The following is a 71,201-nucleotide window of genomic DNA, read 5'->3' as shown; positions in this document are numbered from 1 at the left end:
GCCCGTTTGGCACCAGCTCCTCCCGGGCGGCCAGGCGGCTGAGCAAAGGCCGGCCTGACACTCACCCGGCCTTTTGTGGGAAGGAAACACAAAGGAGAGGGAAAAACACGTCTTCCGTTTTGACGGAGGAGGCCGACAGCTCCAGGACGCCTGGGCCAGCCAGGAACTCCCGGAGCCGGGCCCATTAGCCTCGGCAAGTGAGCACTCAGTTTCGCGGGAAGGGGCTGAGGCCCAGCTGCGCGCGCGGGTGGGAACCGCGGTGCCCGGGACACTCCCAGGACGCGCACACCAGGCGCAGGGCGCAAGACCTGGACAAGTGCCGGGCCGCCTCGAGGACCCACAAGACAGCAAGCGCCACTGGCCGAGCTCTAGTTTCTGATTATTCCTGGAGGGGGCAGGAGGACTCTCGGGGACAGAGCGAGAAGTGTTCAGCAAACGACTTGCCCAAGGGCTGAAGAAGCCCAGGGGACATAGACCGCCCCCACCTCCCGAGCAACTTCTGGAGACTGGAGGATGTTGGGGAAAGGATGCCCGGAGAAGGGGCCCGCAGCCTCGAGCTGCCAGCCCGAGCTCCGGAAGTGGGGAGTGAGGATCGCGAGGGGCCGCTGCACCGCCTCCGAATAGCCACCACTGCCTCGGCTCGGTGGCGCGGCGCTGGGGCCCGGAGCGTCCTTACGCGCGTCCACGCGGGAACCTGGCCAGTAAGCCAGCTCTCCTGCCTCCGTACTGTGCCTTCCCAGGCTCGGAACCCGCGCCGTGCCAGGAGGGCCCCCCCACCCATCTTCGCCCCTGCTTCCGACTCCAGGCTTTGGAGCCAGCGCGTAAAGAACCGCGCACTCTCGCGGACCGCGCAGGACGGTCGCCGGTGGCAAAAGCAACAAAAGGAACGGGGGCTCCAGGACACGTGCCGCCGGCTGGACTAACCTAAGCGGCTGCAACCCAGGCGCGCACTCGTTGCGCCCGCTGGTGTTTATTAGATACACTGGCGTGCTCACAAGTCCACGCCCCGGCTGGTGGCCCAGAGCTCACAGCCCCACGAATGTCCTCACCGTCGGTGGCCGGGGAAGCCCAAGGAATGACCCGCAAATACCCGGGCTCTGCCAGCTCCCCACCCCCTCTCCCTGCGTTCTTCCAAGCGCCAGACTCGCCTAACTGAACGGTGCTGGGTCATCCTCCGTGACCGGTGGACGACACATCTCCACGCTTCAGTTCTTCATGTTTTAAATACATATTTAACGGATGGCTGCAGAGCCAGCTGGGAAACGCGCGGGTTGAAAAATAATTCCCCAGAAGGCACGAACTGGGGCATGGGGGAGAGCCCCCTTGGCTTTCTAGTGGAGACAGGGCTGGAAGACTTATCCAGAAACTGGGAGCAATAATATGGGTTTCTTTTTGTATTTGTTTATTTTGTAACTTTCCTACTTGAAGGCGAATTATTCGCTAAGTTTATTTGTTTGCCTTTTTTTTTTTTAAAGCCGTACATGCAAGTTAAAAGTTCCCAAATAACGGAGGTAACCAGAGGCCGGTCACATTCCCTGGGAGAGAGGGCTGAGGTGCGTTTGTGTGTCTGCAGTATAAAGGGCTAGGGTCCTGGATCTGAAGAAACAAACCTCTGTACTTGAAATGTACAGGTGTGAGAAATTCAACTAGCGAAAATGTGTGAGGTTAGGGAGACGGCGGCCGCCTCTACTATAAAGGAACCACCAGTGCTCGCATCTGCAGTACTGGCAGGGCTGCGCTGTAAAGGGTTGGCTTTTTTTTTTTTTTTTCCCCTGTAGGCCTGCTACAGACAACAGTCTCTTGATTTTTCCCATCTGTAAAATGGGTGGAGGCGCCAGTACCACATGGAACTACCTCAATTAGGCGCTTCTCCAGATCGGGTTGAATTCCTCACGGTCAAGGATTTCCGGGTTTGGGAGCTAGGCTGCGATGGGTAAAACGTGATCCACCGCGGCCGCAAGCGGTTGGATCTTTCTGTCTGGCCCACGGTGTGGAGAGATCTTCGCCCAGGCTTGAGGTTTCTTTTTACAGACAAAACAGCTTTGTCCCCTACCCCATGGCGTGGTGACCACCACAAAGATGGTGCAGAAAATACCGTCACCTGGTTCCCGTGCTGTGAGGGGATGCTTAGCTCTGAGCTCGACTCTCCCCTCGTGTTAGCGTGGTTACTATGCGGAAATACCTCGTCCCTGTGTCTACACCACCGTCAACTTTATGAAGAGTGTGATTTTTTTCAAAACACCGTTCTGGAGTCGGTCCCCTCTTTTCTTCCCCGCCTTCTTCCTCGCAAGGCCCTGCACCCAGCTGGGGGCGCTACTGGCCGCCGGCCGAGCTGCGGCAGCCGCCACCTCTTAGAGGCGCGCTTAGAGTGCGAGAAAAGTAGGAGGTTTGTGCCTGGTTATCTTGTACGTTTGCGGCTCAAAATGCCCACGTGTTGATGAAACCCATGAGGTGGGAACAGGTGGCGAGAACACACACACACACACACACACACATACAGAGAGAGAGAGAGAGAGAGAGAGAGAGAGAGAGAGAAAGGGCGGAGACTCCAGCCCCAGCTCCTGGGTCGCCAGGGTTATCCGCGCGCATCCCCAAAATCCGAGCGCCTTGTGTATCAGGTTAGTTTGTGTGCAGAGCCCCCATCCCGTCCCATCCCATCTCCCAGCCTGACTTTGTGTTCCCGTATTCTAATAGAAATTTGACCATGTTCCCTCCTCTCTCACTCGGTCCCAACCGCTGCCCTCTGCACTTCCCCCGCGAGCCCGCCCTCCGCCTCCCCTTAGCCTCTCACACGCCCCCTCGGGGTCCTTGCTCCAGTCCCTCCCCAAGAATCTCCCGGCCGCGGGCGCTCATTGGCTGTGAGCGGGGAGGAGGCGTGTGCCCGGCCCGGCGAGTTTCATTGAGCGGAATTAGCCCCGATGACATCAGCTTCCCAGCCCCCCGGGCCGGCCCAGCTCATTGGCGCGGTGGCCCCTCCAGGACCTGCACTTTGTTCCCCGCCCCCGCCGCGGCCACCGCCGCCGTCGCCGCTGCCACCGGGCTATAAAAACCCTCCGAGCCGGCAAAGGTGCGGATGCTTATTATAGACCGACGCGACATCAGCGCCTTGGCCCGGTTCTCTGCTGCAGCTTTTGGGAACGAGCTCCTCTAATTGCATCCACAGTAAGTGTCCCCGCCCCCCAGCAACTCCAGCCTACATCCCAGGGACAGACGCCCCTCACTTCGGCTGCGACCCGGGAAGCTCCGTTAAAGGGGACGCAGATCCCTCCCCTGCCCGCCTGTTCTCCCGAGCGGCTTCGCTGCTCTGACCCTTCCCACAGTGACCGCAGCACACCTTTCGCCCAAAAGCGAGAAGTCGGGGCAACAATAGCTTCTTCTGCCCAAGTCCCGGTCAGCTGGCGAGTCCCCGGCTGGCCCCGGAGGCAGCGCGTGAAATCTGGGCCCGGCGCGGGCGCTGGGTGCCGGCCTATGAGCGTGTGTGTGCTGCGCGCTGTCGATGGAGATAAGGTGGATGCTTTTGAGGAACCAAATAAATAGTTCTCCATTTAGAGCTCCACCGTCCGAAAGAAAAGCCCTCACTTGACACTCTTTCATTCCAGCCCTGGAGATCCTGCTTCCCCATTCCTAATAAAAGGCATAAAAACCCTGGAATGCCACCCTCACTGAGGGGCACCCCATCCTCCCTGGATTAAACCACCTGTGGATGAGAGCGGGGGGAGGTAGCAGGGAGGGAAAGAGAGATGACTTTAGCGCACCTGCACGCCGCAGGAAGGAAGGCCGGAGACAGCGAGGTGCACCAGAAGCGACCGGCTCCACGCGCCTGCACCCCGCGCTGCGGTACAGGCGGGAACAGCTTTTCTGTCTCACTGACCGAGTGCCTCTCGATCTCAGTCTCGATTCTGATCTCTCTCTCGTGTTTCTTCTCCTCTCCGCAGTAGGCGTCCGTGGAAGCTCTGAGGACCGAGGGAGGGAGGACCCTGCGAAAGCTGCGACTATCCCTCGGGGCCATGGACTCGGACGCCAGCCTGGTGTCTAGCCGCCCGTCGTCGCCAGAGCCCGATGACCTTTTCCTGCCGGCCCGGAGCAAGAGCAGTGGGGGCAGCGGCTTCACGGGGGGCACCGTGTCCTCGTCCACGCCTAGCGACTGCCCGCCGGAGCGGAGCGCAGAGCTGCGCGGCGCCATGGGCGCGGCGGGCGCGCACCCGGGGGACAAGCTGGGCGGCGGTGGCTTCAAGTCCTCCTCGTCCAGCACCTCTTCGTCCACGTCGTCAGCGGCCGCGTCGTCCACTAAGAAGGACAAGAAGCAGATGACTGAGCCCGAGCTGCAGCAGCTACGCCTCAAGATCAACAGCCGCGAGCGCAAGCGGATGCACGACCTCAACATCGCCATGGACGGGCTGCGCGAGGTCATGCCGTACGCGCACGGCCCGTCGGTGCGCAAGCTCTCCAAAATCGCCACGCTGCTGCTGGCGCGCAACTACATCCTCATGCTCACCAATTCGCTGGAGGAGATGAAGCGACTGGTGAGCGAGATCTACGGCGGCCACCACGCCGGCTTCCACCCATCGGCCTGCGGCGGCCTGGCGCACTCGGCGCCCCTGCCCGCCGCCACCGCGCACCCCGCGGCCGCCGCCCACGCGGCGCACCACCCGGCGGTGCACCACCCCATCTTGCCTCCGGCCGCTGCGGCCGCCGCCGCTGCTGCGGCCGCCGCCGCGGTGTCCAGCGCCTCCCTGCCCGGCTCCGGGCTGTCGTCGGTCGGCTCCATTCGGCCCCCTCACGGCCTGCTCAAGTCTCCGTCGGCGGCGGCGGCAGCCCCGCTGGGGGGCGCGGGCGGCAGCGGCGGGGGCGGCGGCGGCTTCCAGCACTGGGGCGGCATGCCTTGCCCCTGCAGCATGTGCCAGGTGCCGCCCCCGCACCACCACGTGTCGGCCATGGGCGCCGGCAGTCTGCCGCGCCTCACCTCCGACGCCAAGTGAGCTTGGCCGGTGCAGGCGCGCTCTGGCGAGCGGGGCGGGAGGGGGCGGGGGGGGCGGAGGCTGCGGGGAAGCAAGGACTGGCCGGCGCTGGGCCCTGGGAGCTCAGTTCCAAGGAGGAGCGCGGCGCCGTGGGCTGGGGGTGGGGGCAATGGTGAGGACGCAGCACCCAGGAACGGAAGCAGTGGGGGCGCGCACTGCACAGTGGGGAGTGACAGGGGCATTTGCTCCGGGACCTGGTTCAACCCCCTCTGGCTTTAAACAGCGCTGCTCGGGTAGACACCGTTTTATATGAAGGCACAGCTACGTGCATCCCTTCCTCCAAACCCCCCTTCCCCCGAAAAAGAGGTGATTCTAAAAACTGTAGTTTCCCTGCGAACTTGGCCTCACACGGCCGGGGCAGCCCTTGGTTATACCGGGGAGGAGAGGAGGGAGGGGAGCGTTGGAGACTTCCTTTGCTGCCTCCTCTCTGGGCGGGAAGGAGACTCTCAGCCACACTCCAGAAGCGGCTGTCCGGGCCTTGCCCTCACGGGTCGTCCCTGGCCCAGGGCCAGGGGTACCAGTTGGTCAGAAGCTGGTATTTTGTACCAGAAGCACTCACGGTCGTGTCCAATCTCCATATGTGGATAAACCCACAGCTGTCTCAGAACTGTTACCGTTCCTCCCTGTCGCTCCTATTGGTTTGGGGGCTTGTGGCTTTCTAATAAAATCTGTCGATGTTCCTTTTTCAACAGTATGAGCAAGCTTTATAGACGATCAGAATAGAACCACTTGTGGATTGGAATAACCTAAAACTGTCGACTTTAGGTGCGGGTGTCTTTTTAGTTACTTTAAAGTAGAATCTCCCTCCCTTTCCATCTCTGAGCACAAAGTGATTTGATTTCTTACCTGATTGGGAGCCGTCATTTCGGTACCCGAGGGTTTGACAGAACTCAGAGGAGGTTGCTGTGAATATAGTTTTGGTTATTCGGGGAGTTCTGTTGGCTTTTTAGTTTTTTCTTTCTTGGATGTGTAAATATCAATAATGAGGTAAGTGCGCGCTGCGGAGCTGTTTGCTCACGTGACTGCCAGTCCTACCCCCTCACCCCCCAGTCTAAGCCGGGTTTCTTCTATATTGGTTTCTTTTTGCCAGTTTAACACAAATGACAAACTCCTCCGTGCTTCCTGTCTCCCGCAAACCGCCTGGGCGCTACCGGAGTTGCAATATGGGCTTCACGGCGTCAGCACGTAACATCCCGCCTCTGATCGCTGCCCCTTGCAGAGAGTGTATCATCTGTTTTATTTTTGTAAAAAGAAAAAAGTGCTAAATAATATTTATTACTTGTTTGGTTGCAAAAAAATGAAATAAATGATCGAGTGTTGAGATTTTAAATAAAATTTAAAGTAAGTCCGGTGTTTTCCAGCCTTGTGGGTGGGAGGAGGTGCGGGGAGCCGCCTGGGGAAGGGGGTGCAGGATTCCATCCCTTTGGGCCGGATTTGGGGACCGTTCTGCTGGTTTTGCCCTGGAGAAAGATAAAAGGGTTGTTTGCCTGTTTTCCTCCCCCATAACAAACATACTCACATTCACTTTAAAACACGTTCTGAGCACATCGTCCGGGTGCTTCTCACAACTCACTTGTTTTTATTTTTATTTTCTAACGCCTAATCCGGAACTCCTTTTCCCTTTGGTTGAGGATTATGTTAATTGAAAGTGAAAATTTCCCTCCATGCTGGCGGAACTTTGGGCCTCCGGAGTGAGGCCCGTGCCTTTGACTGGGGGTCCGGGCGCTCAGGTCTCCTGCCCTGCCGCGATTCCATTTGCTCTCTGCTGAGAGCTGGTCGCCCACCCGCATCCAGCTCGGGGCTTCAGCTGAGGACCAGCCACGTGAGGCCACCCCCGCGACCGGCATCGCCACGGTGTTCCCGGCAGAGCGCTGCGGGAGCGTTTGGCGCGGAATCCGCTAACGCTTCACTCCCTTCCCTGCGCTGGGCACGACCCTGCCCCGGCGCCCGCCCCGGCCTTGAACTGCAATATGTCAGGGGCTGGGAACTGCCCGCGGGGAGCGAGACTGTTGCGAGAGGCGCTTTGGCCTCGTGCTCTTCCCCCAGGGCCACCTCTGTTTTGTCGCCACTACTGGGTTCCTCACAATCCAAAACTGCAATACAAATTTAGGACGTGGCTCTTAAGAGAGATTCTGGGTAAAAGTTAAAAAGCTTCGGCCTTTCCCGGTCAAGGAAGAGGACAGGCCATTTTGCAGTCTTTCAGCCCGCGGGCTTACGGAAGAACGCGCACCCTTGAACGCAGCGGAGCGCGGACGCAGTGGACTGGTCCCGCGGTCCTGGGCCCTCTCGCCGCCGACGTCTTTGGTGGCCACCGGTGGAAGGTCCCTGCGCCTAGGGACCCCGGGGCGGAGAAGGTTTCCCCGGTTGGAACCCCGTTTCTTGAGGTCGCCCCTGAGCCTCAGGAGGACTCCCCTTGCCCGGGAATGAGGGTGGCTCCATCCCCTCGCTCGGGGGCAGGTGCTTCCAGGTCCTCCAGAAGGTACTATCGGGCTGCTGACCTAAACAGCAAGCGGGCGCCCAGGGATGGCTGCTGTAGGCCTCGTACCCGGCTTCGCTTTTGACGGAAGGCTGGGAAGAGGCCGAGGGGCTGCGGAGGGGGGAATAAAGGGGGTGGGGCCCAAACCGCACCACGCGAATCCAAGAAGAGAGTAGGGCAGGATCTAGTAGCTTTTATTTCGAAATCCCATTTGAAACGAAATTTGTTACGAATTCAAAGCTGGGTCCTGCTCCAGCCGAAGACACAAAGAGAGGGCACCCCGCGGGATGCGGGTAGGGGGTGGGGCTCCGTCGCAGCCTCAGCTTCCTTCACCCACCTCAAGCCTTGGCGTGTGCAGGCGTGGGCTCCCGGCGTGCGCGGTGTATGCACAGAGGGGCAGTTGCTGAAAGAAAATAAATCAAGTCTTTCCCCACAATCCCCATACCCAAGCTCTCGGCCCGCGTCCAGCCGCCAGTCTCGCTAGACCTGGGCCTCCAAGGAAGGAGGGCCTGGATCCAGCCAGGCTCCGGGCCCTCGGAGCCACCCACCTAAACCTTGCGCCCAGCCAGGGATCTGGGCCACCACTTGGGAGAGCGCAGCGTCCTCGGACTCCGCGAGTCGGCGCGCACAGGCGCACACGAGCGCGTACTTCCGCCAGGGGCAGGTGGCTCCTCGCAGAGTGGCCTTAGACTGGGGGCAGCCTGGGTGGGTGACTCAGGCCAGCGGTTGGGCTTCGCAGTAGAGCGAGAAAGAATGTTAGGCTACCACGCGGACTTCCAAGGCGCACCCACAACCCCCAGTGAAAGCAAGGGGAGGGGAGAAGGCGGTGGCTAAACGGTCCCGGGAGAGGCGCGGTCCGCAGGGCACTGGGACGAAGGGCCCTCCTCCCGGCAGCATTAGCTTCTCTCGTGCGCTGGTCTACAGCTCAGCTTCCCCACGCCCCACGTGGCCCTCGCAGTTCCTCAGCTCTCAGCCTCGGGGCCCAGAGACTTCTGTCACCAGCCCCCAAGGTCTTCGAGAGTCTCTCCAACCCCACCCCCACCATAAAAAGTCGCTGACTTGAGGCGGAGGGGCACTGCCTCCTCCATGGCCTCTGTCCCCCAGAGCACTGTCCTACCTCGTCACTCCCTTACTGGGCAGCAGACACAGAGAAATGACTATTCCCTGGATTCTGTGTTGGAGAGCACGCCGGAACCCCTGGGAGTTGTCCTGCACCTCTAGCGCCCATAGAGCAGAAACTCTGAATCCCAGGACCAGGCAGTAAGCCAAGGGGCAAAGCAAAGCCTCACACCTAAAGCACATCTCAGTTGGGAACGTTGCTGAGACCCAAGGTGTCGCACTCCGAGAGGATGGCTGTAGGAAGGACTGTACCAGGGACACTCATGCGATCTGGGGTTGGACAGCCCAGCAAGTAAGACCCGCCCTTCTCATTCCCAGACTGAAACCAGGGAAAAGCCCTGAGGCCAGGGCATTGGGTTTTAAAGCCCCCAAGACACTCTCAGTTCTGGAGAGCTGTCTGTCTGCCTCGCTTTAGGGCAGAACCCACGTAGCAATCTGTCTGAACTCCCTCTACTAAGTAAACACCTTGATGCCCCCTAGAAGTTCACCCAAAGCAAAAGATTCCCCCTATACAAGCCCACCTCTCATTTTAGATCCTTCTTTTAGTATGGACTTTGGGCCAAGTCTGGGTCTCCACACATGTGCTTCACGGTACCAGTAAGGATTATGGGGGTCTTTGACAGGGGCCCTACACCAAAGGTCTCAAGACCTTGTTGGTGACAGGCTCTTCAGTCATTGATTGTCTCTGCAAACCTGTAAGAGAGGCCAGAATCAGGCCTGGCGGTTCTCAGGGTAAGTTGTTGCTGCACTGAGTCCCACCCTGGCTGGGGAGGGGTGCCTGTGGAACAGCAGAGGTCAGCATGCCACTCCTTGGTTTGGAGGCTGCAGACAGTCCATAGGCTAGAGCCCTGGGGCTAAGCCCTCCACCCCCTGTCAGAGTAACGGGCCAGCCTAGGCAGGGCAGAGACCAGAGACGGGCATCACCCCTCACGCCCATCGCTACTTCCCATATCTCTCTTGTGACTGCGTTGTTGCTATAGGGCCGCATCCATTTGTGGCTGGGGTTAATGGGGGGAGGGGACGCTGCAGAGAGGAACAGATGTGGCGGATCGGGGAGCAAGGCGGCAGCGCGAGGAGTCGGGGAGTTCAGGATACTAATAATAGGCGGAGGAGGCTGGAAAAGGAGGCACCAACATTTACTGAAGGCTAGTTGGTATAGAGCATCGCGCTGAGAGCTTTGCGTGTGTTATTAATTCATTCAATTCTCCCGGTAACCCTTTGAGGATGATGCTACTATTATTCCATTTTACAGGTGAGGAAACGGAGGCACAGAGAGGGTAAGTGGCTCGCCGAGGGGAGGAGACAGTAAACGGAGGCGGCAGGGCTGTAATCTGGGAGTCTGGCTCCAGAGCCCACCTCGGGGAGGTCGCCCCATCCGCACCAAGGCCCCCCTCGCCGCCTCCCTCTCCACGGCTGTCCCCAGATTCTGGATGAGCCGCCAGCCTCGGGGATCGTCGGAGCTCCCGCGCTGCAGCCCGCCCGCAATACGCCCAGCCCCCTTAGGTGACGCTCTCAATGCTCCCCCTGTGCGCCTGGACCCCATCTGGCCCCGACGCCCCCATCTGGGCGGCGGGCGGTGCCGAAAGGCCTTAGCAATTAGCGGGCTCGGGTGGGCGCGCGGCGCGGGCGGAGAAGGGCCGCAGCGGGGGAGCTGAAGCGGCCCCTAATTAGGCGGCCGGCAGCGCCGAGAGGGACTGTCGTTCGTGGCGGGACAGCTGCCACCTCCGCTGGCCCGCGGGCTGCATCCCCTGCCCGGTTGCGCCGTCCACACCGCGTGCTGCAACTCGCAGAGGAGTCCTGCACGGGTCGGGCTGTGGGACATCCGAGGAAGCGGTGGGGTGGCGAGCAGGGAGGGCGCGCTGTCCTCTCCGGGGGCCTCGGGCCTCACTTTACAGCACGTCGAGGGCCGCACAGACACGGGAGGGGGCCGACTGCCCCGCGGGCTTCCAGTTTGCAACCACGGAAAGTGGTGCGGCTGACCAGGACCGCCCAGCTGGGCGCCGGCGTTGGGGTCCTCCAGCCTCCCGGACGACTTGCTCCGTGATCTCGTGCCGAGCTGTGAGCCGGCATCCCCTCCACCCCTTGCTTCCTGGATCCCGAGCAGGCAGAACGGGCCCGAAGGGTATGCGCACCCCCCCCCGCCCCCCGTCCTCACCCGCCGGGGCCCCAGCGTGACCCGCTCGGGCTAGGATTGAAGCAGCTGCCTTGGACCGAGCGCGGCTTTTCTTTGGGGAGCTTTGAGTCTGCGGCGGCCACAAGGCCTCTGAGTCCACTAGCTGTGGGCGGGGCTGGGAGTCCCCCCGAGAGGGAGACACGCAGAACCCACCAGAAGCGCCTAAGTTCACGTGGAGGCCAAATAGCATCCCGGACACCGGCCGGGCACTGCCACCCGGGTCCACGCTCCCTAGTCCACACCCGAGCTTGGGCTCACGGGTATAGGCACACCGGTGAGGCTGGAACCTCGAAGCCTTGGCCTTGGTCTGGAAGCCATTGGGGCCTGCTGAGCCCTGGAGGCCCGGTGAGCCAGTGATCGCTGGCCAAGGACAGCTCCATTTACCTTCCCCTTCCTTGGCTTCCCGGAAAGCTGGGCATCTGTCCCCTTCCGCTCCTTCTAGCCCTTGTAGGCCCGGCCCACCGCCCTTCCCTCTGCCGGACTCCCAGCCCAAACCTGCTTTCTGAGGCCTCGGTTTCCCCGGGGAAGAGCCAGTGGGAACCACGACCATGAGCAACTCACTCCCTCTTCATCCTCACATCTTCTTGGCAGTAGAAGCTTGCCTTGCAGAGCAGGGCTGGAGTGGCCTCCCAGAAGCCTTGCGGGCTCTCTCTGACCTCAGTTTCCTCACCTGTAGAATGGAGCCAGGTTGGGTGATCACCAGAGCTCCGTGGGAAGATCAGGCTAGGCCCTGGGTACCTGAGCCCTCGGGATCCCCTGGTCCACCTCTGGGGAGAGGTTCTGGGAGCCCCTGTCTGGCAGAGAGGGTAGGATGGGTGAAAACAACTCCCCTCAGTGTCCTGTGTGTGCACCAAGGGAATTCACAACCGCCACAGTTCTAGAAATGACTACCATTGGTCCTTGGCTTTTCAGCTCCCCCAGGGTACAAACTGGCTTGGATGCCTTTGTATCTAGACATTCCTGCTTGATGTAAAAGGATGAATGGATGGATGGTACACTGGGTGTGAATGGAGGACTCAGAGAAGGAAGCGGTTTCCAGAGTGTGGGGAGGGAGACGAGAGTGTGAGGGGCCAAAGAATCATGCGCTGATAGGGGCCACTGGGGCCTAGAGACTGGTGGGCAACTTCCATTCTTTACAGGGCAGCTGGGTTCGATTCCCCCGCACTACAGAGAACCAAGTTATCCAATCTCCTAGAGCGTCTGTCTCTTCTTACGTAAATAGAATAGGTAATAATAATACCAGACAGTTGTGTTATTGCCAGGATTAAATGAAATGGCTAGGATTAAATGAATGGCCTCCTACCTGATCCTAGCCACGAACGGATGACCTGGGCCCAGAGACCTGGCCAGGGTATAGCTGCTGCACCCTCACTCATGAGCCTGGGCCCCCAGGAAGCAGCCACCAATATTTAGGTCCTCTTTTGTGGGTGGGGAAGCAATCAAACACCATGAAGACCGTGATTGGGCAGCTGGGTATGGGGTGGTGGTAGGCTGCCTTGGCCAGGCTCCACCAGCTGTGTGACCTGGAACAAGAGACAGGCGCTTTCTGAGCCTTAGCTTCCTTACCTGCAAAACAGGGGCGTGATGCTAGTACCATTTCCATAGGGCATCAGGTTTGAAAGGGAGAACCAGGCCCTGGGCCTGGCATACAGGGCAGGCCCAATGAGTCAGACGAGTCTACCTAGCTGCTGGGGTGTCATCTGACTGAATCTTCTGCGAGCTCCTACGAAGTAGGGTCCCTGTTACTCTGTCACATGACCAGCCCCGGAGCATCCCAAGGGCGCCTATATGACCCAGAACCCCAGGAGACGCCCAGAAGTGTCCCTGAGCTCTATATACAGAGTCCAATCCCCACACCCACCCTGCAGGGCAAAGCCCCCGTTCTCACCTCCGCAGGCCCCAGGGTGCCTGGTACGGGGCCTGGCACATAGTCCTTGCATTGCCTAGTGGAGCAGGGCCCACTCCCTGCGTAGCAACCAGAATTAAGTCTTTTTAAGGGCAGGAGCCAGGATCAGAGAGGAATTAATTGAAGGGAAAGTTGTCTGAGAAGCCGAGGCCCCAGCCCTCTCCCCTCCCTCTTGGGGGGAGCCCTTCCTCTTAGGGCCAGGCCTGCTGGTCCCTCTATCCGCGCCCCTCGGATGCCCAGTGCAAGGGGCCAGCTGGAAGGTGAAGGACCCTTTCCGCTCTAGAATTGCCAAGGACAGCCACAGTGGTGGGGCCTCCTGGGAGTGGGGCTGGGAGCTCCCCATTACCCCACTTCTGAACTCGCCCAGCTATTCAGGCCCATACAGCTAATGAAGACACCAGAGGGCTGTGTGGCTCAGCCCAGACAGGAAGGAAGTGACCTAGTGCAGCCCGTGTGCTGGCAAAGACTGCAGCAGGGGCAGGGAACTCAAAGCTGTTAAACCAAAAAGGCGTGGAAGACCCCTCCAGCCCGGGGGCTTACCCTGTCTGCCCCTCCTTCCCATCATCCCTTCCACCAGATGGGAGTGGGGCTCGAGCCCCAGCCACCCAGGGGCAGATCTGCTTGTCATCACCCCCACATTTTGGGGGTTGAATCCATCAGCTCCTCTTCCTCAGTCACTTGAAAACAATTTTTTATTGAAATATAGTTGATTTACAATGTTGTGTTAGTTTCAGGTGTATAGCAAAGTGATTCATATATATATATATATATATATACATATATTCATTCTTTTTAAGATTCTTTTCCATTATAGATTATTACAAGATATTGAGTTCCCTATGCTATACAGTAGGTCCTTGTTGATTTCAATCACTTCTTGTTTGTTTGTTTTAATTGAGGTAAAATGTCCGTAAGATGAAATTAGTCATTTTCAAGTGAACAATTCAGTGGCATTCACAAGGTTGTATACCCACCACCTCTCTCTCGTTCCAAAACATTTTTATCCCCCCAAAGTAAAACCCTGTGCCCATTAAGCAGTTACTCTCCACTTCCTCTCCCTCCAGCCCCTGGTAACTGCTAATCTGCTTTCTGTCTCTATGGATTTACCTACTCTGGACATTTCATTTAAATGGAATCATACAATATGTCCCCTTTGCGTCTGGTTTTGTTCACTTAGTGTAATGGTTTTGAGGTTTAGCCATCCTGTAACCTGTGTCAGTGCTTCATTCCTTTTCAAGGCTGCATAATATTCCATTGTATGGATGTACTGCATTTTGTTTATCCATTCGTCTGTTAACTTCTGAGTTACTCCTCAGGCCATTGCATGTGACCTGCCATGGTGAAAAGAAGCCTGGGCTAGGAGTTAAAAATCTAGAGCAGGCTGGGCATTCTAAGGCAAGTTGCTTGACCTTTTTGGGCCTCAATCTACACATCTATAAAGTGAAAAGGCCCATTCTAAGTTTTGTTCCTTTGTGACTTTTCACAATGCTGAAGTCCTCCCTGCCACTTGTAGAGAGAAGCCCCATGATTTTCTTGCCAGCCACAACCCTGTGTCAAGGACCCCCCAAAAAAAGCCCCGGGGCTGGACATGCACCTCCAGTGGATCAGGCCCCCCTAGCAAGTCTGTACCTTTGGGTCTTAGAGAGGCCAAATCTTAGTGAGAAGCCTGGCTGAAGTAGGTAGTGTTTTGTGAGTTATTCCCTTATTAAATACCCAGCCAGACTCTCATCAACTGCGACTTGATGATGAAATGGTCAACTTACTTGTTGCATATACAGGACCTCATTATGATATAGTTAAGAGTCACATTTTAAGAAGAGGACATTGAACTAGATTATGAGGATTTAACGTAAATCAGGAGGTTATAGAAATAGATCCCCTGGCTCCGTAATCTGCATCTTTCATCCGACACACATTTACCACCCCTTTACCCCATCTCCTGCTTTGGGCAGGTTGGAAACATACAGAAACAGAGTTAAGAAATATGCTCTTTCTTAGCATTTAAGAGCTTTGAGGGAATTCCCTGGCTGTCCAGGGGTTAGGACTTGGTGCTTTCGCTGCCAAGGGCCCGGGTTTGATCCCTGGTTGGGGAGCTAAGGTCCTGTAAGCCACACAGCGTGGCCCCCAAAAATTTAAAAACAATAAAAAATAAAAATGAAAAAGAGCTTTGACACCTACCCTAATTGGAGGGGGGGTTAGCCTACTGCCCTTTCCAATTGGAACTGAACTGGGGTGGAGGTAGACTTTAATGTAAGGGAGGTACCATTATCTCAAGGATGGTTCACATTTCGCTTTGGAATATGGAAACTCCGTAAATTGACATGATAATTTCATCTCCTTCGTTTTCAATACTCCAACCTTACCCTTGCATTTTCAATCCCCTTACTCTGCTCACTGTTCTTTTCCCCATACTATATTTTTAAAAATTTGTTAATTTTGTTGTTTACTGTCTGTCTTCCCCAGTGGAGTATAAGCTCCAAGAGGCAGAGATCTTTGTTCATCCTTATCACTGATATAGATCAGTGCCCAGCACACAGTAAGAGCTCAATAAACAGTAGTTGAATGAATGAATGATGAATGTATATGGAGGATTTTTGCTACCAAGCCCTTTCCTAACTAGAGCAGAGGAGGCCCGAAGTTTCACTGGGACTTCCACACAAGAAAACACAAGCAGAAGCTGATCCTGTGAAAAAAAGCATTGTTGAACTCTGCCTTCCCAAAAGTACTTTTTAAAAATCAGCCAAGTCTTGGAGTCTGGTCATGTATTGGTCTTGGGATAAGGGGCAAATAAGGGGTTTTCTGAAATAATTTATCAGTTAGGATCAACAAATTTACTAAAGCTATAACATCTTACAAACTTACTAAAGCTGTAACACTTAACAAACTTACGAAAACTGTAACATTCTCCACTACTTCCTTGAGTCCCTTGGGTTAGTTTTTGAGGATAATTAGGATCCAGACCTTGAGGTCTCAAACTGACCTTTAAATTAAATGGATTCATAGTTGGACAATTTGTCCTAATCCTTTGGGAGGCAAACTCCTTGGGTTAAAAAGAAAATAAAAAAGGCAAATATTCAATTTGATGAATCTTTCCGATGGGAGCATATTTGAAAGAGGAAAAATATTTCCTGGTACATTAGCAGCTCCCCCAAATCATCCACGTCAAAGGGTAGGAGGGTGGCTGCAACTTTTCAATTCAGACAGTCAGCATAAACCTTCACATTACATGTCCTAAGGGAAAAAAAAAAAAAAAAAAAAAACCTCCTCAGTGGTTGTATTTATCCCGAATGCAAAACTGTCCCCTTTGTTGAGGTCGGCTGAACCAACGCGGCCAGGAGAACAATGTCGAGTCTGCTGGCGGGCCATGTGCTAATGTGCTCATGCATTACAGGCCGTAACAGATGGCTGTGAGAACACCCGGGCCGGCGCCTGCCTGGGTCAGGATGCAACGCCCAAAGCCTGCTTCCCAGTTCTGTCCTGTTATCAAAACACTGCTTCTCTTTGGAGAGATGATGGCTGTCTCGGGGAGGCGGGCCAGGCCCCTGCTGTAATGCAGGGCACGACAGGAGAGCAAAGGTGCAAAGGAATCATTATTGGGGGGGTGGGGGCGTTGCTGGTTTGTTTGAACAATGTTGCAGAATGGAAAAGTATTCATACAGTTGAAAGTCAGAAGCAAGGAGACACATGCTGTATTGTTCCAACATGTTAGCTCATGGGTACTGCTCACATCTTTCATCTTCTTCTACGCCCAAGATTAGCTGTTTTGGGTGTAGTTCTAATTTCTCTCCCCTTCCCTCTGAGGAGTCTGTCTTCTCTCTTCCCCCGCATCTCAGCGAATCACTGAGGAGAGAGAGTAACCCGGCCCCCAAAACCAAAACCAAAACCAAACCCAGCTTTCTTGCAACCACTTGGAAGAGTCCAGAGAAATTCCTTTGGAAACGTAACTAAGGGGGATGGATCTGGGCTCTTTTGATGTTGATCCCTGTTTCTCTGCAATGGAGAAGAAAACCCACAAGAGCCATCACCTCCACCTTGAAGCAAAGGCTTGAGCAGGTTGGGCTGAGCCGACATCTTGAGGCCCACATGTTCCAGGAGAGGATGCAGGACCGTCAGTGACCGTCTTGTCTCCCCACCCATGGAGCCAGGCTGGGCAGTCCAGGCAACCCTGCCCGCTCTCCCGCTCACGTCCCCATGACTGGGGACCAGGACTCACTCTGAGCAAAGCCTCCCGGGATGAAAGTAGCACAAGGAGGGCGGTATCTCAGATTCACCCCAGATCCACACAGGGGTAGAGGTGCACCCACAGCACAGAAAGGACTTTAAACCCCTATTCTCTGACTCTCTGAAACAGACAAGCCGGCTTACCCTTGCCATTGGTCTTCAAAGTTGGTCTAAGCTTCACGGGGTTCATGCGGGGAGCCCTGGGAAGCTGGCACGCACCCCAGCCTCTCCTCACCAGCTGCCTGCAGTGCTCAGCATTCTTCCTGCTAATGCCAATGTCTGGATAAGTGTGGTGTCTCCAGAAAGCCCTGTAAAAATGCCCATTGCCTGGGAGGGAATACAGAGCGAGCTGTGAGCAGAGGTCCGTCTATAAAGTATTATTGACCACACCAAGTAGGGTCCTGAGAGCCTGGAACTGGTGAATTCTATGTAGAAGGGAAGCAGGAGAGGCCAAGAAGAGAGGGACTAACAGGGCTAGTGCCATGCGGGCCAGATACAGGCTTTGGGGAGGGATACTGAAGGGTGTATTCGTTAGGATACAGGTTGGGCGCTATAACCAAGGAAGCTCCAAGACAGTTAAAGTTAAATGAAGTCAAAGTTTAGGGGAGGTTGTCCAAGGCTTGTCTGGAGGTTTGATGGTAACAGGGACCCAAGTTCCTTCCCCATTGTGGCTCTGCCGTCCTCAACACACAGCCTCCACCTATGGCCAAGAAGACAACTCCAAGCCCTGCCGTCATGACCATATTCTGGCAAACAAGGCTGGGGAAGGGGTGGGCCCTCCCTTCCCTTCCCTTTACACACATACGTAAGTGGCACACCTCACTAGAGCTCCTGTTTCCAAAGGGCAGAGCTTAGTCGTATGGTCACACCTAACTGCAGAGGAGGTTGGAGACATAACTCTCCTCGGGGTGGCTGTGTGCTAAGTAAAACTCCTGTTACTAATAAGGAGAGAGCAGAAACTGGGGGACACAAGTGCAAGCCACGCAGGGCTGGGGGAGGAAGTTCCCAAAGATCTTGGCATCTGCAGCAACTGACTCACCATATGCGCCTGACAAATGTTTGTTGTGGACCAAGCACAGGCTGGAATCCGTTTTCTGAGGGAAAGGGGATGAATTTCCATATGAGCAGTGGGGAAAAGAGAACTTTTAAATAAAAATAGTACATTTCTATAGCACTTGATGGTTTGTAGGGCCTTTTACTTTTTTTTTTTTTTTTTTTTTTTTTTTGCGGTATGGAGGCCTCTTACTGTTGTGGCCTCTCCCGTTGTGGAGCACAGGCTCCGGACGTGCAGGCGCAGTGGCCATGGCTCATGGGCCCAACCACTCCACAGCATGTGGGATCTTCCCGGACCGGGGCATGAACCCGTGTCCCCTGCATAGGCAGGCGGACTCTCAACCACCGCGCTACCAGGGAAGCCTGGCCTTTTACATTTTACACTCATTGCCTCATTGAAAAGGAGGAGCCAGGAACTTCCCTGGTGGTCCAGTGGCTAAGACTCCATACTCCCAATGCAGGGGGCCTGGGTTCGATCCCTGGTCAGGGAGCTAAGGTCCCACCAGCCACACAGCATGGTTGAAAAAATAAAACAAAATAATAAAAAATAAAAGAAGAAACTAACATTGTTATCCTGATATTAACTGAACCATAGATTCTGTTTGGATTTCACCAGTTTTTCCGCTAATGTCCTTTGTCTGTTCCAGAGAAGAGTGGAGGGTGTACAATCCATGATACCACATTACATTGAGTTGATCTTTATATTTAAGAGTGTTGACCAAAGACTTGCTCAGAGCAGTTCTAGATACTGCTCCTAGGCAACATATTATACAAAAATTCCACTGTTGTGAAAAATGGACACAGAGAAAGCTAATCACCACTGGATTAAGATTTGATGGAAGGAGACTTATAAGATTAAGGGGAAATCAGGTGAGCAGGGTACACTGGGAGGAAGTATTAAAATCCCTGGGAGTGGAAAAGGGCTGAAACATCCTAAGGGACCACATAATTAAAGCACAACAGATTACAGTTCCCCTGAAAAAAAGGATGCAGGGAAAAAGAAGTGCCACAAAGACTGCTCAGAGCAGAGAAGGATCCGTTTTACAAAGTGACAAGAGAATCTCCCTCTTTTTTTTTTTTAACTTTTTATTTTATATTGGAGTACGGTTGATTAACAATGTTGTGACGGTTTCAGGTGTACAGCAAAGTGATTCAGTTATACATATATACGTATCTATTCTTTTTCAAATTCTTTTCCCATTTAGGTTGTTGACATAATATTGAGCAGAGTTCCCTGTGCTCTACAGTAGGTCCTTGCTGGTTATCCATTTTAAATGTAGCCATGTGTACATGTCAATACCAAAGAGAATCTCCCTCTTAAAATCTTCTTCGTAAGAGTCTAATTTCCATGGTAACTTATGCTGTTGAGTGATTAAGAGCTTACCAGGGGAAAATGTGAGAGGAGAAAACAGGGACAGGAGTCCATGCGTGGATGCATCTCGATGCAGATAGAAGAGTCACGCCTATTTCAGAGCTGCCAAAAAAGCCTCACTTCTGTAATTAAAAAGAGCCTGGTTGCTTTTAAATCTGCACGGTAAACATCCAGAATCCACTTTATCAGAGTCAATTGATAAGGAACCTTTACTTATTTAGAGACACCACCAGCACACCTAGCTGAATCACTGAGAAGTTCAGTAAAACCCTGGTAGAGAGCAAGGGACAGGCACCAAGTTTGGACACAGGCGAAATAACATACAGCACATGTCTGTCTCCAAAGCCTCTCATGCAGACATTCTCCTGAACCCATTATATCGACATTAAACTGGAATTACTATGATTTTTTAAAAGGACTAGAAAATAATATCAGAGAAGAGGAGAGAGATGAGATTGGAAAACAAGGAAACGGGATACAGTGGAAGCAGACTTTCCCCATCTGGCATATGGCGCTGCTCCCCCAGCCCTCGATCCCAGCTCTATCTCCGCCGTTCTCCATGTGTATGTTCCTAATGTGGAGTATTAATTCCTTTCCATTTTCTGGGACGAGAGAATCTAATTAACAATGGGTAAGAAAAGCATGACTCTTACCAGGAGAATGGATGTCACAGTCTTTTCCAAATCAGAGCAGAAAGGTTCCAAGAATACATATCATCTGAGACATTTAACAAGCTATGGAATAAACCTAACCCTTCAGGCTAATGGAAATCACAAGGAATAAATGCACAGGAGATTTGCATGAAGGTGACTAAAATTAATAAAATAGAACATGCCCCTTTGGAAAGGATCGAAGAGCAGATGCTAACTTAGCTGAACTGACAATAAGCAAAGTGATGATTAGCTGTACTGTGATGGCTTGCTGACCTGGCCAACACATCTGAGAGTGGTCTGGCTGAAGTCAGTAACCATGGTGTCAGGGCAGGTGAGAGACAGGGATCACCCAGTGAAGAGCATGCATGGCCTTCTGGGAAGGCCAGCTAGAGAGACACCAGGCTGGATGATTACACCAAATCTTGTTGTTCCACACGTTCAAGACAAACGATGCATTATGGGTGATTTAGCAGGTGGAGAAGCAAGAACAGACTAGAGGTCCGAAAGGTGGGGAAGGCTTCAGGAAGGATGGGGGACTTAAACTGGCCCTGAAGGATGGAGCCGATTTGAGCATGCAATTGGGGGATGCTCAGAGTTCGTCCACCCTTGGGTTTATTCGGCTCAGAAAACTCTTGCATCCTTCTGACTATGGGGAGAGCAAGGTCAACTTGTAGTAATGAATAAGACCTCCACCCTCGGGTCATGGCTCACAAACCTGGCTGTTCATCAAAACCATGTGGGTAGTTTGTTTATTTGTTCTTAACATCCACCCCAGGGTCTGACCCCAAACCTACTGAGTCAGCAGGTCCGGGGGCTGGTGCCAGGGATGTGTGTGTTTGTAAACATCAGGTCATTCTGACCCAGTGAGGTATTCAACTGACCCCACGTCAAAGACGAAGAAACTGAGGCCCGGAGAAAGGACGCGATTGGTCCGTAGGACACATACAGTGAATTCCTTTGGCAGGTGAATTTCCAAGCATTTCCTCAACCCTTCTCCCCCAGTGTTGTGCTCGGAAACACCACTGCAGTGGCAAGCAAGTGCGACCCTAACATCTCCTGGGCTGGGTCGTGACTGCCCCACGGGGTCCTGGAGGTTATAAGGGTGTATTGAAGCTTCTGTACCTTGTAGTCGCTTCATTGCTAACAACCCACTTACCTGGAAGACAAAGAAGCAGCTTCTTGATCCACTCCCTGGAACTGGACCATTTGTCCCTAGCGAGGTGGGGGGATGGTACAAACAAAAGCTGGCGTGACAGTTTTGCCTTCTCCTGCTTTGCCTTTGACCTAAGCCTCTGAAGCTGCTCCAGCTGCAGGCGCACCACCTCTGAGTAAGTAAGGGTGCTCTGTGGCCCCTTAGCCCAAACCTCATTCCCTCCAGGCTCTTACCCTAGGGGTTCCTTGCAAATGCTTTCAGGCTCCTTTCTTATTTTTATTTTTTTAAATTTATTTTATTTTATTTTTTTTTGCGGTACTTGGGCCTCTCACTGCTGTGGCCTCTCCCGTTGCGGAGCACAGGCTCCGGACGCGCAGGCCCAGCGGCCACGGCTCACGGGCCCAGCCGCTCCGCGGCACGCGGGACCCTCCGGGACCGGGGCACGAACCGGCGTCCCCTGCATCGGCAGGCGGACCCTCAACCAGTGCGCCACCAGGGAAGCCCTCCTTTCTTATTCTGAAAAAGGATGTGTATAAACATGCAAGCCCTGCTCTATTTTAACCAGAACAAGCAGATTCATGTTCCTAAATGCTCTCATGCCTCTCCCCGCTCCTCTCATAATTCACTAACACGTCATCCCATCCCCACTTCCGGATTTCTTTCCAGCTGCTTCTGAAGCCCTAAGCCAGGCCCCCGTCAATTTCTTTCCTCCTGCAGCACTTCCTCCCACCAGGCCTTGCAGCTCCTGCCAGCCCCGTCTGATCTGTTGCACAACTGTCTTCCTCAACTGGTACCCAGGCGGGTGGCGTTCAGACCAACCCTCAGCTGCTTTCCAACGATGCTGGCCTTTTCTCTACGTGCCCCACCCTCCATCTCAGTCCTCCCCAAGCTTTTCTGTTTCCGAAGAGAATTTCTTACCTCTCATTCCAAAGGTGAGTCCTCCAGGTCAGGAGTCTCTGGCCACCCGGCCCCCCTGCACATTGTCTCCCACATCCCATCAGCTTTGCTTTGGAGGATGCTCTCTGGCAGGGGCCAGAGGCCACTGGACAAAGTGGGGTTTAGGGATCACACGACTTCATTTGTTCTTCTTCCACCTCGTTAATACTCAAAACCCTTTCAGCAACTCATTTGCTCACCAAGTATTTATGAGCCGCCTACTGTATATCAGGCACTGAACTAAACCCTGGGATAGCTGGCCAACTGCTAGGTATTCAGGTTCAATACGAAGGTTTAGCAGATTATTCAGAAATCAACTCCAGAGCTGCCTAAAGAAATAGATCAAAGAATCCAAGTGAGTAAAAAGTCTTTTTTCTACCTTTTTCTAAGTGGACAGTTACCAAGAGACAACAAAAAGCAAGTCATGAAATTTGTGTAGGGTCCAGGGACTTGGCTGGGTCATAAACAAGGTCTTAATTATACACAGCTTAGTGTGGTCCCATGAATTTAAGGACATTTATTAAGTGCCCCCCTGCCCAGTTTCAGGGTCCTTCCTCTTCCTCAGATATCTGCAACCCCATGACTGTAGGGTCGTGGTGATGGGGCTTAAAAGCCCAACAGGTGCCAAAAAGCTCTAGCAGTCTGTTGTATAACAATATGAATATAGTTAATGCCACTGAACTCTACGCTTAAAATGGTTAAAATGTTGTATTATTTTTTTTAGCACAACTTTTTTTTTTTGGCGTTACGCGGGCCTCTCACTGTTGTGGCCTCTCTCGTTGCGGAGCACAGGCTCCGGACGCACAGGCTCAGCGCCCATGGCTCATGGGCCCAGCCGCTCCGTGGCATGTGGGATCTTCCCGGACCGGGGCACGAACCCGTGTCCCCTGCATCGGCGGGGGGACCCTCAACCACTGCGCCACTAAAGCACAACTTTTTAAAACCTGACGGATCTCTTCCAACACCCCTCCTCTGAGGAATCATTTCCCTGGTAGAAAGACTCACAGGGAGTGTGGAGTCCAAGGATGAGGAGGCTGCCTCATCTGTGTTGTGTCATAGGGACACAGATAAGCCACAAGCCAGCGCACCCCACCTGCTCTGCCAGGCAAAACCCAACCGCAGCCGGGCGTCTCAACATCTGGGCGAATACTACTCAAGGCTTTTATTTCTTGTTTTCTGGAGAAGGCAGGAATTTTCCATCTTTACTTCTCCAGAATTCTGATTGCTTCTTCAAATGTGTAGTTCTACAGAGCTCGTTCTCTGAACTGATAGAACCTTGAGTGAAAAAGAGAAAGAAAAAGCCAGCCTTATACTCGGAATGAGAAAAACACAAAAATGTCTTTAGAACGTGGCTACCAGTGCTGGAGATGGGCTTATACTCTTCAAATTCGTCTGGCGAGGATGAGCAAAATAAATTTGGAATCCGTTTTTCACTTCATTTCGTCTCAATTGAGTATCTCTGGGCTCATGGGCTGTACAAAAATTAGGATTTAATATCACCTCTCGTCTCCTCTTTCTCTTCTCTCTCTTCCCTATGGAGGACAAAAAATGGCTCTTGGCAGCACTGGTTTCATGGTTGTGGGACCCCTGCAGTCCATTGCCCAAGTTCCCATGCTCAGAAGAGCCCCGTGCTTGGTTTAATGCTTCGCTGTCACCCTCTCGAAATCCTTAATGATTCTAAAACCACGGAACCCATATTTTCATTTTGCACTGGGTCCTGCAAATTATGTAGCCAGTCCTGCTCTTGGTGATGAAAAGCTTTTTCAGGTGTTTTTCACAGTTTTTCACATGCAATCTCTCACACCGTCCCCACTTCCATGGCCAGCATCAAAGTTCCTTCCTGGTCATGACAGTAGAAGGAAAAACAAGTTCTTAGGTCTTAAACAAAGATTAGGTTTTTCTTCCCTGTTAAAAATTACACCCGTTTTTATAGTAGCAACACAAATCTTAAGTAGGGGATACAGTACTTCAGTTTGATGTACTAAAACGATTTGTCTTTAAAGAAGAAAAAATTTCCTTGTGGGTCCCACCGATACTAAAGAAAGGGAAGGGAAGGCTAACTTAAGAGAAACATATTCACTCCTTAAGGTCAGAGATTCCGGCTCCCGTGGAGTGTATGCAAACATTTCTGTTAATACTGAGCAAAATACAATGTCGACCCCTAAGATCCTAACTCATTCATGAAAAGCAACAGGAAAAGAAGTTACACTGAACATCGTAATCAACCAACCAATAGGTACCAAGGGCTTTGTCCTCACCACCCGTATCCCCTCTCCCATTGTGGGATTTAAAGTATTTTTGTGAAAACAGCATTTGTGTTTTTTTAAGGGGTGTAGGATCTAAATCAATTCTAATATATTTTGAATACATTCATCATCATACACTAAAAGCAAATTCCTATTTTGTGGTTCTCAGCGGAGAGTGACAGAGCCTTGTTTGTGACAGCCCCGGGCATAAGCAATCATTGTGTAGCTTAATTAGATATTCCCTGTGCTAGTGTGAGGGACATATGTCTATTCACTGTAACAAACACCAAGAGCGGCCGGGTGCTTTCAGGCTCCTGCTATATGCAGATAAAGGCAACGCAAGTGCAAGCTCTCCCAAGGACCTGTGGCCTCAGCCGGCCCCAGCATGCCCAGCCCGCATTCACCGATTGGTTCCAGTTTATTAACAGCCTATGAACTTCTCATCGGCTCCTGGACTGGTCAGGACTGTCACCTGCAACTGCCAGGCCAGAGCCCCCTCTCCAGCTCCTGGGAAACTGGGCGGGTCCAGCTCTGCTGCGCCGGATGCACCGTCGGTTTTCCACACAAAGAATCATGTACTTAGGGAGTTGCAAACTTCAAGAGTGGAAAAGCAGATCAACTCTGAGGCAGTTCCAGACAGGAAGGCCACCCCATGCGGAATAAGCAACTCTAAGCTAACCTAGACTTGGTGAATTTTAAAAGCAACTTAAATGCTTACAGTGTCAATGTTTAAATATCACTTCAACGTTGGACCGAGAGATGATCATACTAAGTGAAGTAAGTCAGATGGAGAAAGACAAATATTACATGATATCGCTTAGATGTGGAATCTAAAAACAATACAAATGAACTTATTTATGAAACAGAACCAGACTCACAGACAGAAAACAAACTTATGGTTACCAAAAGGGAAAGGGGGTGGGGAGGGATAAATTAGGAGCATGGGATTAATAGATACACACCACCATACAGAAAGTAGAGAAACAACAGGGATTCACTATATAGCACAGGGAACTGTATTCAATATCTGATGATAACCTGTAATGGAAAAGAATCTGAAAAGAATAGATATATATAAAAAAGCTGAATCACTTTGCTGTACACCTGAAACTAACACAATACTGTAAATCGACTGTAGTTTAATAAAAAGAAGAAAAAAATATATATCACTTCAAACTAACGAGAATAAGGGGCAGTACCAAGTGGGTGCAATTCAGCCCATGTCTCACCTTCTCTTTGGAAAAGGTAGAAAATGAAAATGGGGGACAGAAACCAGAACGTCCCTGGGTCCCCAGTGGTGTTTGTCTCCTGTGTCCATCTCGTGACCGTGGTCCTCCATCCCGCTCTCAGAACCGAGTCCAATTTCTTTCAGCTGAAAAACTATCTTATGCTGTGTATTGGTTTCCTAGAGCTGCCATAGCAAAGTACCACAAACTGAGTGGCTTAAACAACAGAAATTTACTTTCTCACAGGCCTGGAGGCTGCAAGTCTGAGATCAAGGTGTCCGAAAGGCTGGTTCCTTCTGAGGTTGTGAGGGAGCATCTGTTCCAGGCTTGGAAATGGTCATCTTCTCCCTGTGTCTTCACATCATCTTCCCTCTATGTCTGTCTGTCTCTAAGTCCCCCCTTTTATGAGGACATGGTCATATTGCATTAAGGCCCATTGTAATGGCCCCATTTTAACTTGATTACCTCTGTAAAGCCCCTGTTTCCACATACGGTCACATTCCGAGGTCCTGAGGGTTAGAAATTTCATATATCCTTTTCTTTCTTTCTTTCTTTTTTTTTTTTTTGTGGTACGGGGGCCTCTCACTGCTGTGGCCTCTCCTGTTGCGCGCGCAGGTTCCGCGGCAATAGCTCACAGGCCTAGTTGCTCCGCAGCACGTGGGATCTTCCCGGACCGGGGCACGAACCCATGTCCCCTGCATCGGCAGGCAGACTCTCAACCACTGCGCCACCAGGGAAGCCCCACATATCCTTTTTGACAGACACAATTCAATCCATAACACACAGTTTAAGGGACATAACAAGAAAGCACCATTTACTCTAATCCCAATTCCAGAATGATGAAATATTGGGGTTGTGGACATTGTGAAAATACAACACTCTGATCTCCCATCAGCTGCCAAAGAACAGCCACCATGGCGAGCTGATCTTGTTGGTGCCTGGCCAAGTATCCACAATGACCTCTATGGTAACTGCAAAATAAATCAATTTCCAACAGAGAGGGGCACCCTTTGTTTTCATCCCCTACTGTTCCACAGGGGCTGCTCTGGTGGAACTTGACTTTCTAAGAACATGGCGGTTCTATTTCGAAAGGTCAGATCTTGAAAAGCCCTGATAGAGGAGTGAGTAGACCCCAGAGATGTGATGACTGGAGGTCACCCAGCCGGTAGTGGTAGAATGAAGGCTGTAGTCCAGGGCCCCGAAGGCCAGCAAGGTACTCTAGTGAGGGGACAGGGGAGCGGTAGCACCAACTCCTCCGATGGCTCCACAAAGCAGTGGGAAGGCTTGATGCCTGCCTGTGCGGGTCACCCTTCAGTTGAGCCCCCTGGAGTCTGGGGAGCTCCTTCCTGCTCGGCCTTGGCAGGATGACTCTCCTCTTTTAGGAAAGGGTCTCGGGAGTCCAGGAATCCCCAGTCTGGATCTCTAAACAAAGGCACATTGTCAATCAGCATTAGGGCAATGCTGCCAATAGCCGGACGGCTGTGGAATTAAGGTACCAAGGACACAGGTGCGCCTGCGTCAGCTGAGAGTTGATGCTCTAATTCCGAGTTAGTAGTATAGAGAAGAGCTGAGCTCTTGGAGTGAGGCAGATCCTGGTTTGAATCCCAGCACCACCACCTACCTGTTGTGTACCTGGCGCCCACTACTCAAACTTGACTTCTTCTGGAAAATTCCTACCTCTCCCAGTCGCCATAAGGATGAGCATTGATCATGTATATTCATTCCTTGATAACAAGCCAACACAGAACTGACCTTGAAAAGGGTCCTTTTTATTCAGCTATTCTTCCTGGACAGAAACGGAGTGGTTGCACGGTGGATGCAGGGATAGGATGTTGTTTTTACACAGATTAGAATAAAATTTTATTTTCATCTTATCCAAAGTTCTTTCAGAGAATGAATAAACAGGAAACAGCTGTCAAGAGGGCCGTGTGGAGGATATGGTTTCCTTCCCCGAGGCATCAGTTGATTCCACTCCCACAGGCTATGAACTGTCAGAGTATATCGACAAGAATAATTTAAGAAGCCAGCTGCAGTGACTCCTGTGAGCTCCCCATCCGCATCCATCGTAAACAGCCGCTCTCCTTGGTCAAAGGAAAATAGGTGGAATGTCAATACGTGTACCTACTCCTATTGAGAAGATTCTGGCAAATTAAATCATTAGCCTAGAAGAAACCCCAGTGTGTAATGAGGATTTGGCGTTCCATTTGTGAGAACACGAATCTCTTCCAAGGGGCAGGTCCCTCTGAACACCTCTGTCGACGTTTCCCATAACTGTTACGTCTGTGAGGTCAGCAGGGTGGGTTACCATCGCTCCAATTTTGCAGGGGAAGAGATCAAGGCCGACGGGGTCAAGAGATTCCCAGGATCACACGGCAGATCCAAGACCGAGACCAGGAATAGGCCTCTCCACTGTTCCAGACTGTTCCAGACTGTTCCAGACTGTACCAGACCATTCGACACTATTCCATGCAGTTCTACACTGTTACACACTGTCTCAGTTGTACCTTGGGACCCAAAGCAGGGAAACTTGAATAACTGTGCCACTCGCTCACTCTTTTTCAGCATATTCCAAATGTCTAAGAGATTTGTAGAGCCATTTTATCTTTGCTGTTAGTAAGGGTGACCTCCCTCTGATCATTTTTAACCTCATTAATGTCTCCGGATCTCTTAGACACAAGGAAGCTGGGTGGCCCCCTACATGAGGTTATTTCAGAGTTACCTGAAGGTCCTCCATCAACTCACCTCCCAAATAATAATTTCCCAACCTCTTTTATTTTTATTTATTTATTTATTTATTTTGCGGTACGCGGGCCTCTCACTGTTGTGGCCTCTCCCGTTGTGGAGCACAGGCTCTGGACGCGCAGGCTCAGCGGCCATGGCTCACGGGCCCAGCCGCTCCGCGGCATGTGGGATCTTCTCGGACCGGGGCACGAACCCGCGTCCCCTGCATCGGCAAGCGGACTCTCAACCACTGCGCCACCAGGGAAGACCCCAACTTCTTATTTCCTTGTTTATCTCAGATATGCATAGAGCTGAAATGCAAATTTTTGTAGGAAAAAAATATTCAATACAAGTCTCCTCATCAGTCATTTATTTCCCTCTGTGTGAGCCAGCTGATTAGAGATGTATAAGACAGAAAGACCCCGCAGAGATCACAGTGCAAACCCTCATTTCACAGACGTGGAAACGGAGGTCCAGAGGGGCCACGGGCAGGACACAGCCGGAGACAGTCTCTTCACTTTGAGTTTGGTGCCAGTTCCAGAAAACAAAGCTCCTCCCTGGGCCTCTTTCTAGGAACAGGTGTGGGAGCCCAGGGCACAGGGCCCCAGCTGTGGCCAAGGAGCCACCCTTTGTTCCCGGGGCTGGCAGATACCGCTACAAGAGTGAGTCTGCCTGGGGGCCAGGCCGGCTGGGACCAAATCACTCCCCTGAGCCTCAGTTTCCCCACCCGAGGAAGAAGGAATCATAATAACGACACCACCAGCCTCACAGGGCTATGGGATGAAATGAGGCTGTCCGGGTGAAAAGCTTAGAACAGAGCCTGGTGGGAGCCAACCACTCAGCAAATGTGTTTACTCATACCTCCAACCACCCACCTGACTCAGAACTTTCTAGCAATAGAAGTTGGCATTTAAATTAAATCTCCATTCTCAGACACCCTGGGTTCCCCGAAACAATCCACAGCAAAGAAGGGAAGATTTTCTTCTCCTGGCTGATCTCTCTCCATCCATTCATGTCTAGGCAGAGACCACCAATATCCTCGGCGGTCCTGGCCACCCTGGGGGTCTGGCCCTGTCCCGCTGGGAAACCGATGGTCCTGGTGGCTCTGGGAAGGTGGGCTGTCCTGTAGGCCATCAGCGACCAGACATGTCCCTGAAGATGGGGCGATCCTTGGCCTCCTGAAGGACTTACAGTCTGGCCAGCAACAGCCTCCAGCCCTCTGCCCTCAGCTCCGCTCCCAGAACAGCAAGGGGCCCAAGCCCTGCCGCTTCCCCTTTATGGATCAACAAGCTCCCTGGTAATTCCCTACTTAAGTGTGTGCGGTTAGCCGTTGACAATAATGTCTTCTCCGCTGGAAGACCCGCCCCTCCCCGAATTTCCCTCACATTTTCAGGTGACCAACTGCCCCAGGACTCAAGTCTGTGAGTTCCAGCTCTGCCCCTGGGATTCTAACAGGGTAATAAAAGCAAGATGCAAGAAGTGTTGCTCGTATGACCTTAATTTTGTGACGTAAACAACGGCCCCAGCATATATGGTTCAACTACATTGATACGCACCGAAGCATATGAGAGCTTAGATGATTTGACATGGGATAGATTCCATTAAGTCACAACAGACATTGGGTCACTTAGACAAAAGAGAATTGGAGCTCTGTCTACTGTCCTATCAGGATGACCGATAATCATCAAGTGACACACTCGCGGTGCAGGGTAATCTGATGGCCCCCGCGTACAGCCTGAGATGCTATAGCTCCGTTAAAACAGACACAAAACAGAACACTGAGATCCAGCGCCAGCTTCTCTGAGGGCTCTCCCTGCCCCCGCTGCCCGAGCTGCACCTCAGTCCCATGCGTCTGTCTGCCTTCCTCTCCCCTGCCTTGTCCCTCTCTGTACACTCAGAACCAAGGGCCGTCCAGCCCAGGGCAGGCCCTCCATACTCTTGTTGAGTGAAGGGCATCTTGAGTCGTGGTGGACAAGGCTTGGGGGATGGATGGTCTTGGCAGAGACAGGTGCTGGGTACTGAGAGCCCAGACCTCCCCTCCCACCTCCCCATCCCCCCAGGAGAGGCTGGAAGCAGGAGAAGAGACCCCCATCTTCTTCCTCTGTTCACACCTTAGCCCTACTCATGAGTCTTCTGTTCATCCCCGCTCAGCAGCAGAGACCAGTTTAAAACATTTAAACCACATTTAAATAATGTTAGAAGCCCAAGGACACCAGAAAGAAAAAATGAAAATAAACAGAATAGAGTTAATCATATGCAACTTGGGTTCTATGATATGGTTCCATGCTGGCCGCCCTGGTGGTGGAAACCATCTTTCTTCTCCTTCCAGGAGCTCCTTCCACCCACTGAGACCTCTCAACACCTAAGGGAATGGGGGAGGAGGGCTCTCCTGCCTGCCTGTCTGAGGCCACTTCTGGGTCCTAGTGTCATGCCTAAGAAGCAACTTCCCCAGAAGACTGAGAATGGCAAAGTAACCCCCTTCAGGGGGGATTCCTCCAGGGTTGTGGCCTTACCCTGTGGTTTCCATGAGACAAGCACAACAGAATATAACACGAGGAGCCCAACAGTCACCAAAAAAAATACCGTCAAACTCAAGTCCGGCAGTGGAGGGGCTGCTGCAGGACTGGGGCACCTTCCCTCACTGAGTGCCACTGAGAGGCAGATATGCACCCAAGACAAAGAGGGAGCCTGACCCCACAGGGGCGAGAGCCCCGAAAGGCTGCAACTGCTTCCCTCAGGGCAACCAGGGTGGTAGGAGGTTCCTGGGGGCAGAGTTAAGAAAAGAGGAGGCTGGGCTTCCCTGGTGGCGCAGTGGTTGAGAGTCCGCCTGCCGATGCAGGGGACATGGGTTCGTGCCCCGGTCCAGGAGGATCCCACATGCCGTGGAGTGGCTGGGCCCGTGAGCCCTGGCCACTGAGTCTGTGCGTCCGGAGCCTGTGTTCCACAACGGGAGAGGCCACAACAGTGAGAGGCCCGCGTACTGCAAAAAAAGAAAAGGAGGAGGCTACACAAGCAGGCTTTGTGGAGCACATGGGGCAGGAGAGAGCAGAGAAGTTCCAGACAATTTCTGCAGCGGTCTGGGACATCGCAGCCCACAGCCACCCCAGGCTCTGTTCCCTCGGCTCAGAAGGCCTCCTCTCCTCTGCAGTTCCTGCTCTATCAGAACTCCATCCTCATTTGGTCACTTATTACCTCCTTTTCTTCTTTGGCAACAGAACCTTGGTTTTATGAAGGGTCACAATGGGCTGAGACATATGATTACATTCCCCCGTATTCCTTGCAGCTAAGTATAGCCACACAATTAATAAGTTCTGGTTAATAAGACCCAAGTGGAGATATTAACTCAGTCTTCAGGGAAAGCAATGTAAAGGATGCTGATGTAGCTAATGTAAAGGAAGTTGGTATGCTTTTTTACCTTCTGTCATTCCTTTTTCCTACCACTTGGAATGGAGGCCTAATGGCTGGAGCTCCAGCAGCCATCTGGAGAGGGAGGTGATCTTGAGGATGGAAGCCAAATGTTAAGATAGTAGAGCAAAAAGCTAGAGGGACTCACCGTAGCAGCCCTGGCATTGCCAATCCTCAGATTTCCTTTACAAGAGAGGAAAAAATCTATCTTGTTTTAGCTACTGTTATCTTGTGTTTTCCATCTTATGCAGGTAAACCTAATACTGATACACCTGGCCCATTCCACATCCTCTGCCCAAAGGGATGAGAGCTCTTCTCGTTGTATGTGGTCAGGGGTGGGTCAGGCCCCTGGAAACATTTTTCCTAGTTAGGAAATGCAGACAAGAATTATGCACAAACTCTTGTGGGCTTGCAGCTGTTTCGATGATATACTGTGGTAGAAAAACTATCTCCAAATGTAGTGGCTTGAAACCACCATTTTATTATTTCTCAAGATCCTGAGGGTTAGCGATTTATTCTCAGCCACCCAGGAGCACTGGCAATGGACGCACATGGATGGCACCATCCAGCCAAGGATGGAAAATGCTCTCTGGCGCAAAAGTGAACAAAAGCAGTTTGCAGCATGAAAGCAATTGCTTAAGCCTGCTAACAGCCCAGGGGGGAAGTCCAAAATGAGAAATGGGAGGCTCTCTAGTCTCCTGCCTCTCTGTGGGACTTATACGGGTCCAGAAGAGGAAAGGGGAATGTGTGACCGCCTTCACGGCAGGCTGGAGTCGACCTACCACAGGATTTGGCATCCAGTGATAAACGGAGGCTGGCTGCAGATGGGCACTGGCTGTCTGAGGCTGTACGGTAACCCAGGAAACTGAGAAGAGAGAGAACAGGGGTCAGTTACTATATCCACTGTGGATGTTCAGCTTCCCAAAATTCGCAAAGGTATCCATAAAAAGATGTATGGCAAGATCTCTGTTTATACAGCAAAACAGTCTGAAGGTGATAAAGGAACATGATGGCTGGGATCCATCCATTCATTTATTCATTCATTCATTTAACAAGTACTTATCCAGGACTTTATATGTCCAGGCACAGTCCTGAAAACAAAAATATTTACATTATAAAATATTCATAATATAAATTGGAACAGGAAAGAAAACGAAGCTCGCAGGTAAAAGGGTGATGGTCACCGCGTGGTTACGGGGTCAGCGGGGAGAAGAAATTGGCAAAAGTGTGAACACCGGCAAGGTGATCCCAGGAGAGGAAGCTACAAGAGCAATGGAGCTGAGGCGGGGCAAGGCTGGGTGTCGCAGGAAGGTCCACAGGGCTTGGGGGTTGGGGGGCGGGACATGGAGGAACAGCAGGACCAGGGGTCGAGAGGCAGGTTGACCCCACGGAGTGCCAGGCCTCTCTCTCCCTGGGGCCCTCTGGCACAAGTGCAGGGCTTCAAACATGGCAGCCGGATCCAAAAACACCAAAGCTCAAGGGCAGAATTGGGTGGAGCCTTTGGGCCCTTGGATTTCATTCTAAGTGCGTTGGGAAGCCTCCAAAAGCTTCTTTTTTGTTTTGTTTTTTAAATAAATTTATTTATTTATTTATTTTTGGCTGTGATGGGTCTTTTTTTTTTTTTTTTTTTAGAGAAAAAAATTTTATTGCAATATAAAACGCACTTATAAAATGTCCACAGAAGGCATGTAATTCTTCACTGCTATATAAACTCACTGGGGATACTTTATTCACCTTCTATTGTTATGATGACCTCACCTAAAACATAAACGATGAGTTATACTCTACAACAAATGCATCATTGATTTTCAACAATCATTGGTTTAATAATAATTAAGATAATATAATCCCATCTATATTCTGGAATGTCCACTTACTTTCATGTAGTGTAATAGAGTTTAAGAGCATAATTGCACATGGATGGTAGAGAAAAACATTCACTACTAAATTATTTTATACCTTCACGACAGGTTAACTTTCTTCCTGACCGAAAATAACAGCTTCAGCAGCTTGGCCTATGGTCAACAGCACAGCTCCAGAATTCTCAATGCAGTAGTTTGTGTGTATGTGTGTCTATGTGTGCACCCACGGAAAAACTTAAAAGTCTATCTTTCATCAACAAGTGCAACATTACTGTCAATTATTTTGCATTATAGTCTGATTATTTGTAAACAAACAAAACCCCACACAAATACCCTTAATTCTAGAAAAAAAGAATCTGTCAACTCATAATTATTCTAACATGCTTTTAGTTGAACACACATTGAATTTCTGAAAGGTGCATATATTACCTTAGATAATAAAGTGCACAAATGAGTGTTTCATATTTTATACTATGAAATGTACATTTCTGGTATTTGTTTCATGCAGCACAAAGTTTGGATCAAGAAATTCTAAATCCCGGATCCCCACAGTTCGTTTAGAAAAGTCCCCTAAAGTGTGGCTCTTGCAGCAGGTTTATCAGATTAAACACGATGAAGTTTTCTAGCTCCCTCTATTTCAAGTATCAAAGAAAACGAGGCTCAAAATCTCTGTAGGTTGTTATTGAAAATGCAAAGCTTTAGAAAACAGTTAACTGTGTTTTGAAATAAGATATAAACTGAAACAAGATTCGTTTGTCTGTGTTAGGCTGATGAGTACTAGGACTTTAAAATAATTTTGTTAAATCTGAATATTTGCCTATAAATATATGGTTTTAGAGAGAAATCAATCGATGTTTAAAACTTTTTCAATATTGTTGACTTTAGTTTGCTTTTGAATGATATTAATTTAATATTCAATTGGACATAAATATTTGGTCTCACACTACATATAATGAAATGACTTACTTTTGAAATGGAAAATTTTTAAAGCACTAGAAAGAGCATTTACTAAAGCAGTTTCAACGTGTCTTTCAACATCATCAGAAATCCTGCAGTATATATCTGGTACCCTTAATGTTTCAGAGTGAGTTGATTTTCTGAAATTTTAATGCCATTGAAAAAACAAAAAAGTCAAATAGAAAAGACTGCTGCAATAAAGCACTGTTTCTAAAAGTTGTAGACATGATCTCACAGTCTGAGTGAGCACTGCTCTTCAGAGCACCTTTTCCTAGGCACATGAAGTTTTCAGCTTAGAAAGTAATCTAATCTGGTCCTTAACATATTCATTAAGTGGAATGAATATTTTAAGGTCTTTCTCTTTCCCTTAAAAAAAAAAAGTGATGTATCACCGAAGAGTAATAAGAATTGTATCTTACTTTAGATTTTCTGGAATTGGCCCAACTCTATAAAATTTTAAGAACTATGTGAAAGTGTGGAATCATCACTCTATGAAAACTGTGATGAAATTAAACATCATTATGTCGAACCCTTTTCTAGCTTTAACTCAAAAATAGAAATCATGAGTCTTCTATAACATTAATTTTAAAAACACACAGAAGTGAAAAGTGCTGATTTTCAAAGAGTACAATTTTTTCCCCTACTATACATCAACGTGGAATGATTTCAGTTCTCCTGTACTAAAAGCTGGACTTTAAAAAAAACTAGTATTGTAATAATTTTAATCAGTAGTGGCTTCAGTTTCAGCTGGACCCCTAATTAGTCTTCGAATTCCTCTCTTTCCTGAAGGACCTTTTGGTTTTGCAAAACTTTGCTGCTTGGGGTGTACGTCTTCATAAAGGAATTCTGCAGTCAACTCATCCCCATCGTCTATCTCGATCTTTCTAATGACATCCATTTGTAGTTGTCTTTCTACAATCTCTAGCAGAGGGCTCTTGCAGCTAGAATACAGCATCCGTTCTCTTATACTTATACTGCATGTGTATCCAGGCATTGAATAAATAAAAACTATAGACTCCAAATAGTCCCCTTCATGGGAATGTTTATACAGAAAGAAATGATAACGTGCTGAATCTCTGGGAATCCTCTCTGGCACATCTTTTAGTTCTGTATTTATTGTGTTGGCCAAAATTAAAATTTCATTTTTTATATCTATTCCCAATTGCACATAGTTGAGCTGTCTGTTATGCAATTTTTCCAAAGCCTGAAAAGCTTCTCGAGAGATAGGAAATGCTACTCCTTGTAGTGTTTGATGCTTAGTGTCCACACTCACGTCAGTTTGTACCTCATTAATTTTAATCTGTCGTAATTCTTCTTCAGCTGCAGTCAGTGGGGCAGGAGAAGACTGTGACAGCAAATATTTCTTATATCCATGTAATGACACATCTTCCTTTACTGTTCCAAACACTTCATCTTTAATGTGGCCACCTCCAAACTCCTTTTTCAGAGTTGCTCTTGTTGCTGCATACAACATTTTTTGACGAACATGAGAATGGTCTGGAGACCACGCAATGAATATCCATTCATATCCCTGGGCATTCTGAGAATCTAACCTGAATAATACGTAGCACGGTTGTTTGTCCTCCAACAGGGGTAAAACAAAGGAATCATAATCCTTATCCCAGGAATCTAAAGGCTGCCTACACGCTCCAACCACAGGTTTCTCATTTTCAATCGATATCTTCAGAAGTCTGTATTTTCCATTTCTTGCTCTGGCAAAAATATCTTTAACATCCTCACTTGCTTGGATGCCGGTCTGATGGGACATGGCGGCGGCCGCGGGCTCCCGGCTCCGGCGCTGAGTGTGTGATGGGTCTTCGTTGCTGCGCGTGGGCTTTTCTCTAGTTGTGGCGAGCAGGGGCTACTCATCCTTGCGGTTGCTCGGGCTTCTCATTGCGGTGGCTTCTCTTCTTGCGGAGCACGGGCTCTAAGCATGTGAGCTTCAGTAGTTGTGGCACACGGGCTCAATAGTTGTGGCTCGCGGGCTCTAGAGTGCAGGCTCAGTAGTTGTGGCGCACGGGCTTAGTTGCTCCGCGGCATGTGGGATCTTCCCGGACCAGGGCTCTAGCCCGTGTCCCCTGTATTGGCAGGTGGATTCTTAACCACTGCACCACCAGGGAAGCCCCTCCAAAAGCTTTTGAGTGAGAAGGACTGACCTGACCTGTTTAATTTTGTTAAGAATTGGGGGCTGGAGTGGTCTTGTCTTGCATTCATTGGAAGAAGCTTCGGTGTTAGTCATTTGTCCAGAAAAAAAGTAAAAGCTGAACAGTCAGGTTGGCTTCTAACATCGTGGGGCTCAGGAGGAAGAGTGGAAAGGCCCAAGGCCTGCGTCCCATCCCGCCCCTCTCCCCAGCCCCACTCCGTCCTGCACTGCAGGCCTCATGCACAGCCATGGAAGGAGGGCAAGCTCTGGGGGGGACACAGGCCCTTAGCCCCGGACACTCTTCTCCCCATGGGGAGGGACACAGCCAGAGCAAGACCCAAGCGGGGCCCCTAAAGTGTGGGCATGGGGCAGGCTGCCTGAGTCTTAGCATCCAGACCATGACCTCAGGGAACTGGGAGCATGAAGGTTTGACCGTCAGGCTGTAATCCGGATGATCAATTAATTCCCCAACAGACAGCGTCTCCTACTGAATACAGAGACTCCCACAGATGTGAAGCCACGGTGCAGCCTCAGCGTGGGGAGATATTTCCAACACCCATACAACACCCCAGCAGAAGGAACAGGGAGCAGCATGGTGAATGGTGGGCCCAGAATCCCACCCAGAGGCGCTTGGTCATGGCCGAGAACCTATCTTCGGTACAATCCTCTTTCGCTGGTTTTAGAAGAAGCTGGGTTTTGAGGCCACATGGTTTGAGACCCACCCCAGGACGCCTCTCACCCTTGCTCCCTTCCACCTCTCTAAGGCCAGTTGCCTGACAACATAAAAGAGACAGGTAGGAATAGCCAGGAAGGTTGCTAGGTACGAGGACAGGCAGGAGGGGACATTAAGGGAAAGTGGGCCCGAGCATAGGAAGCGCCCACAGAGTGGACACAGTTTGGGGTGTTGCTTGGCTCCCTTTCTTGGGACTAGAGTTGGCATCTCTTATTCGTGTAATAAAATAAACAGAGTTTTATTCACCAGGAGTCCTGTTGGGGCAGGCGCGGCATTTGGCTAGAAGACCGTTTGCAAGGGTCCGCTCAGATGAAAAGTATATCGGAAGAGGGTGAGTTCTGTTAACAGGAGGGCAGGGGGATGGGTTTGTGCTGAACGACTGCGTGTCATAATGCGGTGAGGAGTCAGAGAGGGGGACGGGAAAGAGAACAGAAATTAAAACCGGTAGTAGAGGGGCTTCCCTGGTGGCGCAGTGGTTGAGAGTCCACCTGCCGATGCGGGGGACACGGGTTCATGCCCTGGTCTGGGAAGATCCCACATGCCGCGGAGCGGCTGGGCCCGTGAGCCATGGCCGCTGAGCCTGCGCGTCCGGAGCCTGTGCTCCACAACGGGAGAGGCCACAGCAGTGAGAGGCCCGCGTACCGCAAAAAAAAAAAAAAAAAAAAAAAAATCGGTAGTAGAGGCTGGTGGGGAGTCTGGGCTGTGTGCTGTTAAGGGTGATGTGTACAGTGCAAACTCAGAGGCCCGGGAACAGCTCCTGAAGCCACACTATTGTGGTGGCCTGGAAAGAGCCTACAGGGAAGGGGTGACAAAGAACAACTGCACCCCAGAGGGTATCCCGGGGCCTCTGGAGCAGCAGCAAGTCCCTCTGCTCCCACTATAGTCAGAGAAAGCAGGAGCAGCCGTGGAGGAGACCAGGAAGAAGCTGGGGGCGGGGGAGGGAAGCGGGGAGCAGCCCAGCTGGCTGGAGCCACGCCCAGCACAGGAGACCACAGAAGCTACTGTCTTGATCTGGGCTGGTACTCACAGCACTGCTTTCCCGGTCCCTGCTACTCTCAGCACCCCAGGATTTTAGACCTGAAGACTGGTAGCTGCCTCAATTCTTCCCTTGGATAAAGGGTACACGAATCCCACTTTTTTGATGAGTGGTCAAGTATCTGAAAATGCAGGCAAGTCCCTGCTTTATGAAAGCAAGTGAAAACTTGCCCTAAATGCCCCCCCATCACTTTAAATGGATCCACTGTTAAAAGTGGGAAGAATCAAGTGAGTTAATGATGGCGTTTTCGCTCTCCTCGAGGGTCATTACCCACAATATAATACTTCCTGTCTCCTCATTTGCACACAAGCAGCTGCCATGTGCCAGGGAAATAAAAGTCGTAATAGGGGATGAAGGAGCGTGGAATTGGCCCTGACCTTAGTCTCCACCCAGTGTAGGAAGCAGTGCCAGTTGCCACAGCTACACGCATTTCCCTCCCATTGGTGGGGGGAGCTGATGGAGGCCAAGGCCACCCAGGGGAGATTCTAGAATATTCTGGCAACCCAAAGACCATTCGTCTAGACAGGGTCCCATCCTGGTGACCAAGAGCTCATCATTCTACACACTTCCTAGGAGGCTTTCTCTGATAGAAGAACTGCTTGACTCCAGCCCTGTCCTCATGTTAACATGTATGAACATCGAGGCAGGAGGCACTGTGTGAAAGAAGCAGAAGAATTCCGCCCTGTCTTAGTGAGAGCTCCGCACCCAGTGAGACTAGGCTGGCCTCAACCTTCTCTGGGTCTCGGTTTCCTCGCCCGCAAAACAGGCAGCTTCCCTCCCAACCTCCCAGCCTCATGGGGACACCATAAGGCTCAATGAGATGACAGATGTGAAAATGGTTAACCAAAAATAAGGGCAAGGGTGTCCTCGGGCAGGTCACGTGGCCTTCCCAGCTGGTTAGAACCGGCCACGTGGTCACGGGTGCAGGACACCTGCCCGCACGCCCGCAGCTTCGGCAGCATCCTGCACAGAGCTTGCTCACTCACCTCCACAGTGCCCTGCTGGGCCACCTTGGGTTCTGACATTTCTGAAAAGATGTTTTGGACTAATTGACAGATCAGAGGAAGGCAGTACACTGGTGTCTCAGTCCTTCTACGAACTGCCTTTAAAAATAGAAGATTGCGAAGAGGGCTTCCCTGGTGGCGCAGTGGTTGAGAGTCCGCCTGCCGATGCAGGGGACGCGGGTTCGTGCCCCGGTCCGGGAGGATCCCACGTGCCGCGGAGCAGCTGGGCCCGTGAGCCATGGCCGCTGAGCCTGCGCGTCCGGAGCCTGTGCTCCGCAACGGGAGAGGCCACAACAGTGAGAGGCCCGCGTACAGAAAAAAAAAAAAAAAGAAGAAGATTGTGGAGGGAGGGTGTGTGTCACCACGGCTATGGCTGGTGTTCTCCCTATCTGCCCCTCCTCCGCCCACCGCCCTCTTGGCTTGTCTTGCTCACCCTGTTCCCATCCTCCATTCCAGCCCCCACGGCCTGTTCCCCGCCCTCCTGTCCCACAGCTCTGCCTGTCCCCTTCTCAAGCCCCGGTCCTCCAGGCCTGCCTCCTTACCAAACCCTCCTCCAAGAGGCCTCGGCTGTAAGGTCCTGCTTCCTGTTCTAAACACTTAAAGCCTCGCCATCCTCAAAAGCAGGATCCTCGGACCGGCAGCGTCGGCATCACCTGGGCACTGACTACAGAGAAGCATCCCAGCATCTCAGGCTCTGCCCTGGCTCCTGGACACGGACGCTGCACTTAACAAGATCCTGGTGCTGCAGGTGCTCTGAGCCCCAGCAGCTCTGGTTCCTTCCCAGCTCATGGGTACCCTGTAACCTGACACTGCTAGTCAAGTGTTCAGATGTGTCTAGCCCATGCCCACAAGTGGGTTACACGTTACTAGCAGGCAGGGAGCCTGCACTTTCTCAAGGGCCTGGCACAGCGCTCTGCACATAGTGAGCACTCAGTGAACTCGGCCAGTCCGTCTAGATTCGGCCTCTGCACTCATTCATTCAAGTGTTCACTGAACACCTAGTAGCCAGGGGCCCAGCCCTGCTTAAGGCACTGGGGTACATACAGCAGAGAACACCACTCCCGTGCAGCCTCCCTTCTCGAGTGGGAGCAAACAGACGTGTATAAATACATGGGCAAGTAAGTGACCGGGCCATTCTAGCTGCTGGTAAGCACCACGAAGAAAAGAAAGCAGGGAGGGGTGAGAGTGGGACGGGCGGGAAGGGGGCTCCACTAGGGTGGGTGGTCTGAGAAGGCCTCTTGAGGGGGTCACATCTGCACCGAGAACTCAATGGTGAGGAGACCTGGGCAGAGGTTTCCAGCAGAGGGAACAGTGGAGGGCAAGGGCCCCAGAGGATGGGCTTGGGCCACGTTCCGGCTCCTGTTCTCTCTCCCCACCCCGTTCCAGGCAATCACACACCCTCTGTGTCTCATCCGTCCAACCGCACCCGCTTGGAGCTGGAAAAACCCCAGGTCTCAGGTCCAGCCATCTGTATCTGTTCACCTCCCCAATGTGCATCGCTGGTCATTTCTTCATTCTTTTCTCCAAAGCCAACTTTGCTCTTTCTCTAAACATAGTTGAGAAGCCAAGGAACAGGCATGAGGAAAGAGGGCCTCTTCGAAAAACACTCCTCTTAAATCCGTTTCATTTTCCTAGATGGAACCAGGTGAGGCCATCATGGCCCTCGCTACACACGAAGTGTGGTCCTCCAACTCAGCTGGGAGCTTCTTAGAAATACAGAACCTCAGGCCCCACCCCGACCTACTGAACCAGAATCTGTACTTAGCAAGACCTCCAGGTAATCTGACGTGGGGCAGAGTTCTGCCTCCATTCTCCACTATCTCTAGAAACCTCCAAACGAGGTTTAGAACAGCTAATCTTTAGGTCTAGGTCTAGAACAGCTAACATTACTGTGAACCATACACCCATCTAATTCTCACCTTAAAAAGTACCTGTGACCCTCCTACATTGTTGCTGGGAATGTAAATTGGTACAGCTACTATGGAGAACGGTATGGAGCTACCATATGATCCAGCAATCCCACTCCTGGGCATATATCTGGAGAAAACCATAATTCAAAAAGATACATGCACTCCAATGTTGACTGCAGCACTATTTACAATAGCCAAGACACGGAAACAACCTAAATGCCCCTCGCTGGATGAACAGATAAAGAAGACGTGGTACCTATATACAGTGGAATATTACTCAGCCATAAAAAAGGATGAAATAATGCCATTTTCAGCGACATGGATGGATCTAGAGATTGTCATACTGAGTGAAGTAAGTCAGACAGAGAAAGACAAATATCATATGATATCACTTATATCTGGAATCTAAAAAAATGGTACAAATGAACTTATTTACAAAACAGAAACAGAGTCACAGATGTAGAAACAAACGTATGATTACCAAGGGGGAAAAGGGGGGATGAATTGGGAGATCAGGATTGACATATACATATTACTATATATAAAATACATAACTAATAAGAACTTACTAAATAGCACAGGGAACTCTACTCAATATTCAGTAATGGCCTATATGGGAAAAGAATCTAAAAAGGAGTGGATATATGTATAACTGAGTCACTTTGCTGTACACCTGAAACTAACACAACATTGTAAATCAACTATACTCCAATAAAAATTAATTTTAAAAAAGTACCTGTGAGGTAGATGTAAGTAAAATGATCAGCTTCATTTTGCAGATGAATTAACTGAGGCCCAGGGAGGTTAAGTAAGCTGCCCAATTTCATAAGCTTGTAAGTGACAGGCTGAGTTGGAGCCCCAGTGGCCCGACTATATAGAGAGCCTGCCCACCGACTGCCTCACCACTTTATGGAGTGGTGCTGCTCGGACTGCTGTAACAAAGTACCACATACTGGGCGGCTGAAACAGCCCAAAGGTAGTGCCTCCCGGTTCTGGAGGCTGGAAGTCCAAGATCAAGGTGTCAGCAGGGCTGGTTCCTTCTGAGGACCATGAAGAAGGATCTGTTCCATCCTTCTCTCCCAGCTTCTGGTAATTGGCTGGCAATCTCTGGCATCCCTTGGCTTGTAGGAGCATCACCAGATCTCTGCTTACATTTCACCTGGCATCCTTCCTGCCAATATCTGTGTCCAAATTTCACCCCCCCCTTTTTTTTTAAGGATCAGTCATATTGGATTAAAGCCCACCCTAATAGCCTCAGTTTAGCTAATTACATCTGCAATGAGCCTATATCCAAAGGTCACAGTCTGAGGTACTGGAGGTGAGGATTTCAATGTGAATTTAGAGGGACACAATTAGTCCATGACAGAGGTTAATAAAACAGTTGTAACAGCTAACATTCTGCTGTGCAGAGCGCCTTAAGGATATCAACTCACCCAGTCCTCTCCACGGAACTTCTATCTAAGTTCTATTTTCACCTTTGTTTTGCAGATGGAGGGAACTGGGTCACTGACAGGTAACGTCTCTTGTCCTAAGTCACACAAGGAGCTAGGATTCAAACCCGGGTTGTCTGGCCTCGAAGTCTGCACTACAGTTGTCTTAATATATTGTACGATTATACTGAGGTCCTGTTTATATAGCTTCTTTAGCAAGTTGTTGATGGATTTTGGTTCAGTGTGTTCAGGAAAGTGTCTCTGAAGCAGAGCCCTGTGGGTGGAGAATCCCTGGTGCTCAGCAAGCACAGGGACAGAAGGGGCTAGAAAACCCCATATCCTTGGTGCAGAGAAAGCAGGCACTTAACTGGGACATCACCTCAGTCTGAATGAAAACCATAAAATAAGTGTCCTTCCATGGTGCCTGGCATGTAGTCAGTACTCAATAATATTAGCTACTGATATCATTTTACTAAGCAGCTACTATGTGCCAGGCTCTGGGCTAGGCACCTTCCTCATAGTTCCTTCTAATCTGTATAACAGCCCTAGGAGAGAAATACTATTATTCCCGTTTTATAGATGAGGAAACTGAGGCTCAAATGAGTCTTGCGGAGGCTACAGGCTAGCTCCTATCCACCATCCAGGCAGGCATCAGGACTCTGCTTTGTAAGACATAAATAGGCTGAGCCTTTGAGCAGAAAAGCCTCAGAATATTCCAGCGGAGGAGATTTGCATGTTTAACGTGGATCGTCTTCACTGGAGTTAATATTTCCAGGTCAGAGCGCCTTCAGGAGAGAACGGAGGTGGCCTCCCAGCTCCAGTCTCCTTAACTGCACCCTGGGAAGTCTCCACACTGCCTTTCTTTCTCCCCCTCGGTGGTCTAATCTGGAGTCAGATCCAGCCGCTGGCTCTTGCAGACGGAGAAGGACTGCAAGCCAACAGGAAAACAACAGGTGAGTTCTGAACAGTCCCCTTCTGTGCCTCGGGCAGCGTGTCTGCCTGGGCGACCGCGGGGCCACACTGACTTCCAGAACCTTCTGTCTCTGCAGGTGTTTTAGGAACTTGGCCTCAGCGCTTCAGTGACCCATATTTTATTACCTTTCAGGTTTCTATAATTCATCATTCACTCCTTTCTGAAAACCTAGAATGAAAGTTTAGCAGCTCAGTGCCCCGGCCTCTCTCCATTCTCTCCCCAAACACATCGGCCTGTTTGTTCCCTTTCATCCGCACTCTTCCTGTTGCATTCTGTCCGTTCAATGGGGAAAGAGTGAAACCGGATGGCTGGACCCAGTGCGGGGAAATGACTTCAGAGCCACCTTTGTTTCCCTCATTCCTTTGAGCACACTTGGCCCTGCGTCTCTATGAAAGGGCTTGTTTGAACCATTTGGAACATCTAGCAAGCGGGAGATGCTGTGGCCAGAATCGCTCACATCTTTTCAGGCTGCCTGAGACTCTGGGTGAAACTGCCAAATTTTTGCAACAAAACTAACCATGACATTGGACATTGTGTTATAAATTAGCCACAGCCTTCCAAGCAAATTGTCTCTTTTCATTGTGTCAGCGTAAGCCTTTGGGACGTTTGGCTTCAGCTACTGACTTTGGGGAGACTCAGAGAATATTTTTGTTCAGTCCCAAACCAACCCTTCAGACACCAAGCTGCATGTGCTACGTATCTTAATTCACAGTTATTCTTATCGTACTTACTCAGAGGATCCCTGTTAGTTATATTCCATTTCTCTGCCTAAAATTCTGCCAATAGGTTTTTAAGTTTTGATGTGGCAGGAAATATCTCCATTCATCTTTAAAACAAAAAGATGTACTTCTCTTTTTCTAGTCTTTTCACAAGGATTATTTGAAGTTTCTTTTAAGGAAGAGTTCTTTGCAGATCTACAGTGAGAGGTATTAAAGTCTGTTGTTATAGAGCTCTAGGTGACGTGTAGAATTTCAGCATTTAGTACTCACAGAAGCAGTGAAAACTTTCTGTTTCTGTTACATCACCCTGGGTTTCAAAAAAAGAAAAAAAAAAAAAAGAAGGCATCTATCCATCAGCTTGAGTTATGTCACCAATAGCCAAATCAAGCTTTTGTTATTAAAAGGAAATCTGAAAAAACCCTCAGATGCTATCTAATTTCTTTTCTTACTTTTAACTTTTTTCTACAGAAAAGGTGGCATGGGATGAATCTGGACTCAGAAATAATTTTTAAGTAGTAAACTTTATTAAAATCAGGTCCAAATGACCTTTATTAAAAAGAAAACAGAGGACTTCCCTGGTGGTCCAGTGGTTAAGACTCTGTGCTTCTACTGCAGGGGATGCGGGTTGGATCCCTGGTTGGGGAAGATCCCACATGCTGTATGGTGCAGCCAAAATAAATAAGTAAGATAAAATAGAATAAAACTTCTTATAATATGTGTAAAACACATCCACTAGATTTGATCATCTGTAGTGTTTTAACCAGAAGAGAGACCACCGCGTTGTGCCGCCTTTGCCCTTCCACACTGGTCACAATCACAAAGCTTTAAAATAACATTGTAAGTAACTATTAACACCGTGTCAGGGCATGACAACTCGATTAACTTGCACTCCCTTTTGAAAATGAACAAAATGCATATTCTTTCTCATTTTCCCAGCAGGAATCTTTATTTTTTTATTTTTTATTTTTTAAAATTTATTATTATTATTTTAAGACGTTGGGGGTAGGAGTTTATTAATTAATTTATTTATTTTTGCCGTGTTGGGTCTTCGTTTCTGTGCGAGGGCTTTCTCTAGTTGTGGCGAGCGGGGGCCACTCTTCATCGCGGTGCGCGGGCCTCTCACTATCGCGGCCTCTCCCGTTGCGGAGCACAGGCTCCAGACACGCAGGCTCAATAGTCGTGGCTCACGGGCCCAGACGCTCCACGGCATGTGGGATCCTCCCGGACCGGGGCACGAACCCGCGTCCCCTGCATCGGCAGGCGAACTCCCAACCGCTGCGCCACCAGGGAAGCCCAGGAATCTTTATTTAATCTGAACTGTTTCGAACTATGACTTAGAGTCTGTTCAGATGGCCCCCAAGTGACAGAGAGGACCAAATGTGTCTAAGGAGCTGTGCTCCACCCAGGAACACTTACCAAAGGGAAAGTCACCTCCTCCTCCCCATCTTCTCTCTCCACTCCTCTCCTCTACCCAGAAAGGAGCTCAGTGCCCCTCTCTCTGCAGCTCCTTCCCCGTCTTCTGTGTTCCAGGCAGAGTAACGTGTGGATGGGATGGGGGAAGCCGATATAGGGCGAACATTAGATGGGGCGGCCACTTCTCCTAGCGATAGTGTAAATTTCAACACCTCTTGGGTAATGGACACTTTCCAGAGAATTTTGCTCTTCTTAGAAGAAAGCAGCGCTTCAAAGTGAACTCTGTTCTTTCATGACAGGTCTAAACTCCAGCCAGTTTCAATAGGACATTTTAGCCAAGATGACCTTTTACACTTAGCTGGCTTTCTGCAAGAAGACAGTCTCTTCGGGGACAACAGGGGGCTTTGCAGCCTGTCTGTTCTTACGGAGGGGGTGGAAGGCGCTGTACACTCACCAAGGCATCGGGGCCCCATTGTCTGTCACTGCAACAGTTCCAGCTTCTCCATCCAAAGCAGGGGTGGGCGGCAGGGTTGGGGGAACAGGCAGGAGAGGTTTTAGGTTTCTATGAAAGAAAAAGGAAGCCTGACACACCTACCTCCTTGGGGTGAAAGGAGTCACTCACACACACACACACACACAACCCCTTTAGGCAGAGACAAGAGTGGTTGTTATGGTGGATGCAAGTTTCTCCCCAAGAATGTCCTGTACGTGGGAGGCCACGGCAGCTGTCCCCCTTGAGCCGGCCCACGGGGCCCCTGCCAGGGGCTATAATGGCTTGCTGGCCCTTGCCAGCTGTCACACTTTGCATGCCGCTGGAGCTCCGGTCCAGCAGAAGGGGCATCCAAGTCACCAGCATCAACAGGCGCCAAATCCTGTGCCCATGCTGGGCCCACACGGCCACCTGGAGCCCTCTTCTGGGGCTCACCCGAGAGCACTTTAACACACACTGACCAGAGTGTCCTACTGACAGTGTCCTGGGCTGGGGAAGGGAGTTCTCCTTCCCCTGGACAGAGATTTGGGTAGGTTAAGGGCTAAAGAGAAACATCAGGGACACCTCCAGTAAAGAGGGGCACTTCTGGAGGGAAGAGCAACGTGTGTGTTTCCATCTCCGATTCCCGGGGCACCCCTGCCTATGGAGGGGGATGTTTAGGCCACTGTCCCAGGTCGAGCTTCTGTCTTTCTCGTTCACTTCCCCTTCCTGCTGGCAGAGGAAGGCCCCCGGGAACACCACCTTGGATGTGGAAGGAGGAGGAAGCCAGAGGGCGAGGTGTCTGGGGTCTACCCCAATCTGGCACCTCAGCTACAGGACAGAGGGGTCCTCAGGGTGAGGACGAGCTTTGCCAGAGGGGGCTGTGCAGGATTCATGGAGGTTGGATCCTGGGAGCCGCCTCTTCTAGGACATGCCTGAAACCCATCAACTCCCCAGTACTGGCTTGGCATAGGCTGCTCCCTCCATCCATCCTTTCACCCCGTCCCCAACCATCCCCATCGTGGCCCCCTCCTCAGCTTCCTGGAGGCCTGGTCCAGCTGGAGAGAATTCTGGAATCTGGCCACCCATGGGGCAGCTCTGCCTGTCCTGTCTGAAGGCACATTATCAACCCCAGAAACCCACCACCCTCTGGGAGCCTCAGTTTCACCACCTATGGCAGGGTTTTTTGGTTTTTTGGGGGTTTTTTTTGTGGTACGCGGGCCTCTCACTGTTGTGGTCTCTCCCCTTGTGGAGCACAGGCTCTGGACGCGCAGGCTCAGCCGCCATGGCTCACGGGCCTAGCCGCTCCGCGGCATGTGGGATCTTCCCGGACCGGGGCATGAACACGTTTCCCCTGCATCGGCAGGCGGACTCTCAACCACTGCGCCACCAGGGAAGCCCAGGGTTTTTTTAAATGCCCAGCTCATACGGTTCCCGTGAAAATCAGATGCAAGTGTCTGTTGAAATGCTTTGGGAAACAGGATGCTTTAACAAAAGAGGGAATGATTAGTGAGGTCTTAAAACTTGAAGGAAACTTTCAAGGTCATTTCCTTGGTGTCTCTCCTTCCTGCCCCTTACAGTTCTGCTTGGAGACTTAGGTCCTTCCTGCTGAGGTCTCTTCCTCTCTCCCTAAGTGAGTCCCCCAGCCTGCTAGGGGGTCCTACCAGGCCCCTTCCCTCTCTATGAAACCTAGGGGAACCTCTTGGATTAAAGCACTGTTGGGAGTTTGTACATTTCAGGGATGAATCTGTGAGCTAGTAGAGATTTCACAGCAATTCTTAGACACCCGCGGGACACACAGTCGTTTTAAAGCTTTGGGAGGATGAAGAAATGAACAAATGATTCCCACCCTCAAAACAATCACAACCCAATGCAGAGATGTCCTCCACATAACACCATCTACGCTATGGGAAAAATGATATCAATGGTCTCCCGAGCGTGATGAGAGGAAGAAGATGAGAAATCACCAAGACTCTGAGAAGAAAGTTATGTTGGAGCTGAACCTGAGGCCTGGGCAGGATGTTACAGGCAAAGCTGGAGGTCAGAAGCAGAGATCAGAGTGAGTCTATGGGGAGAATGTTGGTGGAAGAAAACGGAACAAAGCAGCCCTGAAATCAGCAAGCATGGCCAGTGGGCTCTGAGAGCTGAAATCAGTCCCCATTATGAGAGGCCCTTCAACAGCCTCCCTCTTCTTACACCAAAGGGGACCGCGGTAGAGAAGCTCATTTTCTTTAAGTTACTGTCAACGTCAGCACTGTCCAGTAGAACTCTCTGTGATGATGAAATGGTCTCTGTGCTGTCTGATAGATGGCCACTATAGCCACTACTAAGCACTTGAAGCAATGCTGGTGCAACCAAGGAACGAAACTTATAACTTGATTTTATTGTAAATAATTAAATTTTAACAGGCACAGGTAGCTGGTGGCTACTGTATTGGATGGTAGAGGTTCAGATGCCAAAAGGTTCTCTTTCCCATGCCATTTGGCCAAGGGATAATGACAAGCTGCAATAGTATGCCCTGGTGTTGGGATAGAAGACTTCCAGGGTCACCGAGTAATCTCTACTTTATTTGGGGAAGAGAAAAGTTCAGTTCCACCCCGAACAGATATGAGTGTGTGGGTGGGTTGTTGTTTTTGGATTTTGTTGTTGTTGTTGTTGTTGCTTCCCGCTAAAAGGCCAATTTCTACGTGAGTTTTTACTTAAGCAAGAGTCGAGTCGCTGACAGAATGAATACGTGTCTCTTTGGGGAAGGAAAAAAATCCCACCCCCAGAGCTCCTTGGTCCTTAAAGACCTTTTGATCAGAGAGAGGGAAGAGGGAGAGGCTGGGAGTAACCACTCTAATGCTACTGGTCCTTGAGCCCAGAAATTTAGTTCTCAAACCTCGCAGGAAATCACGTATTTTAAAAAAACCTGTTACAACCATGCTCACAGCGGCATTATTCACAATGGCCAAAAGGTGGAAGCAAACCAAGTGTCCATCTATAGAGACCTGGATAAACAAAACGAGGTATATACATATAATGGAATATTATTCAGCCTTAAAAAGAAACAAAATCCTGACACATGCTAAAGCATAAATGAACATTGAGGACATTATGCTAAACGAAAGAAGCTGGCCACTAGAAGATAAATACAATATGATTCCACTTATATGAGGCACCTAGAGTAGCCGGATTCATAGAAGAATAATGGTTGCCAGGAGTAGCAGGGAGGATGGGGAATTGTTTAATGAGGGACAGTTTTAGTTTTGCAAGATGAAGAGTTCTGCGGATTGGATACACAACAATGCACTTAACACTACTGAACTGTACACTAATAAACGGTTAAGATGGTACATTAAGTTATGCGTATTTGACCACAATTTAAAACAAACCAATATGCATATGTATCCCAAAAAGTAGAGGCAGAGGGCAGAAGGAGGTAGGCACAGGAGTTTTAGCCTCACCATGCCACCAGTCCTCCAAGAACAGCCGCACTCCACCCGAAAAGGCGCGTCCCTCCCTCCTTCCCTCCCCCCCGGAGGCCTGTCCTGTGATTCTCCATGGGGCGCTCACAATAACGTCCTTAAGCGGTGCCAGCGGTACCTCCGCGCCGGCCTGAGGAGCGGGTGGCCAATGAGCACGCGCCTGCGCCGGACCTCGCGCCCCCATTGGCTGCGCCCAGCAGCCCGCGACCCCTCAGGTTCCCAAGCCGGGTTTAAAGGGGTTGGGCGCGGGCTACTGCCCTGCCATCCGCTCCCCGCGCGCAGGTCTGCGGGGAGGGGCGGCCTGCTGAAAGGTCCACCCCGGGGCGTTCCTGAAGGGCGCTTCGGCCCTCCCCACCGTCCCCCAGATGTATTATGCGGTTTCCCAGGCGCGCGTGAACGTGGCCCCTGCGACCATGCTGCGGCCACAGCGGCCGGGAGACGTGCAGCTCGGGGCCTCCCTCTATGAGCTCGTGGGCTACCGGCAGCCGCCCTCCTCCTCCTCTTCCGCCACTTCCTCCTCCTCCTCCACGACGGCCCCCCTTCTCCCCAAGGCGGCGCGCGAGAAGCCGGAGGCGCCCGCCGAGCCGCCGGGCACGGGATCCGGGCCGGGCGCGCACGCGGGCGGCGGCTCCCGGGCAGACGCCAAGGAGGAGCAGCAACAGCAGCTGCGGCGCAAGATCAACAGCCGAGAGCGGAAGCGCATGCAGGACCTGAACCTGGCCATGGACGCGCTGCGCGAGGTCATCCTGCCCTACTCGGCGGCGCACTGCCAGGGTGCACCGGGCCGCAAGCTCTCCAAGATCGCCACGCTGCTGCTCGCCCGCAACTACATCCTGCTGCTGGGCAGTTCGCTGCAGGAGCTGCGCCGCGCGCTCGGCGAGGGCGCGGGACCCGCTGCACCGCGCCTGCTGCTGGCCGGCCTGCCTCTGCTCGCCGCAGCTCCGGGCTCGGTGCTGCTGGCGCCCGGCGCCGTGGGGCCGCCCGACGCGCTGCGCCCGGCCAAGTACCTGTCGCTGGCGCTCGATGAGCCGCCGTGCGGCCAGTTCGCGCTCCCCGGCGGCGGCCCGGGCGGCGGCGCGGGCAGCCCCGGCCTTTGCACCTGCGCCGTCTGCAAGTTCCCGCACCTCGTCCCGGCAGGCCTGGGCCTGGCCGCGGTGCAGGCGCAGTTCTCCAAGTGAGGGCTGGCCCGGGCCCGGGGCGCGACCTCGGCCTGGCCTCCCGCCGCCCAGCTTCTGCGCCTCCCCGCGCCCTGCGCCCCGCGAGAGCAGGGCCGAGCAAAGAGGGCATTTCGAACTTTCTCGCCCAGAGAAAGGGACTGTTGGGCGTCCCCTCCCCGCCCCCACCCCGGGGAAATTAAAGTGACCCGAGCGGATGTTCGATAGAGCGTCGGGGCTGTTTGGGGTTCTGGGTGGATTCCAGCTGCTTTGCGCAGCAAGTGCGCACTCTCACTGCCACTGTCACCCAGCGCTTGTCTCTCCCGGCTTCTGGAGTCGTGCGCTTCGCAGGGCGCGATGTGGACTTCCGGGCGCCAGGCTAGCCCAGGGTGCGGCGGCAGGCCAGGCCCGAGGGGACCAAGAGGCTGCTCTCGGAGGGCGGGGGCGGGGGAGAAGTGGCGGTGTTTTCTCCTCCTCGGCCAGAGGTCATAGGCGCCCTTGTTCCCAGCAAACAGCCCCTGTTAGAGGAGGCTGCTCGACCCCAGAAAGCCGAGGGAGACCACTTAGTCGGTGCAGAAGGTCTCGGGCGTAGCAGACGGACCGACCCTCTGCGGCTGGACGGTTGGCATCGCGGTGCCACGGGAGGGGGCGATGACAATTCCCGGGTCGATGGGTGTGCTGGGTTGGGAAGTCCGCTTTCGTACCCCGACGATTACAGTGCAGCTTTTGATAATCGCATAACCGTGTGTTTTGTTGCGATTATTCGCTTTGAAATCCTGGGGTCTTCTTAGAAGGGCAGTTTAGAACTCAAGATTCATCGTTTTGTCCCCCTTCCCCAAAGGTAGCTTAACCAACATTTGAGCTTGCTTAAAAACAACCACCTTTCCCCCGCAGAAGGGGTTCCCGGTGTCCTAAAAAATTAGGTAACAGTGGGTTTCGCCGTTGCCGTCCTGTCAGAAAGCACGATGTCTAATTAACGTTCTGCCTCGTTAAAAGACACGGAGGGGGACCGGGAGCCTCACACAGCAGGCTGCTCGGAGGGGCCCCGCTGCGGTGGCGACGGCGGGATGGCGTTTTCTGCGCTGTCCCTTCACGTGCGGGGTCTTGGACCAGCGCGTGGGGCGGGTCATCTGGCCGCTGTGCGATTGAAGAACTATCAGTACATTGATTTGTTACAGACGTTATCAAACTAGTCCACCCAAGATGATTTTATGATCTTTCAGAAGCTTGCTTTGGATTTTATGTTTAAGGTTTTTGGTTGTTGGTAGTAGCCGAATTTAACTGGCATTTTATTTTTTCCTCTAACTTTGTTTCGTTGCGCTGTGAAGAATCAACAAAATAAACATGTAAAAACCTTATATTTTCCGCCTGATTTGTTTGTTAATAAAAGTGTAAGGTGCCCTGGTGGATCCAGAACCTCAGGATGAAGGGTAATCATTAAATGACGCGGGTCAAAATTTTCAACCTGTCTTCCTGATTTGTGACGTAATCCAGTGGAGTCAACTGTAGGTCAAATTCAGGCATCGCAGGTGAATGGGTGGGTGAGAGGAGGGAGGGAGGAATTCCAGGAATTAGTTCTTACCCGAGCTGGGGGCGGGGGGGGAGGGTCTTTTTACACTACAGTTTGAAAAATGGGCTATGAAATACATTTATGATAAAATTATTTTCTATCTCATCATATTTCTCAGAAATCTACCTTTTACTGTCTTAGTGGACAGAAGCTTAAACAATATCTCACGGCCATGAGCTTTCCCCCCATCATTTAAATCAGGTTGGAGTTGGCTCCCAGGAAATTATGACCTTGGACATCATTTTTTTCTAACAAGTGAAGAAAACTCTTCTGTCTGATGATGTTACAAAGAATTTGGAATGTGGACTTGCTCACATGCAATATTTAAATATTCATAGTTATTAATGAAATACAACCACATTTAAAGGTAGGGGGATCGTAGGGGAGAGATAGTGTCCCCTTTAACCTGTGGGAAATTAAAGAAAGGCCAGATAAGGTGATTTACTCAATTTCATCCACATTGGTTAATGTGAAGCACGTATACATTTAGGAAAAATGAGCATTCACTTTGGGAACACAGAAGGGGTTGGTGGGGAGGAGTGCCGGCCAGATGGAATTGCCTTGCCTACCATCCCGGCTAAGTGTCTATTTACTCAAGAGGAGGGGCAGGAGAGGACTTGAGGGAAAGTAGTGCTATGCACCAACCCATTTCGGGGAAGAATTTCTCATTCTTCCTGACTCTGCCATCAGAAAACTCACAGGCTTCTATTATAACTAAATTTGAATTGTGGCCTTCTGTGTATTTAACAGCTGTCTTTGCTTACCTTGCATCTTGACAATGGACAGAAAGAAAATGAACAACTAAATCAAAACCAAATCAGGCCGCCCCTGAAAAAAAATATTTCTAGGATACTAGAAATAAACAATTCCTCCGGTAGTCCCGACTATATCACCTAGATGCCATCCTCATTTTGAAAACCATCTCTAAAAGAAGCAGAAAGCTATAGGGCAGAAAAGGGATGGGTGGTCTCCCTCCTGTCTCTACTTATAAACTGGAGCAAGCACCAGTGCCTTATAGGAAAGGTAACACTACATGTGATTTTTTTATTTAACTGAGAAAAATCACAACCTATCATGCTTTCCAGAACCGCTAAAGATAACGAGTGAATTTCACAAGAATATGCAGGGCTATTTTGAGTATCATCAAAGTATTTAAGTTATCTGCCTGCATGTAGCACCTTATTGGCCCATGTGCCAAGCAAGATTAGCAGACCCCCTCCTTACAAGGAATTGATATCCCGAAAAATAGCATCAGAGGGCATTCAGCAGTCCTGTAGAATAAAAGGCAATTATATACGGTGCCCCAAATGCAAAGTTAGACCTCTGAACATATGTCTATGGGAGGGTAGCATATTCTGCAGGCACAGTATTTAAGTGTAGACATGTATGTTGTAGAGCAAGGAGCTGCTTTTTGAAATCTGCAGGCAGGCTTTCTGCAGAAGGAACAAGTTTAGGCTGGTCTTGGAAGCAGTTGGGAAAGCAGAGATGGTGTAAGACAGGCTCCTTGAGAAAGGTTCACCAGGCTTCAGAAGCACGATGAAAAGAAACATGTGGCTCAACGCCAACAAAAGTTCCCTGCATCCAGCCAACCACCAATTTGTGATCCCAGGGACGAGAGTGAACAGAACCTAAGGGGAACATACACAAGGCCCTGAGAAATTATGTTGTTATATGTGCGGGAGGCCAGGTGAGCAATCAATCAGTAAACAGAGAGCAGATTAAATGCACTGTGAGATTTCCGTAGCCTGTAGTGATGGTCTATTTAGAGGTGTTCTCCTCCAAGGGAAACTGATACACCAGGTATGAAAATACAACCTTGTAAAATGTATAACTTAGAAGGTAAGTGTCCCCATCAAGAAAGAGGCTCCACCCCAAGTATGGGAAGTACTTCACTTTACCAAAGTTCAGAGTATTAACAACAGTGCTTCCATGTTGCCCGTCTGGTTCAGGGTCACGCATCTAGTCTTTGCTGACTTCCCAGATAGGCAAGTGAGGCTGGGTCCAAGCTGGCAGTCAATACTCAGAGTCTTAGCCTGCTAGCTAGACCTCATAGGCCATAAAGGAAGCCAGCCAGAAGAAGGACTTTTCTTTCTGCCACACAAGCACACATTATGAACTTGCTAAGAACAAGGTGATGGTTAGGAAGAGCTTTTTCTCACCACGGCATACAGCGCATCTATTGGGAAGATGCATTTCCTCCAGAAGGCACTTTCTTGCTAGCTCACTGCCCCTTCCCTCTACTGCACGCTCATAAATATCAATAAGAAGATTACCGCCTCCACTGAAGGAGGCTCAAGAAGCCACAGATTGAAAAATGTCATGTTTTCCTAACACACAGACTCACTTTTATCAAGCAACTTTTAGCTATAGGGAAATATTGTTTTCAAGCAGGGTCCAGCTTCTCCTACCACATATAAGGTGTGAAAACAGAGTAGCAAATTAATCCTCAAGACCTAAACTAGCCTCTTTATTTATGGAGATGTTGCAAATGACTTCTTCAAGCAGTTTCCATTCTGCCCTTTTTAACTAAGCCCAGCATCAAAGCTGAAATGCCTGATCAGAAATTAAGCCAAATTCTTTCTGCTCGTGTGGAATTGGCCCCTCCGTTAGAAAACTTTCCCCTTTGCCTCCAGCTGATGTTGACAGGTCAGAGCTCAGACTCTGAGTTCAGGACAACCAAGTCCTTAAACATTACAGGCTGCTTGATGCTCGGGGGCATCAAGCAAAGGGAGTGATTTCTCCTTCACACTCAGCTTTCCTCAGTGACCACAGAGGACAGTGGACCACTGCCCGGGACAAAAGCCACAGATGCCAGTGGGGCAAGAGACCCTAGGGGTTATCTTCCCACCCTCCTCCCTACCGGATAAGGCAACTGTGGCCCAGGAAGGTCATGAGCACGCCCGAGGTCCCCAGGTAGACAGAGTCAGCGATGCCAGGGTCCAGTACCTGCTTTGAAGAGGCAAAAAGCTGTTTCCTTGGTTTGTCCTGGTGGGACTGGAGTCTCCTGGAAACAGGAATCCCGGCAGGAGTTGAGCACATCCTTCCTGCCCCGTGGAAAACTGCTGGCCTCTGGCCCCATCCAGCCTCTGCACTCAGCTGTCCGTCTGCCCCTGCGAGCAGCAACCAGAAGAGGCAGGCTCAGGGCCAGTCCCCTGCCAGGTGACCTGGCTGCAGTTCAGTCACCTGAACTTTATCCAGCAGCCTTGTCCCAAGCCCCGAGGGAGGCCCAGATTGGTGACAGGGAATGGCAGAGGCGAAGCAAACCTTTTGAGAGATCCTCTGATGGTCACATGTTTGTCATTAGGGTTTCAGAAAACGCGGCTCAGAAGGCAAGGGAATAGACAGCTGACGGACAAGGGCGGCAGGGCAGAGGGGAAAGCGGTGTCTGAGGGGCTTCCACTTTGGGGGCTGCCTTTTAGTGTTTCCATGGTGACACTCAGTGTTCTCACACTGATGGACCCTGATTTTCTCATCAGTGTGGGCATACTTTTTGCTGAGTGTTTTTCCTGGATGCGAATGTTTCTCCAAGAGGCTGCTCGGCAGTAAGTGCTGGCTGCCACCAAACCTCAGGATAGAGGCACCCCGATGGGGGCCCTGCACGTGGAACACCAGCCAGAGGTAGATGATGGATGAGGCTGAGAGAAAAATGCTCACCATAGGCCCCAGCACTGGGATCCAGAAGGGTTATCGTGTCCCAGATGCTTCTAAGTAATATGGGTAACTCCTTAGAGGATGCCAAAGCTATACAGCCAGGAGACTCCAAAATAAAAAGATCAGATAAGAACACATCGGTGGGGAGAGTGAGAGAAAGAAAAGCCACCTCACCTGGAAGCAGGCAGGTGGGAAAGTGGAGCAGCCGGTAATGGGAATGGTAGAGCAGTACTAGTAGGAATGAAAATGGTCTTGACATTGACAAGAGCTAGCATTGCGTTTATCAGGTACCAAGCAGTGTTCTAAGCATTTTACGTGCATGACTTCATTTTGTAGGCGCTATTATTACCCCATTTTACAGATGAGAAAACAGAAGCATGAAAAAGTAGAAACTAAGGAAGCTGAGGCCGGCTAAAGAAAGTCATGGAACCAGACACTGAAAGAAATGAGGCTTTGTCTGGGGGAGGGAGAGCTCTCCCTCGGTTTCTTTCCTCATCCTCAGTTCTCAAGGTCAGCACTCCCACCCACCCCTGCTCCTCTGGGCCCAGGTCTGGCTGTGGTTGATACTCTCAGAATGCGTCTAATCAACAGGAAGTGGAGATTCAACACGTCCCCGCACACAGTGAATAGACACTCCAGCTAATTCCTCCTCTTTCTTGAGTTAGAATTGCCCTGAGATCAGTGTGGTTATTTTGGATATTTCACTTCTAGCTTTTTTGTTTGTTTCATTTGTTCCACTTTTTTTTTTTTTTTTTTAAATTTCCAACGTTGCCAGATCTGGCTGCTATGAGGAAGGACGGTAGTGAAATATCAGGGATTGTGGGTGGGCCAGAAGGCAGACCTCACGCAGCCTGCACCTTCAGGACGGTGTGTCCCTGGTCCTGCTGGTGTTCAGGCAAAAAACCGAAAAGCAAAACAAAAGCTTTGAAGGTAGTGATCACCAGGTGTCCTCCAATTCAAATCTTAAAATCCAGAGTTGAGCCGAAGTAGAATCCGTAAAGAAAAATTTGAAGATAACTTGATAACACTTTCTGTACCTAGGGAGTATTTTGTTGCTGTTATTATGATCGTTTGGTTTTGTTTGCTTGCTTCTGGCTCTTTTAGTCACATCATTCCATCCTGGTTCTTCATAGCTTTTTACTTTATCAGGGACAGTTACAGTCAGGAGGCAAAACCAACAATTTTCTCATCACCGGTGGAGGGCACAAAACAAAACTGGACATCACAGCATCTCATTTAATAGACAGCTTTTGAATTCACTCATGACTGTGTAATCCATGGCTCTAGGGGCTCTGAGATGCCCTTTGTATTTTATACTCACAAAGACCCAAAGTAACTCAGAGGGAGAGTTGTCAGCTCTGAAACATAAACCATCCCCAGGGAGTGTGTGAGGGAGGGATGTGCTGAAGGGGGCTAGTGGGGCAGACCCGCACCCACGGGAGGGACGGAGATGGGGGTCCCTTCATCTCCCCATCTCCTCCACCCCTGGAACCCGTGCTGTGCTGCGGTGCAATCAAATACCAATCTCCTCTCCCATCTCCTTTCCACCCTCCTGTTCTTCTCTTCCTGTAGAGTCTTTTTTTTTTTTAATTTATTTTTAATTTATTTTTTGTCTGTGTTGGGTTTTCGTTTCTGTGCGAGGGCTTTCTCTAGCTGCGGCAAGCGGGAGCCGCTCTTCATCGCGGTGCACGGGCCTCTCACTGTTGCAGCCTCTCTTGTTGCGGAGCACAGGCTCCAGAGGCGCAGGCTCAGTAGTTGTGGCTCACGGGCCTAGTTGCTCCGCGGCATGTGGGATCTTCCCAGACCAGGGCTCGAACCCGTGTCCCCGGCATCGGCAGGCAGATTCTCAACCCCTGCGCCACCAGGGAAGCCCTCCTGTAGAGTCTTAACTATGCACTGCCTCGTGCCTCGCCATCTGTCATGCTTCGCCATTGGTTACTCTACTCACTGGCCACGTGACCTTGGAGAGGCTACTTGAACTCTTGGTGCTTCAGGCTCTTCCACTCTAAGATCTAATACTAGGAGCCACCTCACTGGGGGTTAAACGAGGCAGTGCATGTCAATGGTTAGCACAGTGCCTATTGTAATGGTGGTTGTGTTTCCTGTTGCTACTCATACAGTTTTTTCCATCGGCTAGAAATACGTTAGTTACATGATTATTATCCTGTTGACAGTTCCTTCAGAAAGCAGTGGTGTGCACTCAGTGATTCCCATCTTCTCTTGCAATTCATGAATAGGGCTCACGACAGCATTGGATGGTGCCAAGTAAAAATCCATTTCTAATGAGCAAAGCTGCGTTCTAAAATCTCCAACTCCTTCCGGCACTAGCTCAAGCCCAACGGTGGCTTTCGAGGGGCTTCTCCTAGGGAGCCCTGTACTGGGCTCTGCCCTTCCAAGTTGGCTCTCAGAGCCCAGCTACGACCCCCTGCTACTGTGGAGCCAAAATGCTTCTCCAAGACAGAGGGGACTGGGCCCCGGGATGTTCCTTCTCCTGCCGATCGACTAGCAGACAACGGGTTCTTCAGAAGCCACAACATTTCAGCTGTTTTGGCCACAATAGCCACAAGCTGAGTGGGTGTCATTTTGTCCCGGCGGAGTGTCAGCTCAGGACAGCTCCAAACACTATCAACTGGTTTGTGGTCAGGGGCATAAACACCAGGCTGGTTGAATGACGTCACTGCCTGAGTCATCTCTGTACACAGAGGCCAGAGAGCACCCAGGCCTACGGGGCTCCGGGAAGGTGCTGGGGCGCCTCCCTGCACCCAGTGAGCCCGGACCGGACTCAACCATCAGGTCTCTGTCCAACACGGGAGCAGCGTCCTGCTAGGTACCTACGCACACTTATTTCTCAAATAGTGCTGTGGTCATCTAGCCTCAGGGGATGGTGCCCAGAACAAGTGTCAACCTGTGTTCAGGAATCTGCCTCATCAAAAATACTTGTTGAATGAGAAAGGAAGGAAGGAGGGAAGGAGGGAGGGAGGGAAGGAAGGGAGGAAAGGAGGGGAAGAAGGGAGGAAGGCCTTATTAATATTCAAATTGTATTTTATTTTAGTTTTTTATTATTATTTTTTTTTTTGCGGTACGCGGGCCTCTGACTGTTGTGGCCTCTCCCGTTGCGGAGCACAGGCTCCGGATGCGCAGGCTCAGCGGCCATGGCTCACGGGCCCAGCCGCTCTGCGGCATGTGGGATCCTCCCGGACCGGAGAACAAACCCACGTCCCCTGCATCGGCAGGCGGACTCTCAACCACTGTGCCACCAGGGAAGCCCTTCAAATTTTAAATCATAATTATGTTTTGTTTCAGACTCATTAATTAAATGATTATCTTAAACTAGTCAACAGGACACAGTCAGAAAATAATACTCTGATTAATTAAACTTGTCTCCCAAAGTAAAGTAAAATAGATGAGACCTGGTTTTTGCTACTCGGGTCTTAGGAGGAAATAGGGCACCGAGAAGCAAGTAGCGCCTGGACTCGGTTGAGGCCAATGAAGCACTTCCTTGGATACAAAGTTTAAGGGGGCACCCAAAACTCAGTTATCACAATAACATTTTAATGTGATATTTTTTAAAAAATCAAAATTGATGCGAAAATCCATGAACAAAATATCAAAAGTTTAAATACAGACAGGACCAGTGTCACTGATTTTTTCCCAGCCTCCAACACAGCAATGGAGGCAAGCCTCCACCCGCCCCCTCCCAGTTTGGAAGGGCCATTCCCATGTCACTCATGAGGCCATAGCCTCCCCACTGTCCCTGCTCTCCTGGGCCAGGGCAGGGAGGCTAGAGGGAAGCACTTCAAATGCTGAAGGTAGCTCTCTGTCCACTGATTCCAGGGTCATAACAGGGGCGTAAGGGGCAGCCCTGGGCAACCTGGCTGGCATCAGAATGTTCCCTTCCCAGTTCCCCTCTCCCTAGCTCTGTTACCTTGCACAGCTTTATACGGAAACTCTTTAAGCCTTGATATCCTCATCTGTAAACTAGGAGCGATAATGGTGTTTGCCTCTCAGGATTAAATGACGCCTGTGAGCAGAGCGCCTGGAACCCTCACGACTGCAGACAAGCCCAGCAGCCCATGTCTCCCTCTCCTTGGGAGCACAGGCCGTGCAGCAGCAGTGCTGCTCGCAGAGGGAACAATTCCTGTTCCCTTCAGCTGTTTGTGCAGAGACCGGTGTGGCTGCCTCTCCTGAGGAATGCAGGATGGAGGACACAAGTGTGCCTGGAGTTGTCTGTGTTTCTAAGGAACCCCGAAATGGTAGTAGTAGTAGTATAGCAACAGTGGTGGACCGCGCTGTTACTGAGCATCTCACGAGGCATGTTATTTAGCAACAAGCCTGTGCTAAGGGCTTGGGGTAGACAAAAGAGTTCAGAGGAGGGAATCCAGCCCAACAGGAGGGAGGGCAGGTCTTGGGGCTGGAGTGAGCTGCGCCCTGTGCTCAGCCCTGCTGAGCACAACTTCCAGCCTCAACGTCTGAAGCCCTGGGGGACGAGGGAGCTCCCTCTGCCAGGCCCAGGGCTTCATCCTCTCACCTCACCAGGTGGTGGTGTCACCTGGGGCTGGAAGCCTGGTGACTTCATGCAGGGAGCCTGGGGTCACCATATGAGGGCACACTTGACAATTAAACATAAGGAGGCTTGGAACACGGTCCCATGTCACCCAAGGCCCAGCTGGGTAAAATAAAGGGCTTTGTTTTCTGAGCAATGGCTGATCCTCCCACACTCCTGCCCCTCAGACCAAAATCTTAACCCTGGGGAGATGGTTCACCAAGGCAAGGAATAGATAGCCCACCTTTCCTGCTGTCTTTGTTGTCTGAAAGTTTTCGGAATGTCGTAAATATTATACATGTCAGATTTTTAAATTCAATCTATTCATTTGAAAAATGCTTGCTGTGGCTTTTAAAAGGAGGGGTGCCTTGTTTAAGTGCATGCAGGAATAATCAATTACACTCAGTAGCCTCTTCAACTGGAACGATCCCCCCTCCAAAGGAAAAATTCTAAAAGTTTACGTTCATTTTTAAATTAAAAAAAAAAAACCAAATTGGAAAAGACCCCTCCCCCTTAGGAGAATTTGTTAAATACTTGGTCATTCAAATGACCTTCCCTGATTCAGCAACTAAAATAGTGTGTTAAAAAGCCTTTGAAACAAGATTTGTAGACACTGGGTCCTGGTCAAGCTGCCCTACCCAGCCTTATAAAGAGCCTGCATAGATCAGGGATGCCAGGATGACCATTTTACTATTTCTACTTTGGAACTGTTGTGTGAGAAACAGAGAGGGAGACTCTGGAACTGGCTTCTATGGCAATTTTTGAAAGGGAGACCTTTATTACTTAGATATACTCATTGTAAATAAATTAGACCATTTCAAAAAGAATGCAGAAGAAAATAGAAATTGTCTGTTATCTCCCCGCTCTGAGAAAACCACTGCTAACAATCCCCCAGTATAGACTGTTACAAATTTTCTTCTCTGCACACATAGTCAAACATACGAAACAGATCAGAGTTAAACTAGACACTGTCTTGTAACCTGCTTTATTCCTTTAACAATAGATTGTGGACAGCTTTCTATGGCAAAAATATGTTCCTATGTCACCATTTAACCTGGATTCTACTGTATGCTGTCCTGTGATTGATTGAAGTAACTCCCTATGAATGGACATTTCATTCTCCCCCTCAATGTTTTACTACTGTAAGTCACACAGTAGTGAACATTGTGTACATACATCTGTGTGCCCTATCTCAGTTTATCTTAGGATAAATTTCTAGAGGTGAAGTAACCACACTGAAAGTTATCACGTTGGTCAGGTTTTGACTACATTTGGAAAATAGGTCCCTCCAGGAAGGTAGGACCAACTGAGAATGTGTGTCCTCATAGCCTTGACTGCACTGGGTACTTTTATTTTGAAATATGTCCGTGTGTCTCTTTGTATTTGATATCTTTTTATGATTATAGAAAAAATACAAGATCATTATAACATTTCAAACATTATCAATTGATATAAAGTAAAAAGTAAAACTCCAGCCTAAAGCTTTCTATTATAACCCCGCGCCCTCAGATGACCTGATCATATATTTTCCAAAAATTTTTTTCCATACCTATACAGGAAAAAAAAAGTTTTTTCTTTCTTACAAAAATGGTTTATCATTCAGATTGTTTTGCAACTGGCTTTTCTCTTTCTGCGTTTCTGTATATACTGTGGCTTCCTTTCCACATCAGTTATCAATAATTTACAAATAAATAAATACATGTCTCATTTTCAGTGGTTGCCGAGTGTCCCACAGAAAGGACATGCTATAACGCACTGCCCCAGTCCTCAGGGATGCACACTTCAGCTGTTTTCAATATCTGAATGAACACCTTTGCTCATAGATCTCTGCATGTGTATAGGACCTTCCTAAGATTATTCTTAGAAAGACACTCACACCAGAGGGTTTGCACATTTAAAGTGTCAATAGCTGTTTATCAAATAACCCCTCCAAAGTTAACACTCCTGCCAACAATATATGAGAGTGCCTGTTTCTGTGAGATAAACAGGGTCTAGACCCTCCCTTGGTAGGTGTATACTGTAGATATATTTTGGAGTGAAGGGAGAACCAGTCTGGAAAGGCTGTAAGAATCCTTTGATACCTTTGCTCACACGAGGGACCTCAGCTGTCCTGTCTCCTCACCCCCTCCTATCTCAGTTCATGCATGCATACGTTTTCAAAGTTATGTCGATATTTTCTGCAATATTTATAACTGGTGCATAAGAAAGATCTGTATGAATTGACCCACTTTCTATCCAAATCAACCAATTCAAATGGCAAATACATCACTCACTTTTATGCAGCCTTAGGATTTCTGATTTTCCACATCTGTAAGAGAAGAACACAATCTGTTCCTTGCAAGCCACCACTGGGAGATGGTTTGAAGACCGTGGCCATTCTTGAACTGCTCTAAGCCTGCATTGTTCAATATGGCAGCCAGTGGACACATACAGCTATTGAGCACTTGAAGTGTGGCTAGCCTGAACTGAGATGTGCTGTAAGTATAAAATACATGCTGGATTTGAAGACTTAGTATGAAGAAAAGAATGTAAACTATCTCTTTAACAATTTTTGTATTGATTACATGCTGAAAGGATAATATTCTGGACACACTGGCTAAATAAAATATACTGTTAAAATTAATTTTACCTCTTTCTTTTCTTTTCAAGTGGTGAATAGAAAGTTTCCAATTACATATATCTATATGCGTAGAGGAGAAAATGAAAAATATAAGATTAAGTTTGGGTATTCAAAAATATAAAAAAGTACCAGGTTAGGTCTGGGCATTAAAAGACAGTGTTTAGTCTGAACGCAAGGAGACACTTGGAGACTAAAATGAATAAGGACAAGTGATAGGCTTGTGAGTTTCTCCTTTTTTTTCTGTTTTGCCAGCCCTCCATCTCTTCCTTTCAATAAATAAATAAACACATCTGTGGCCCGAATTATATTTCTCTTAGATGGCACTGCTCTAAGCTGTCTTTACACCTGCAGAAATATACCCAGACTTTGTGTGCGGTCTCTTTCTCTCTCCTTTCTTCCTTCAACTCGGTTCAATCCTCTAATTTGCGGAAATCACTGATTATTTTCCCAGGAGAGTTGACCTCTGTCACTTTGGCTATCTGGTATATGAACTGACTCTCTGAAGGGAAAACAAAGCCCTGATCTGTAATGTTTGCTCATTTCCATGGTGTCAATACTCCCACCATCCATGGCCAGTTCCAAGCTGCTGATGTGATGCCCCGGAACGTGGAGCTGGGAAGAGAGGCAGTGTACCCGGGTTCTGGTGAGCGGGTACAGCCAGTGCCAGCACACCTGTGCTTATGAATCCTCTTCCTGTTGAGGCTGAATCCCCAGCCACATGGAAGGTAGGACCCCCACTGCCACTCAGGAAGTCAAAGGTCGCATACATCCCCTCCCCCCCTATCCTGGGCACCCAGAGCTTGGGCTCACGATCTAAGTGAGGCCAATCTGATCCCCCTGCACAAGAGGCTGAATGTGGAGGCTGAGACAGGCGGTGGGGGGGGGGGTGTTAGGGTGTACTTGTGGTGGCCACAACTGACTCCCATATTCAGTGGTGTGGAAGCTGGAATGGTAAATGCTGTCTGGGCCAGAGTCCGGTGGGGGGAATCCAGCTGGTGCAGCAGCAAGTGTCCGACGACAATGGTGACAACAGTGGCATCCAGAGCAGACTGTTCTTGGGGCAGGACCTTGCTTGTCCCAGTTACCCTTGAACCCATTTTCTCAGCCTCCTCATTGATGCAATAAGCCAGCCAATCTCCCTCCATTAATTCCTTATCTGCTAGGCTAACCAGAGTCAAGAATACAGACTAGCTATTTACCTATAACAATCAGGTGATGTGATATAACAGGTGCTCTGGCTGAAATACAGGGCAGATGGGAGACGGGCTGCCACCAGGTAAGAGAGTAGTTCTAAAAGAGGGGCACTCACCTGAATCATCAGTGGACCTTTAAAAACAGGCACGTCCTGATTTGAAAGCAGGAACTTGAACAGATATGTGTACACTTATGCTCATAGCAGCACTGTTCACAATAGCCAAAAGGTGGAAGCCACCCAAGTGTCCATCCGTGGATGATAAACAAAATGTGGTATATATATTTATACACACACACACAATGAAATAGTATTCAGCCATAAAAAGGAAGGAAATTCTGATACATACAACTTGGATGAATCTGAAAAACATTATACTTAGTGAAAGAAGCCAGGCACAATATTGTACAATTCCACTTACATGAGGTACCTAGATTTAGTCAAATTCATAGAGACAGAAGGCAGAATGGTAGCTGTTAGCGGCTGGGGGTGGTAGGAATGGGGAATTGTTTAGTGGATACAGAATTTCAGTTTGGGTATATGAAAAAGTCAAGATGGATGGTGGTGATGATTGCACACCACCATGAATGTACTTAAAGCCACTGAACTGTACACTTAAAAGTGGTTAAAATAGTAAATTTTGTTACGGATATTTTACCACAATAAACAATAATTAAAAAAAAAAACAACAGATGCACAGCTAATTTCCATTCCCAAAGAATTTTAGTCCAGGATGGAGGCAGGGCTTGTATGTGGGTTTTAGAACTCCACAGGTGAGCACACCTGATTGAGAATGACGAGGGGAAGGTATGGAATGACTTGAATTCAAAGGGTTTGATTTCAGTGACTTTTCTGCCTATAAGTCTTCACTCGTCTCTAAACCAGAGGTGGCTTGAGGCGTGAGGGCAGCTACAGATATAATGAATTAGAAGTTGTCGACATTTGAAAATCAGGAAATTTTACGTAAAAATCCAGAATTTGAATTTCTCTGGAAAAATTGGAAGATACAACCATACTAGCCCAGCTTCTGCAGGCCCAGTGAGTTAGAGTCGAGTAAGGATGACCCTCCTAAGCCACGGTCTCCACCATTCCCTTCTATGTTACCCCAGCGCCTCACCTGGTCTTTGAGGTCTTTGGGCTTCCGACCCACACTCTAAATGAGCAAGCTGACCAGTGCTGAGAAAGTCAGTCCCTTTAAACTGTGTTTTCAAAGAGGTTATGAAATCATCCCCACATTGACAGGTACATAGGCAGCATTAGTTACATAAGCCAAGGTGATATTGACAAATACCAAAACCTCCATCCTCATTTTAACTTTCTTACTGATTTTCTGGGACAACACTGTTTTGTTAAACTGTAAATTCAGTCTGGTTCTTCAACAGTTAAGCTCTGCTTGAATTTTGTTTTTTTTTTTAATTTAACACTCTTCCGTATTGGATCAAATTCATCAAGTCAATCTTGGATCTTATTTACCGAGGCTTTCATTTCAAAGTAACCTGGAATACACAGATTTCCTGTAGCCTGCAGAAGGCAAGGAAGTTTGGGGGTTTGGTTGAGAGAGAGGATATAAAAATTATGGGTTCCTTTTTTTTCCATAAAGCAAAACTCGGGCTCCCCCAGCCCCTACATAATTATCTCAACTCCACAAAGAAGGGTGAGAATAGACGCCTCTTCTGATTTGGGGACCTGTATTCAAGGAATTGCCCTGGGAATACCTAAAACAGGTTCGGCCAACAATAGCTGAAATACTCCCAGTGTAGGGTAGGAAGCCACGCTGCCTCATCATAGGGTTGATAAACGAAAAAAGAAGGAGAAAAAGGAGGGAAGGAGTGGACAGCAAGGAAGTTAGTGCCAATTTTCTAATTTTTACTTTTCAGCTGTCTCCCTTTCCTTGAGGCTTAACTTTTTTTTTAATGGAAGTTTAGTTGATGTACAATATTATAGAAGCTACAGGTATACAGTAGAGTGATTCACAATTTTTAAAGCTTATACTCCAGTTACAGTTATTATAAAAGATTGGCTATATTCCCTGTATTCTACAATATATCTTTGTAGCTTATTTTATACATGATAGTTTGTACCTCTTAATCCCCTATGCCTATCTTGCCTCTCCCCCCTTCCCTTTCCCCATTGGTAACCACACGTTTGTTCTCTATATCTGTGAGTCTGTTTCTTTTTGGGTATATTTACTAGCGTGTTGTATTTTTTAGATTTCACATATAAGTGATATCGTTCAGTATTTGTCTTTCTCTGCCTGACTTATTGCACTTAGCATAATGCCCTCCAAGTCCCCCCATGTCAACCGTCTCCCTTTTAGTATGAGATCCCAATGCTGCTTTCCTATCTCAACTTACAGGTAAGGCTTATAAGACCTGAAAATAAATTGCTTTAGTTTGTGGGTACAAAAGTCGGTTTGTGGGTGTTGCACTTGTGTGAAAGATACCTCAGCTTCAAAACCCAACTGACCTCAAACCTCTGCTCTGTGTTGGTTTCCCGAGGTCAGCACAGCACTCACCGTTGGCCTGTGCAGTATCCCCATAAACACACACACACACACACACACACACACACATTTATCCTGAAGCATGATTGCCTCGCTCCCGGCAGGTGTGAGCGGGCCTGCCAGGGCCTTTCTGATTCCATCTCAGGCTATCACTTGTGTTCTAGTCTTGCAACTCCTCTGAGACTCCTAGGCTCCCTGTAGGCTCAGGGATGGTTTCTTTAGGGAAGCAGATATTATTTATATCATAAAAGCAGACTAGATCATGCAATGTCACTTCAATGATATAAACAGGCTCATGATAGATTCAAAATAAGCTTCCAGCTCAGCAGAAGTGAAATGTTCTCTCTGTGTGTTCTTTAGACCGTGTTGGGGTGAAATATGTGGGTAACACACATACCTAGGTGGTAGTTTCTCCACCTTTCGTTGGAAGCTTGGGAAACCCTCAAAAAGGTAAATATTCTGTCCAATACGTGTGTTGCGTTCTGTTGAGAGCTTTTCATTACCATTTATCAGGATGACGAACCAAATCCCAGCAGGATAGAGTCCCCAAAACACAGGAAGTCCCACCTCCTTGGCCCACTCTTCCCCTATTCCTCTCTTTCCTTCAGGTCCCATCCTGGCCCACTCCACCTATAATTCATTCCCTCCCTCACACCCGCCCCCACTTTGGGTTCTTCCGCATCCACCACTCCCTTTCCACCCTCCTGTCCCTGTCCTCCTCCATCCGCCACAATCCTACAAGGCCTTCAAGGCTCGGCTCCAATGCTGCTTCCACCTTTATGCTGCCTTTTATTACTCAGCACCCTCCCCCTCCTTTGCCATTCCTCCTCTACTGGGATCAGATCTAACTCCACCTTCTCCCCTCCAACATGACCAAAACAGGGCAAACCCTGGATGCACGTGGGAGGAAGAAAGAGGGGAAGGGGGATGGGGACGGGAGGAGAAAAAGAAGAAGGGAAGATCTTAGAGTCAAGGGCCGACATGCAATCCTAATCGAACTCTCTGATCACCTGTTCAAAGAGAAACCAAAATCGCTCCAGAAATTAAACGATTTCCCAGCTTTCTAAGGAATTTCTATCAGGGAATTTGAGTGTTGAACACAATACTGATAGCTCCTCTGGCCACCAATTTTATGCTCTGACATAAAGAAATGATGATGGAATGTTGCTTAGGAATCCCCAGGGTTACAAAATGCAGAAGAAATGAGAGGGCATTCATGTTTCCAACACATGAAGGGCCAGTTCCACAGGTCACATGGGTACCCAAGGTAGTTCTCTTCTCCATACCTTATGACCTTATCATTCATCTTTCTGTTTTCCTGGCCCTTGTTTTCAATTACTCCTGTTAAGACATTCACTGTTTGGTTTCTTCCTTCCAGAAATTAGAGGTAATAGCTAGAAATATCGGGGACTTTGCAGCATTCAATCAATTTAAAATCAACTCCAAGTATAGAGGGTGGTGGGTGTAAGATGTGTGTTTTATCAAACTGATAAATTTTATTTTTAGTTGACATTATGTTAGGACAAGTCTCTGGGAGGCTGAGATATTTTTAGCTTCTTCTATTTTCCTACATCATTTTTTTTAAAGTCTTCTTTTATAACTGATAAAGGCTTTGGGAACCTTTTTTTAAAAATCATATATCTAATCCCATAGTTTATTTAGTGTAAAGTGGACTAAAAACAAAGCAGCAACTCCCACTGAGTAAGAGAACTGTTCCATCATCAATTATAGATAATTCAGATAAATTCATCTATAAGTTCACAGCAGCATCAAGCCCAAAATTCTACTGGAACGGAGAGCCCAGAAACACAGCAGTAATATCTGCAGTGTCAAATCCCAGTTCTGCGTGAGAAAGGGAACAGTTTGGTGTTAGTTATACCTGCTTGTATCTCGTTGATGGTTTCGAACATGTTGGATACCTCACTATAGCACTAGGGGTTCTGATCCGCCGAATGACAATTTGTGATGGCTCCTTTTTTTAATGCTCCTTGTTTTTATTTTGATCACCTTTCAGCCAAGTCCTGGGAGGTTCCTTGTGTGCCAGTGTTCCTTTTCAACACCCCACAGGTGTACACATCTGGCTCCTTGTGTGAGAGCCCCTGGGTATCTACATGGTTGACTAAACAGAAACTTCTAATCAGTGAATCACCAAAGCCATGATGAGAGGTTGGTCTTTTCTTCTGAGAATCACATTTCCACCATGGTTCCCCCTCCACATGCAGTGAAATTTGATTTTTTTTTCTGTAGCCCTTGCAAAACACCACTCAGGAAAGGCATAAATTGGGTAACCTTGATCTAACCCATTAATTCTACCTTTGAGGATTTTTCCTGAGGAAATAATGAGGCATATTACTTAGTTGCACCCTCTATTATTATATTATATTGTATTATATTATTATTATATTAGGAAAAAATAATACAACAGAAAAATATAAATTAGGAAAAAATAATATAGGAAAAATACCACAATACCCTTCATGATGGGAAAAAGCTGGAAATACCCTAACTGTCCAAAAATATGAAATGGGGTTAAATAATTATAATAAAGTTATAGGATAGAATTCTGTGGAGTCACTGGGAAAATTTTTCTTATAAGAATATTAAATATTAGGAGGAAATGTCATGATATAAGTGGAAAAGCAGATTGCAAACCAGTATGACCCCAAATACACATCCACATGTTGACAATGGTCATCTCTGGGAGGTTGTGTTAGCGCTTTTTTGCTTGCTTCTTTATATACATATTTTCTCTAATGAGAATGTATTTCTATTATAATTTTTAAAACAAAGGCTGAAAATGACAACACCTGCACTCCTTTGGCTCACACACAGAATCTTCTTTGCAGAGGCTGGACCAGGCCCCACTGCTGATGCCACAGGCATCAAATGGGCCCTGCTGAGATGCCAGGACAGATGCAAGGATGCAGGGTGGGGTGCTCCTGGGTAAGGCTTCTCACCGGAGGGTACCTCCTCTTCCCCGTGACCGGAGCTTTTCTGGAAGCAGCTTTCTAATTACACACTATCAAAAAACTCCCTAGAGCCTAACTCATTGGATAGTCATGCTTGTTACCTTAGTTTCCCCTTTAAAAAAATGACATTTTTACAAGAATGTTTGATGACATATGAGGATATTTATTTATATGACAGACAAAGCAGGTTAAGAAACTGTATGCTCCTCAATGGAATATTACTCAGCCATAAAAAGAAACGAAATTGAGTTATTTGTAGTGGGGTGAATGGACCTAGAGACTGTCATACAGAGTGAAGTAAGTCAGAAAGAGGGAAAAAAATACTGTATGCTAACATATATATAGGGAATCTAAAAAAAGAGATGGTCCTGAAGAATCTAGGGGCAGGACAGGAGTAAAGACGCAGACATAGAGAATGGACTTGAGGACACGGGGAGGGAGAAGGGTAAGCCAGGACGAAGTGAGAGAGTGGCATGGACACATATACACTACCAAACGTAAAATAGCTTGTGGGAAGCAGCCGCATAGCACAGGGAGATCAGCTCGGTACTTTGTGTCCACCTAGAGGGGTGGGATAGGGAGGGTGGGAGGGAGACATGAGAGGGAGGCGATATGGGGATATATGTATATGTATGGCTGATTCACTTTGTTATAAAGCAGAAACTAACACTCCATTGTAAAGCAATTATACTCCAATAAAGATGTTAGAAAAAAAAAAGTGTATGCTCCTAACTGTAGTTTTTTAAATTACCGGTGTTTCCTGATTGTTGACAAACGTGCCGTGGTTATATAACATGTTAGCAACAAGAGCAACGGGGTAAGGTATAAACAGGAAGACCCTACTGTCTTTGCAACTTCTCTCAATCTAAAATTATTCCAAAATTAAAATTTATTTAAGGAATAAGAGAACTTCTTATTAACTCTATGGCACACATTTCTCAAAGTCTCAATTATTTAACATTTAATAAAATCCTTTGGAAATTAAAAAAAAATGTGTCTGTATTTTCATGTAGATTATGAGTCTATTCATATGTAAGTTACAGAGGAAAAATATATCTAGAAAACATACCAAAATGATAATGGCAGCTACATCTGTGGGATTTTACTCTTTCTTTAGTTTTTATGAAATTTTAAGATTTTTCTATAATGAATACGATTACTTTCATATAATCATTACTTCTATAATTATACATTATACACATCAT

At 49.4% G+C, this 71,201-nt stretch overlaps 3 protein-coding genes across 3 annotated transcripts; 2 read left to right on the top strand and 1 right to left on the bottom strand.

Moving 5' to 3' along the window:
• Window positions 1–3,073: 3,073 nt before the first annotated feature.
• OLIG2 (oligodendrocyte transcription factor 2) lies at window positions 3,074–4,979 on the top strand (the record flags this gene model as incomplete). The annotated part of the gene is made up of 2 exons (XM_081235161.1): window positions 3,074–3,162; window positions 3,939–4,979. The coding sequence occupies exon 2, from the start codon at window positions 4,008–4,010 to the stop codon at window positions 4,977–4,979; it is 972 nt and encodes a 323-aa protein (XP_081091287.1). The 5' UTR covers window positions 3,074–3,162; window positions 3,939–4,007.
• A 29,856-nt stretch (window positions 4,980–34,835) lies between these two features.
• Window positions 34,836–36,294, bottom strand: LOC308617643 (twinfilin-1-like). Its single transcript, XM_081234861.1, has one exon. It carries the CDS (start codon window positions 36,263–36,265, stop codon window positions 35,219–35,221), a length of 1,047 nt encoding a protein of 348 aa, XP_081090987.1. The 5' UTR covers window positions 36,266–36,294; the 3' UTR covers window positions 34,836–35,218.
• A 13,865-nt stretch (window positions 36,295–50,159) lies between these two features.
• Window positions 50,160–50,972, top strand: OLIG1 (oligodendrocyte transcription factor 1; the record flags this gene model as incomplete). The annotated part of the gene is made up of 1 exon (XM_081235394.1): window positions 50,160–50,972. The coding sequence occupies one exon, from the start codon at window positions 50,160–50,162 to the stop codon at window positions 50,970–50,972; it is 813 nt and encodes a 270-aa protein (XP_081091520.1).
• Between the last annotated feature and the right edge of the window lie 20,229 nt (window positions 50,973–71,201).

Source organism: Mesoplodon bidens (genome assembly GCF_964165515.1).
Source record: "Mesoplodon bidens genome assembly, chromosome: 5".
Taxonomy (NCBI): Eukaryota; Metazoa; Chordata; class Mammalia; order Artiodactyla; family Ziphiidae; genus Mesoplodon; species Mesoplodon bidens.
This window is presented reverse-complemented; position numbering and strand designations above follow the sequence as displayed.

Coding starts and splice junctions, on each gene's coding strand:
- LOC308617643 (XM_081234861.1), bottom strand. CDS start 36,265: ATGTCCCATCAGACCGGCATCCAAGCAAGTGAGGATGTTAAAGATATT.